The sequence below is a fragment of the Mytilus galloprovincialis genome, chromosome 8 (assembly GCF_965363235.1).
Source record: "Mytilus galloprovincialis chromosome 8, xbMytGall1.hap1.1, whole genome shotgun sequence".
NCBI classification, from domain to species: Eukaryota; Metazoa; Mollusca; class Bivalvia; order Mytilida; family Mytilidae; genus Mytilus; species Mytilus galloprovincialis.
This window is the reverse complement of record NC_134845.1, coordinates 81,483,649-81,544,596: the sequence shown is the minus strand read 5'-3', so window position 1 is coordinate 81,544,596 and position 60,948 is coordinate 81,483,649. Positions and strand designations below refer to the sequence as shown.

Sequence of the window (60,948 nt, the reverse complement as noted above, 5' to 3'; positions counted from 1 at the left end):
AAGATAAACCAAACAAATAGGTAGACAACATATCAAATATAAACTAACGGATTTCAGTACTTACAAGTTGTTTGTTCTTGCGAAGGAAATTATAATTCATTTGAAAGTATACTTATTCCTTTTATTTTGGATTAATCATTAAATCTTAAATAAATAAATAATTTAACTGTCAACATATCATTCCCAGTATAAACCATAGAAGTAATATTTTCAATAAATATTTACATTTTGTCTTTTTCATTTTTAGCCATTGACTGTCCCTTTGGTATCTTTTGTCCCTCTTTTATATACCTTATATACAAATATCATGCATAACACATCATTAAAATTTAAAGAAATAAGATTTTTTTTTATTGTTCATATTGTTTAAACTGGTCTTAAAAAGTTACATGCAATCATCAAAGGTTTTGGAGATGTTGTTGTTGCTCATATCTGGGAACAGTATATATATTCCTGCTCATATGCAGTCTTTAGTTTCCTGCATACTGAATTGTAGTTAATTATTTTCTTTAATTCCTTTTTGGCTAAATGGTTGTCATTTTTCTCTTCGACTTATTATTAGGAAAGATCATTTTAGTTTTGATTTCAGACTGTAATATTGTTTCACACAAATCTATATTTCGCAACTATGACCTGATCCCTTGATATAGTGACCTCAAACTATACGGATCAATAAAATAATGATGTGACAAGAAATTTAAAAATCCTGTTTATACCAAAGACCCTTGAGAAGTATATATTTTTAAGTGTACTACCTAAGGGGTTAATTCCACATGAATGCATGTTATCTCACTGCAACATATTACAAGTATTTTGACTTCAACTTAACTTGTAAGGTGAACATTACAGTTAATGTTATTTACTGGACATAAAAACAGAAAAAATATAAATTGTCCCACACTCATAACAAGTAAAACTTTGCTTTTATCAAACTTCCAATGCATCTCAAATGATATGAGGAAAAAATCTGTATATAAGCAGAGACATATAATACATTATATTATATGTCTCTGATATAAGTATAGGTCATTCTTTCTTAAATATTTATATAACTATAGGTACTGAATTACAGTGAATGTTATATTAAAATGGGAACGTTTTTTGAAGCAAAAATGGCACACCACCCCTACCAAAAAAATATCGGAGTTACCCCCCCCCCCCCCCCCCCCCGTGAATCTAACAGTCCTAAAAACAAAGATAAAACTATACAGATGTTTTATTATCCTTTGAAATTATAATAAACAAGAATGTGTCCACAGTACACGGATGCCCCACTCGCACTATCATTTTCTATGTTTAAAGGACTGTGAAATTGGACTAAATTCTCTAATTTGGCATTAAAATTAGAATGATCTTATCAAAGGGAACATGTATACTAAGTTTCAAGTTGATTGGACTTCTACTTTATCAAAAACTACCTTGACCAAAAACTTTAACCTGAAATTTGCACTATCATTTTCTATGTTCAGTGAACCGTAAAATTGGGGTCAAAACTCTAATTTGGCATTTAAATTAGAAAGATCATATCATAGGGCACATGTATACTAAGTTTCAAGTTGATTGGACTTCAACTTCATCAAAAACTACCTTGACCAAAAACTTTAACCTGAAGCCAAAAACTTTAACCTGAAATTTGCACTATCATTTTCTATGTTCAGTGAACCGTAAAATTGGGGTCAAAACTCTAATTTGGCATTTAAATTAGAAAGATCATATCATAGGGCACATGTATACTAAGTTTCAAGTTGATTGGACTTCAACTTCATCAAAAACTACCTTGACCAAAAACTTTAACCTGAAGCCAAAAACTTTAACCTGAAATTTGCACTATCATTTTCTATGTTCAGTGAACCGTGAAATTGGGGTCAAAACTCTAATTTGGCATTTAAATTAGAAAGATCATATCATAGGGCACATGTATACTAAGTTTCAAGTTGATTGGACTTCAACTTCATCAAAAACTACCTTGACCAAAAACTTTAACCTGAAGCGGGACAGACGGACGAACGAACGGACGAACGAACGAACAGACGGACGAACGGACGCACAGACCAGAAAACATAATGCCCCTCTACTATCGTAGGTGGGGCATAAAAAATACATATATAATCACAGCAATTGTATCTACTACTGAATTGATACGAAAAATTCAGCCATTATATTATTATTGTTAATTTATTCTGGAACTGCATATCCTGGTGCAGCTAAAGCTCCCTCTTTATGATATAAAACTGCAGGCCAGACCGTAAGCCTAAACTTTGGTCCTTTCTTTCCTGAAAAGCGGAACATTTCCTTATTAAATTTTTCACCACGCTTTCCCCAGATAATTTCCATTGGTGGTTGTTGAATACACATGTACCAAATTAGGTTTACACAGTTATCAACATATTCTTTGAGTTCTTTGCCTATAGCTATGTCTGTAAATACCTTTCCTTGCAACTCTTGTGTTAGGATATTCTAAAACAAACAAGGTTAAAACATTTCAAATATTAATTATTGAATTATACTGTAAATTTGTATATGAATGCCGTCATTTATTATTTTGATTTTTGAAGAATAAACAACTAGAGGCTCTTAAGAGCCTGTGTCGCTCACCTTGGTCTATGTGCATATTAAACAAAGGCCACAGATGGATTAATGACAAAATTGTGTTCTGGTGATGGTGATGGTGATGTGTTTGTAGATCTTACTTTATTGAACATTCTTGCTACTTACAATTATCTCTATCTATAATGAACTTGGCCCATTAGTTGCAGAGGACTATATGAAATTGTAAAAAAATGACTATAAAGGGCAACAACTCCTTAAGGGGTCAACTGACCATTTTGGTCATGTTTTCTTATTTGTAGATCTTACTATGCTGAACATTATTGCTGTTTACAGTTTATCTCTCTATCTATAATAATATTCAAGATAATAACCAAAAACGGAAAAATTTCCTTGAAAATTACCAATTCAGGTTGTAACATAGTCAGAATGTGAGTTCTTATTATTGTGATATTAAACCATTGATAATAAAAACCTGTCAATAATGTGTCAATTTACAGTATGCCTGAGGCAACAAAAGCAAATTTCCTAGATTACTAAAAAAATATTAACAGTTGATCACAGATTTATCTATTGTCTAAATGATGTTTAATGTTTACAAAACTATGAATTGTTATACATGTATAGAGAGTGTCAATTTCTAAACTTTCTTTAGACTGTATATAATCACCTGTTTGAGAATAGGAATGGTAGCTGGGGCAACAGCTTTTCTGTAATCTTGAGCCATTTTTTCTGTTTTTTCTTGAGTTTCTTTATCATCAATTTTCTGCAATATACAAAATCGGTCTTTAAACATTGTATGGTAAGTCTAATATCTTTTGCGAGTTTCATGTCAACCAAAAATTTGATAATTTAATAATACATAAACTTTATGACATCAAGAGAAATATTGCTAAACAGAGTGATTCTATAAGGATCTGGATGGGATTTGCTGAATAGAGAACGATAGGCTTAATGTATGGAAAAAAGAAAAATAATAAAGAAAAGAGAAAATTAGTCAAAAAATATAATGAATAGAGAATTAAAGACCTGTTGGTGACCTTCTGATGTTGTCTGTTCTTTGGTCGGGTTGTTGTCTCTTTGGCACATTCCCCATTTTCATTCTTAATTTTAATAATGAGCAAGCAATGGAGGATAGAAAAATATGAGCTAAAAAAATCTGAATACGGTAGTGGGCAAAACAGACCAAAAAAAAGAGAAGAAAAAAGACATAAGAACGTGAATGAAAAGCTTGTTTAAAATTTATCGTCTTAGTACTAGTGAAGAAATATCATAATACACTTGTTTTGGTGGTGGAATCTATAACTACTTACTGACTCTTTCTTTGTGTTCATTGGATCAAATATGGGTGGTGTCATTCCCATTATCAGTTTAGTAACCTGGCTATCGGCTGTCTTCTTACAGAATTCATAAATCACCTGCAAAATAAAAATATTTATTACAATGCTTACAATGAATTACTGTGATTTTCCAGTGAAATAAAAACTGATAATGTGATAAAAAAAACATGGTTATTTCACTACTCTGACGTCATACAACAATTGGCATTTTTAAGACCTTGTTGACGAGGTTTCATCAAAACAAATTTAATTCCATAAAATATCCCATTTGTCAATGTAGTAAAAAGAGTAACTAAATAATCAAAGAATTCAAATATTGAAAAATATTCAACTCATGACCAAACAACTCTGATAATCAACACATGTGCTACACGCATTCATGTTTTCAAATTTTAGATTTTTGTTTTTTTATCACAAAGTTTTAAAATATCAAAATATCAAGTTTTTGAACATTTTTGAAATTTTGTAATTTTCACCAAATAATTAAAATTCTAAACATTGTTTTTAAATTTTGATAGTTTAGATATTTGATAAAACTTTTAAAAGTACTAAACTTTAAACCTGCAGTTTTCATTAGCTCGCTTTTTGAAAGTTTGATTTTTAAATTTTTGATTAAGATATCAAAAATAGAATACGGGCAAAAAGAGGGGTACCTTTAAAGTGCAAAACAGAACATAAGCAGAACAAAGGGAAACAAAATGAAAAGAGCAGCATCTGCATGTAGCACATTGATTTCTTTTTAAAAAAATCCAAAAAAAATTTAGCTTTTTGGATAAATAATTCAAAACTATTTGGTTTCTCCAGCGCCAATAATTTAGGAGAAACCGTAAAAACTGACCAACTCGCAATAATGCCAAATGGTAGAGTAGGGCTGATTATGTATATATATTTGACTGAACTGTAAGCAATAAAATGACCCAATTCATGTGTATTATCTCAAATTTGATTTCATTTTTTTTTGCTAAAGTTACGACTTCTATGTAAATTTATGTACTCTAAGAAAAGAAAAATGGCACATAAAAGACAAATGACTTCATGTGTTCAAGCATAATTCCAAGCAAGTATTCCTTTTATCTCTCAAAACAAAGACATTTATAGCTTATCATCTATAAACAAAGACTTGCTATAAAGGAGTAGGTCCGGTAAGGACTGATTTTGGCCTCAAATTTCAGTTTCATCTGACAAAAGATTTTGACCACTTTTTAAACACTTAAGTGTCTATTTCATATGATGCAATTAATTTATGTGAAAGATTTTAACTTATTTAGTCATTAACTAGAGGCTCTAAAGAGCCTGTGTCGCTCACCTTGGTCTTGTGCATATTAAACAATGGACATGGATAAATTCATGACATAATTGTGTTTTGGTGATTAAGTGATGTGTTTGTAGATCTTACTTTACTGAACATTCTTGTTGCTACAATTATCTCTATCTATAATAAACTTGGCCCAGTAATTACAGTGGAAAATATTTTCTAAAAATTTACAAAAATTTATGAAATATGTTAAAAATTAACTATAAAGGGCAATAACTCCTTAAGGGGTCAATTGACTATTTTGGTCATGAACTTATTTGTAGATCTTATTTTGCTGAACGTTATTGCTGTTTACAGTTTATCTCTATCTATAATAATATTCAAGATAATAACAAAAACCGGCAAAATTTCCTTAAATTTACCAATTCAGGACAGTAACCTAACAACGAGTTGTCTGATCCATGTGAAAACATCAGGGCAGATAGATCTTGACCTGATAAACAATTAAACCCTATCAGATTTTCTCTTAATGCTTCGGTTTTTGAGTTATAAGCCAAAAACTGCATTTTACCCCTATGGTCTATTATTAACCGTGGCAGCCATTTTAGTTGATTGGCCAGGTCACGCCACACATTTTTTAAACAAGTTTCCCCAATGATGATTGTGGCTAAGTTTAGTTTAATTTGGCCCAGTAGTTTCAGAGAAGAAGATTTTTGTAAAAGATTACTAAGATTTACGAAAAAATGGTTAAAAATTGACTATAAAGGGCAATAACTCCTTAAGGGGTCAACTGACCATTTTGGTCATGCTGACTTTTTTGTAAATCTTATTTTGCTGAACATTATTGCTGTTTACAGTTTATCTCTATCTATAATAATATTCAAGATAATAACCAAAAACAGCAAAATTTCCTTAAAATTACCAATTCAGGGTCAGCAACCCAACAACAGGTTATCCAATTCATCTGAAAATTTCAAGACAAGATAGATGTTGACCTGATAAACATTTCTACCACATGTCAGATTTGCTCTAAATGCTTTGGTTTTTGAGTTATAAGCCAAAAACTGCATTTTACCCCTATGTTCTATTTTTAGCCATGGCGGCCATCTTGGTTGGTTGGCCGGGTCACGCCACACATTTTTTAAACTAGATATCCCAAAGATGATTGTGGCCAAGTTTGGATTAATTTGGCCCAGTAGTTTCAGAGGAGAAGATTTTTGTAAAAGATTACTAAGATTTACGAAAAATGGTTAAAAATTGACTATAAAGGGCAATAACTCCTAAAGGGGTTAACTGACCATTTTGGTCATGTTGACTTATTTGTAAATCTTACTTTGCTGAACATTATTGCTGTTTACAGTTTATCTCTATCTATAATAATATTCAAGATAATAGCCAAAAACAGCAAAAATTTCCTAAAATTACCAGTTCAGGGGCAGTAACCCAATAACGGGTTGTCCGATTCTTCTGAAAATTTGAGGGCAGATAGATCTTGACCTGATAAACAATTTTACCCCATGTCAGATTTGCTCTAAATGCTTTGGTTTTTGAGTTATAAGCCAAAAACTGCATTTTACCCCTATGTTCTATTTTTAGCCATGGTGGCCATCTTGGTTGGTTGGCCGGGTCACGCCACACATTTTTTAAACTAGATACCCCAATGATGATTGTGGCCAAGTTTGGTTTAATTTGGGCCAGAAGTTTCAGAGGAGAAGATTTTTGTAAAAGTTAACGACGACGGACGACGACGGACGACGACGACGGACGCCAAGTGATGGGAAAAGCTCACTTGGCCCTTCGGGCCAGGTGAGCTAAAAACGATCCGATTCAGGCTCAGATATGAGAAATCTACCAAATATGCGAAAAAATGTCACTTTTCAGATGGTTTTTGTCAAAAACGAAAGTGGCCGCATCCGTGTTCATCCTCAATCTTTATATATGTTATGTATTATCATCAAATACAACTTCCATTTCAATATTTTGGATGAACACGAATGCGGCCACTTTCGTTTTACACGAAACCGTCTAAAATTTAACTAAAATGCTGGAATTGTGAAGATTTCAGTAATTTAGCATGAATTAATGGTGCTAGTTCTCAATATATGTGCATTGTATTGTCAAAAAGAGCCCATATTTATGTAACAGAACCTTTCTACTATCCAATAAATGACTAAAAGTTTACATTTTAACAATTTTGTAAAACTGCTATATTTTGGGGCCAAAAAGGGGTCTTACTGGACCTACTCCTTTACAGATGTAATGCTTTAACAGTACAAGAGAGCACACACTTAAATGTCTCGCCTTCTTTACTAATCATTGATATTATGTTGATAAATATAAAGCTAAAATTATTACAACTGTCACATAAACTTAACATTAACCAAGATGACTAAACAAAGACCAATGAAACATGAAAATGTGGTCAAAGTCAAATGAAACATGCTAGGCAGACATGTACAGCTAACAATTCTTCCATATAACAAATATAGTTGACCTATTGATTGTAGTTTAAGAAAAACAGGCCAAAACACAAAACTTAGCATCGAGCAATGAACCTTGAAAATGAGGTCAAGGTCAAATAAAACCTGCGGGACTGACATATAGGTAGATCATAAAATAATTCCATACATCAAATATAGTTGACCTATTGCATTTAGTATAAGAAAAAAGATCAAAACTCAAAAACTTAATTTTGACAACAGAACCATGAAAATGAGATCAAGATCAAATGACACCTGCTTGTCCGGGTAAGACATGTACACCTTACAATTATTCCATACACCAATTATAGTAGACCTTTTGCATACAGTATAAGAATCAAAGAGCTGAATAGCTCTGAGGAGAAAGACAGCCCTTGTTTCCGTATTATTTTAATATTTTTGCGGGGGGGGGTTTAAGAATGAAAAAAAGAACAGGTTGACAATATTGAAATCAATTGTTGTTTAATGTAATTTCCTTTCCTTAGTTTAGGATTCAATTTGGACCAATGGAAGAGATCTGCATCTTCTAAATCTAAACATTCAATTAAAGTTGATAGTTTTATAAATTATCTAAAATTCAACTGAATTCTGTCATTTAACAACAACTACACTTTTTGAAATCTTAATTGTGTACCACTGAACTGCAGGCTAGGGCTATTTTTCCATTTTTTGTGACAGTACACTAAGATTTTTATTTTTTTTCTCAAGAATGTTAGGACTGAAAAATCTATTCAGTTTTTAATTTCCAATGATTAAGTTCCCAGTTACAACTCTCATCACAGGGATACAGGTACTAATAAAAAATAATATGATTGATGTAAACTGTGTGAAGCTTGTTTCCAGATCCTACATTTTGAAATATTTGTAAATTTCATGAAACTACAAAATGCAACATTTTAATTTTTTTTTTTTTTTTACCATTACAATGAATCTTTATGATTATGTTGGTACACAAATTTTGTTTTAATGGAAGACTACTAATCATATACTAAATGTCACATTTTAAGTGGTCAGATACATTAACTTTTATTTTAGTGGATGACTACTCATCAATTGAGGTGCTCCTGAATTGCAGTAAGATTCTCAAAACAGAATTTTACAGAAAACAAAATGAAGAAAAAAAATTGTTTCTCTCCCCAATCTCTTGTATCCCCATGGACTTTGTTTACTTTGAAAGTTGTTGACCAACTAATTAAAGTATTGCAGGTTGGTGTTTGAATAATCTTTAAGTTATATGTTTAAATTTAACAAATACCAATTTTTATTTAGTGCAAGATCTCTGAGAATGATTTAAATAACCAGTGAAGGATATCCCTGCTTCTGCATCGTGTGGCATTCCAAAAATGACGTCACTATAATATAATGTAGGTTGGATATATTTAGAATATCTTGTCATACTGATTTTTCAGGTTGTAAAGAAACGTAAATAGTGTAAAGGAGAGCTCAAGATACAATAATTTCGCGAGGAAAATGAGTAAAAGTGTTTAAAGTCAATCTATTCATTTGTGTATCTCCTTCTCATAAATCTCAGTAAGATTGTTGGGGAGTTTTCCACACTATAAAAACAAAATGAATGATATGAGGGGATGTCACTCTAGTCAACCCCATAGGGGATTGACAGCTTGAAGCCGTCTTTCCCCAAAAACTGACCAAAACACAAAAACTTATCTATAACCACTGAACCATGAAAAAGAGGTCAAGGTCAGATGACACCTGCAAGTTGGACATGTACACCTAACAGTCCTTCCATACACCGATTATACAAGACCTATTGCTTATAGTATCTGAGATCTGGAGTTGACCACCAAAACTTTAACCTTGTTCACTGATCCATGAAATGGGGTCGAGATCAAGTGAAAACGGTGTGACGAGCATGAGGACCTTGCAAGGTACGCACATACCAATTATAGTTATCCTATTACTTAAAATAAGAGAGAATTTAACATTACAAAAAAAACTTTTTATTCAAGTAATCTGAATGAACAATGAAAATGAGGTCAAGAACATTGGACATGTAGCTGAGGGAAACTTCCTAACATGAGGCATCTATATACAAAGTATGAAACATCCAGGTCTTCCACCTTCTAAAATGTAAAGCTTTTAAGAGGTTAGCTAATGCAGCCACCCGATCACTATTCCCATGTCGAGCCTTCTGCAACAAAAGTTGCAGGCTCCACAATTTTTATGATTTCCCCTATATATACTTTGTATTTTTGGCTTATCACGCTGTTAATTTCTACAGCTTGTACCTGAAAAATAGACAATGATTACCCCAATTTTATTTTCTGATGAATTTTTACAAGCATAATCCACATGTAAAAATTTGTTTTTAAATTTGAAGAGTAGTTAATTAATCTTCTCCTTAATAGCTGTGTACAATTTCTAAAGCCATAGAAATACATACCTTTACAACAGTTTGTAAGACTTCAATTGTTTTTTCATCCATTTCTTCCTTCTCGTCCTCTTTCTTACTTTCAGGTTTTTTTGGTTTCAGTACTTCATAAGCATTTGACCACGTGTCCTCAAAAACCTCAGAGAATCTCTGACCAAGGCGTCTTGGTTTATTTTGGTCTCCGATCTCTGTAAATATTTCTCCATCGGCTATTTGCTGGCTTGTGATTCCACTCAACCTTGAAGATACAAAGTCACCCCTTTCAATATCCAAGTCATAATTTGTAAAAAGTAAACCATTATAGGTTAAAGTACAGCTTTCAAAGTGGAGCGTTGGCTAACACTGACCAACAAGCTATAAAGGACCCAAAAATGACTACTATAATGGTAAAACCATTCAAACAGGAAAACCAACAGTCTAATTAATCTATATCACTTACTCAAACTTATGATATTGTTGATGGCAATACTATATATATGTCATATATGAATTTGTAACTTTTACCTGTTTTGAAAATTGTATATTTCATAACAATTTTTTATTGCATTATTCATGTATGTGTGTTTGTTTGATATTTTGTAATTGTTTGTTATATGTCATTGTATTTCATGAGGGCCTCAGGGAAGATTAGCTTTATAGCTAACTGTGTAACCCTCTTTAAATAAAGAATTATTATATCAAATAACGAGAAACAAGATCCATATACTGAAACCACATCACCAAACATGAAAACATTGTTGTGAAGCAATGTCAAATACATTTAAGGTGGTACCTAACACTACAGGGAGATAACTCTGTAAAATCAGCTAAACGTTTTAATTACGTTGTGTTGTTAAGGGAATATTAAGCTTCTCAATGATCAAAATAAGTGTTTGTCAAACTGCTATATAACCAGTGTAATTTTTCTGATAAAACAGTTGGTTCAAATTTTTTTGAAATTTTTATATTTTTGTAAAAGGGTCAAAGTAAATACTTTGTCAAAATTTTAAGAAAATTAAACAAGCCAAAATAATTTTAGTTAAAGTGTTGGGTACCACCTTAACTAATACCTGCTGCTTAATTCTGAAATCTGGTTTCTTTGATGTTCTATTGTTCCTCTAAGTTGTTTATATTCTTCCAAAGGAACCATTTTAAATTCTGCTGCCTGTCTGAAGGAACGACTGCTGGGCATTCTGTATCTCTCAGCCAACTTTTTAAGCGAACAACTAGGATCTCTTTCATCTAACTCAACATCTTTTGGAATCTGCAATGAAATATACATTGATATAGTTGCTACTATTCATTTTACAAACTTAATGTATATTCATGTTCATTAACACAGTATTATAAAATCTTACAAAGTTTAATTTAGTCCCTTTGAACCTAACAAGCGAATGTAAATCATTTGATAAAATGACACAAAATTCAAAATCTAAATGCATGGTTAGACTCAGCTTATCAAAAAACCCTGTATATTCAGATTATGTTGAAAGAGGGGGGATAGGAGGGGTCCTGATCCCGAAATCCCGGGCTTAAAAACAGTAAATCCCGAGGTCCCGAAATTAAATAAAGTAAATCCCGGCATCCCGAAATCCGAAAAAAAGAATTCCCGGATCCCGAAATCCCGGGCTTAAAAACAGCCGATCCCGGAGTCCCGATAAAGGTCCTATCCCCCCGCTTGAAATCAACCAAAGTCTAATTTTGGACCATGATTTTAGACAAGTGCGCCCAAAATCAAAATGCCTGTTTAAATAATACTAGAACACACCCGCGAAATCGCGGATTTATACAGCTTGTGAACTGTTGTTGGATGATTTTTTGTAAAAGATATTATGTATGGAGAATTTCATAAAAGGTATCAAAAGCTCTCTCCCTTTTTGCAAAGTCAGATATTTGTTTCCTTTCTGTTAAATTAAATTATTTTTGTGTTTCTGGCCTCAGACCACAATTATTCTTCTCCTTTGCTACAATGAATCTTTTGGTAAAAGGCAAACCAAATTAAAAATTGGCACCACTTCAAACATGAAATAAATGTAACTTACAGCTTATATATAGACCAATAAAATATGCTTCTAGGACAATCCATCAGTGTTTTTTTCTTTTGAGAGCCAATGGTAGGATATCAATCTTGTATAAATGACTAAGATCGACTAAGGCTATTTGAGGGGTGGTCGGAGGGGTCCTGATCCCGAAATCGCGGGATTAAATACATGAAATCCCAAGATTCAGAATTTAAAGAAATTCATATCCCAAAATGCCGAAATCATTAAATATATTTCCAGATCCTGTAAGGATCAATCCCCAAATCCCTAGCTTAAAAACACCCGACCCAATGTTCGGAAAAAGGTCTTGCCTCCCTCTAATCTCTACCCTACATTCATTTAAAGGCCAAATCACTACTTTCACTTTCAACAGTTACTGTAAATTTTTATGCCCCATTTATGGGCATTATGTTTTCTAGTCTGTGCATCCGTGCGTCCGTCTGTCCCGCTTCATGATCAGGTTAAAGTTTTTGGTCGAGGTGGTTTTTGATGAAGTTGAAGTCCAATCAACTCAATACTTAGTAAATATAGTGCTGATGTGGCATCCGTGTTCTATGGACACATTCATGTTTCCACATGTTTAACTTATTTTAATATATATGCAACTGGTATGACCCCTTAAATAGTAAACATTTCAAAGAAATCAGTAGACAGAATACAGAGAGTCTCTATATATTAAAGTAGTATAATTGTAGTTTACATGTAGATAAAAGCGAAAAATAATTGTCCTCTCTAAGGAGGTATAATAGTGGTTCTTGCGATCTAAACACCATGATATGGAGAACGCTTTGATTGGCTCATTTATTTTTCATTTTTTGTTATCTATCAAACGATTGGTTGTTCTTGTGCAGGTTTCAAACAGGAAATCTTATCTATGACTAAAAGTCAGTCTAATTACGGAATCAATATCCGGGCTCCTTTTTTGTCGTTTTTCTCCAAAAATAACTCATTCTGAATAATCATAAGAATAGATGACAAATGCGACTATGCATGTTACCTATAGAACACAGAGGCATGATGATTAATTTATCGTTGAAGGAAGAGAAGCGACACACAAAATGAGGTCTTTTCGTTTAATAGTATAGATTCCTGCCATATTCTGTATGTGTCTGTCCCAAGTCAAGAGCCTGTAATTCAGTGGTTGTCGTTTGTGTATGTGTTACATATTTGATTTTGGTTCATTATTTTGTACATAAATATGTTTTTCTCATTTGAATTGATTTACGTTTGTCATTTCAGGGCCTTTTATAGCTGACTATGTGGTATGCGCTTTGCGCATTGTTGAGGCAGTATGGTGTTTATTTCTATGTCATTTGGTCTCTTATGAAGAGTTGTCTCATTGGCAATCATATCACATCTTCTTTTTTACATTTAAATTTTCAAGGACCTAAATCGGATCACCAATAGGCTGAAATTTGTCTAGAAACATTTTATTTCACAGAATAGGAACCCTTCAGAGACGTATTCTGATTATTTTAAAATGGAGACATAGTACTAGAAAGCAGAAATGCTCTTTATAATATAACCCCTGATCTACTCCTGTCCTCTCTTCTTGAGTAAGTATCATCTGTTCTCTTAAAATTCACTACAGTATAAGCAACAGATAAGCAATGAATTCAACTCTGCAGAAAGTAAACAGACAGTTTTATTTAGGGGCCAGCTGAAGGACCCCTCCAGATGCGGGAGTTTCTCTGCTTCATTGAAGACCTATTGGTGACCTTCTGCTGTTGTCTGTTCTATGGTAGGGTTGTTGTCTCTTTGACACATTCCCCATTTCCATTCTCAATTTCTGTTATAAAAATCCAAATAAAAAAGGGCAAAAACTATCAAACTTTGACCTGAGGAGCTTTTTAGGGGTGTATCAAATAAAAGGAATAAGGGATCTACATCAACAAGACAGCATACCAACAACATAAATTAAAATATTTACCGGTTTTGTTGCCAATGATTTTTCCATGGTCCTCAGTTTAACATATTCTCCTGCTGCAGCCTTTGCATGCTCTGTTTTCCTTGCCTGTTCCAGTATTGTAGTAATCACTGCGTGTATAGGTCTGTTTTTAGGCAATGCTTTAAACTGGTCTATGGTTCCATTCGGTACTTCTCCTTTTTTCTTAAAATAAAAAGCATTTTTATAAAACATTTGCATTTGTTTAGATTGGTACTGCAGTTGGATCTGTTTAACTCCCTCCTATTGTGAAATTCTACACTTGAAAAAGAAAAAATTGAGGTAGTCACTAATATACACAGTGCAGTGATATAAACACGCACACAAGATTATAATTTTAGCAGAGAGGCAAAGCCCTGATTTAGTTTATGTTATTCCTTGGTGAAAGTAAAGTTTGGGTTAAAAACAGGATTCTCACCAGTGGTTGTCTAATAGATAAAAGAAGATGTGGTATGAATGCCAATGAGACAACTCTCCATCCAAGTCACAATTTGTAAAATCAACACAGAGCCTTGACTCACACCGAACAGCAAGCTATAAAGGGCCCATATAATTAGGTCATTTCTTTAATATTTTTTTCTATGATGGAAATTGACTGTTTTTGTCATTTTATTCAAAACTTTTAAAGGCTCAGAACAATTCAGAGCTTGGTTTTTGTTGAAGATTGTACATTTAAATTGAGAATGTAAATGGGGAATGTGTCAAAGAGACAACAAAATGATCAAAGAGCAGGGAAATGCTGAAGGCCACCATAAATACCCATTTAATAACTTGTGTAATTATTTTCTTATTTAGAATATGAGGCAAACAAAATGGTATATAAGGGTAGAACCAGATGCTCCGCAGGGCCCATCTTTATACGACCGCAGAGGTCAAACCCTGAAAAGTTGGGGCAAGTACGGACACAACATTTAAGCTTGATACAGCTCTGAATTTGGATTGTGATTAAATAGTTGACACAACATAGGTTTCTGACACAGAATGAACGTGGTCTTAGAACTTAAACTTAAAAACTTTAAAATTTAAAATTGGACATTAACCTATTATGGTCCAATATCCAAAATCTAAATACATGGTTAGATTAAGCATATCATAGAACCCCAAGAATTCAATTTTTTATTTAAAACAAATAATGTTCAATTTTAGACCCTTTCAACTTAAATGTGGACCAATTTGATAACCGGGCCCAAATATTAAAAATCTAAATACATGGTTAGATTCAGCATATTGAAGAACCCCCATATATTCAATTTTTGTTGAACTCAAACAAATTTTAATTTTTGACCCTTTGGACCTTAATGTACAACACTGTGCAATTGAATATTTCTTGCTATTGCTCAAAACTGTGCAATTGAAAATTTCTTGCTATTGTGCAATATTGTGCAATAAAGATTTCTTGCTATTGCACAATACTGTGCAATTGAAGATTTCTTGCTATTGGGCAATGCTGTGCAATTGAAAATTTCTTGCTATTGCACAATACTGTGCAATTGAAGATTTCTTGCTATTGCACAATACTTAATATAATAATTTTGGACCCCAATTTGGACCAACTTGAAAACTGGGCCCATAATCAAAAATCTAAGTACATGTTTAGATTCAGCATATCAAAGAACCCCAAGAATTAAATTTTTGTTAAAATCAAGCTAAGTTTAATTTTGGACTCTTTGAACCTTAATGTAGACCAATTTGAAAACAGGACCAAAAATTAGAATCTGAATACACGGTTAGATTTGGCATATCAAAGAACCCCATTAATCAATTTTTTGATGAAATCAAACAAAGTTTAATTTTGGACCCTTTTGGACCCTAATTTGTTGGGACCAAAACTCCCAAAATCAATCCAAACCTTCCTTTTGTGGTCATAAACCTTGTGTTAAAATTTCATAGATTTCTATTAACTTATACTAAAGTGATTGTGCAAAAACCAAGAAAAATGCTTATTTGGGACCTTTTTTTGGCCCCTTATTCCTAAACTGTTGGGACTAAAACTCCAAAAATCAATCCCAACCTTTCTGTTGTGGTCATAGACCTTATGCTAAAATTTCATAGATTTCTATTTACTTATACTTAAGTTACTGTGCGAAAACCAAGAAAAATGCTTATTTGGGCTCTTCTTGGCCCCTAATTCCTAAACCGTTGGGACCAAAACACTGAAAATCAATCTCAACCTTCCTTTTATGGTCATAAACCTTGTGTTTCAACTTCATAGATTTCTATTTACTTTTACTAAAGTCAGAGTGTGAAAACCAAATGTCTTTGGATGACAGCGACGACGACACCAACGTGATACCAATATACGACCAAAAAATTTTCAATTTTTGTGGTCATATAAAAATAAAAACTTTGAACAGATTCAAAATTACAAATACATGCACTTTTAGTATGCAATTTATTAAGTACTTCCAACAAATTTTTGACACTCAACATGTCAAAATCATAATTTTACCTGTAGTTTCCATTCTCTTTCCAACATCTTGTAATATTTGTTTTCGGCTTGTGCCTTGTTTGAAATCTTAGAGTCGAAATAATCATGATTCATCCAAATCAAACTGGATATGACTGAATTCCTCAAATCTTCCATTTCGTCTTCATACCCATACCCAAACATGTCGTCTTTATTATCAATATCCTAAATATATAAATATCATTATTAAGGGGTACCCAACACTAAATAGATTTGGCTTGTTTCATTTTCATAAAGTTTTGACAAAACATTTACTTGATTTGTTGACAAAAATATAAATATTTATAATCAAATGCACTTAATATTGTGATGAAAAACTAGTTTTAAAACCAATTGATTTTAAGTAAGAAGCTGGTATTTGGTTAAATTCCATGATAGGAATTCAATTCTATATAAATGATAGGGGAGGAAGTCATCTAAAGTAGTTTTTTACCGAGGAGTTTGCATATGAATTCTCAAAATCTGCATCACAGAAAACTAGGGAGAGGTGTTTGAGGAAACAGAGCACTGAAAACGACTGCTTCTGCTTGCAGGAAATAGTTAATGTTTCAGTTCCTTCCGTGCAATACATGATATGGTACTAAGAATTCTAAAAACAGAAACTTTGATACATGAACTTACTTTGATAGTTTTTCTTCACTTCAAAATTGCCACCCTATGTCAAAAATAGACGACACCCCCAATGTGGTGTTCAACACGGTGATATAGTAAAAATCATCACAACAGAAATGATTTCCTTTCTGTAAATCATAACTCTTAGTGGGAAACAGAGCAAATGGATTTTTATCAAAATCAATGTCGTCGAAGAACTTAAATGTATATTAAAAGCACATGGAACAGACATTCTAATGCAACAACGTTTGTAACGTTCATTTTGATTGGATAACATCACTTTCTTACATGGCATCAATTGACAATTGATGCTATGGGAAGTACGCGCAAGCGCAGACGGCATATGACAGATTTTAAATACATGTTTTAACGTTGTTTTCTGTCAGTTTCATTAGAATGGAGATAACAATATTGTATTTTAAGCTCTGACTGCATCAATTTTGGATTTGATGGTCGCAAATACCCGTTTACTGTCTCTGCTAATGCGTCGCCAGTAAACTTAATTTGCGACCATCAAATCCCCAATTGATGCCGTCGGAGCTTAAAATACAATACAGTTATCTCCTAAGTATTACCATTTCTGATTCATCATTTCTGCCTTGTGCTTCTCCACTAGTTGCTCCTTCTCCTTGTCCTTGGTTCTGTTTTGCTGCTGGAGGTTTATTTGGGTCACCATTGGAACCTTTGGACTAAAATAATTGAAGTCACATATGAAAAATTTAATTTGAAGTTCAAAATAATGGCCGTGAGGTCAAGGAAAAGTAAATGGGCTATGTCAAAGAATATGGTAAAAATATAACTGCATGAAAATTGAATAAATATCAAATGCTCTTTAATTGTTTATTGAGGGGTCGTCCCGATATTCCGACACCCCGTTAGTCCGACACCCCATTGGTCCGACACTCCAATAGTCCGACACCCCACTAGTCCGACACCCCGTTCGTCCGACACTTTTAACATAGATTATGACATTATATATAACTATGCAAATGCTTGAAATACTGAAAGACATACTGTAAATTCAGAAATTATTGCGTGCATTTATTATTGCGATTTTGTCATTTTACACTTGAATGCGATTTTAATTTTTACGATTTTGAGAAAAGTCATGCTTAAGTCAGTTCAAATATTACAAAATGCGAGTTTTAATTATTGCGTTTACAACTCAGTCGCATTATTCGCAATAATAAAAACCTCGCAATAATTTCTGAATTTACAGTAATTGCAAACTGCATTCGTCGTACATTAAAAGATATATAAAATTTACACTCAAAAACGCAATTGGCTTATAAATTCCTAAAAGGTGTTTCATATATCCACTTGTTGAAGCCTACCTGAAAATTAGCAAAATCATAAAAAAAACTTTAATTCAGGAACGTCGATTTTGTTACAGTACTATCCTCTGATTTCTTAACTTTTACTTCAAATTATTATTTATGATATCAACTACTCCTTAATTCTATTCAGTGATAATCAAGCTGTTCATTAGACTCCGTGTAATATGACTATCATATGCTAATAAACAGGTACAGTTTTAGCTCACCTGACTTGAAAGGTCAAGTACTTAAGCTTTTCTCATCACTTGGCGTGCGGCGTCCGTCGTCGTCTGTTCACTTTAACAAAAATCTTCTTCTCTGAATCTGAATGGCCCAATTTTAACCAAACTTGGCCACAATTATCACTAGGGTATCTAGTTTAAAATATGTGTCCGATCGATTACCACGCCTACCAAACAACATGGCCGACATGGCTATACATAGAACATAGGGATAAAATGCAGTTTTGGCTTTTATATCTATGAAACTTAAGCATTTAGAACAAATCTGACAGGTGTCAAAAATGTTTATTGGATTTAGATTTATCTGCCCTGACATTTTCAGACGAATCCGACAACCCTTTATTAGGTTGCTGCCCCTGAGTTTGTAATTTTACTGACATTTTGCAGTTTTTGTTATCATTATAATATCTAATATTTGATACTATTAATTATGATTATAACCTTATTTTACATGATTCTCTAAGCATTAGTAAATGCAGGTGAGCGACACAGGCTCTTCAGAGCCTCTAGTTGAATTATGTAGTCATGAGATGACAGTATTTATTGTCTATGTATGTTATAAACTACTACATATAAAGACATGCAACTGGTGATAGTTTTCAAAAGGAAAATGCCTGTATAAGTACATGTACTTCCGTAATATTATGTTAAGAAGGAACATGCATACAATTCTTGTAATGCATTCGTGTGCATTATGGCCAATAAGACGACCCATGTATCTAGGTACCTACGAACGCTATTGTGCGTTATATTATCATGACTATGATATGCATGATTTTTACTCATATATATTTCTCAAGAAGTTTGAACATTTTGACAAAGAAATGTTGTATGCTCTTTGGTTGGGTGGTTGTCGCTTTGACATATTCCCCATTTCCATTCTCAATTTTATTAAAACAAATATGCTCTAACTTGAAATTTTATTGGTTATATTAATATACCGTATAGCGGGTTATTTTCGCGGGTGTAACAATTCACGATTTTTATTGAATAAGGTATACATGCGAATTATTTTGGAAGTTATTATTTTGGCGGATTCATAACTTTTATCATACCTTTGCATGATCGCTTGCGGAATTTAATTTGGAGATTTTATTCTATCCGCGAAAATTTACACCCCGCAAAAACAACCCGGTATAAGGTATATGAAGCGATAAAGAACTGCATTTTGCATTCGATGACGTCAGCGTATGTAGATATATGCGCAGCAATACTTGTTTAATGAACAGCTGCGCCATTACCGCATGATACGTCCGTCGTCTTGTGTGTGAACTTTTATGCAATTATCATAAATTATAGTTTCATATATATGGGGTGTCATGTGAGAGCCCCCTCCTTATAAAAAAAATCAATAACTCTAAAATAAAGTTTGAATCATCACCAAAAAGTATACAGATCTTTACATTAATAATATAACTAAGAATTGTATAAAGTTGTAAGCAATAATCATAAATTGTTTTTGAGATACGGCGCGACATGTGACCCTCCCCCCCCCCTTTTTACCAAAAAACATAAAAATAAAATTTTGAATCAAAACCAAAAAGTATATAGATCTTTAGATTAATAAAACTAAGAAGTATGTTAAGTTTTAAGCAATAATCATAAATGGCTTTTGAGATACGGTGCGACATGTGAAAAATTACACCCCTGTTTTATTTACAAAGTCCCGTAACTCAAAAAGTTTTAATCTTATTGAAAAAGTATACAGATCTTTTGATTATCATAAAAAAAAAAACTATGTTAAGTTTCGTGAAAGGAGTAGGTTCAGTAAGACCCCTTTTTGGCCCCAAAATATATCAGTTTTGCAAAATTGATATAATGTAAACTTTTAGCTATTTATTGGAACGTAGAATACTTCTGAACATAAATATGGGCTGTTTTTTACAATACACTGCACATATATCGGGTATAAGCATCATAAAGTCATGCTAAATTACTGAAATCCTCACAATTTTACCATTTGTGTTAAATTTTAGACGGTTTTCGTCTTAAATGGAAATGGCCGCATTCGTGTTCATTCTTAATATTTATATGTAAGTTGTATTTGATGATAATACATAACATATATAAAGATTGAGGGTGAACACGGATGGGGGCACTTTCATTTTTGACAAAAACTATCTGAAAAGTGACATATTATGGCTTATTTGAAAGATTTTTCATATTTAAGCTTGAATATGAGCGTCTGAAATGACTAAATCAGTTCAAATCTTTCACACATACTAATTGAATCGACTGAAGTAGACACCTACGTGTTTAAAAAGTGTACAAAATCTTTTATCAGATGAACTTAAAATTTGAGGCCAAAATGGGCCCTTACCCTACTCCTTTGGATGAGTCGTTCTCAAGTTACGATGCGACATGTTTACGCCGGACAGACAGATGGACAAATGAACAGACGGACATTTGTATACCATAATACGTCCAGTCAAAAGTTTGACGGGCGTATAAAAACAAACACAGAACTGCCATAATATTACATTCAATATTTGAACCTGCATTTATTTTGTTGATATTTTGATACCTTGCTTTTTGTAATAATATACATATACACTTGGGTTTTTTTTTTCTTGGTTCCGTGAAACTACTATTGCACAATGTATACCGGTAACAAGTAGAATATAACGATCTTCTGATGAGACTTTCTTTGTACTGTTGTTTATATCCTTCCAGATCACATAGTTACATTTCAGGTTGTGAGTGCGATTTTTTGTTTTGAACAACTTTTATTTAATAGTCCAATTGAGTATGGAAATGGGAGATGTGTCAAAGAGAAAACAATCAGACCAAAGAACAAACAACAGCCGAAGGCCACTTATGGGTCTTCGTGTTTCAGTTGGCCCATAAACAATACTGTATAGGGATTGTTTTACTTGACCATTTGTATTGTCCTATTTTCTTATATACTTATAGGTCGATTTTTTGTTGCCTTTTATATAGATACTCTAGGGGTACCCCTTGATCTAAGTCGTAAAATTCTTTAATTTGTGTTCACTTTTATTTCAAATACAACAGATCTATCTGATAGGACAACTGAGTTGAAGTTGAAGATTGTTGTTTTCATCTCCCGCAATGGAGGGGTGAGGGGTAAGCAATTCCGTTCGAATAGCGGGTTAATTGACAAGTTCATTGATGTGGAAAGTGTGTGTTCACAGTTTCGGTATGCACGTTATCTTATGTTGATCCTCGTAAAGATAATGCTACAACTCTTTGAGTGGTCCATAGGTGGCCTGTTGCAAGGCAAAATTTCTGTCCCTATCCAATGTACCCTTATTTTCCAGTTGCAGTCCAAATTTTCCCGACCATCATCCCAGATGGCCTTTGTTGTGACAATACCTACCTATTGTATTTATTGTGAACTTGTTCTCCTCCTGAATATGCATGAAATATTTGCCACTGGACATTAAGCAACCAACAATCAATCAATAAATCGTAAAGATAAACATTTACATAATGGTACTATCGATGTGTCCCTGGTTGCTCTCTAAAAACTGGTCTAACACTAGGTTCACAAATTAGTAAGTTTCTGTGTATCAGCTTACTACTATTGGTCGGGATTAATTGTATTGTCGGACTATTGGTGTGTCGGATCAATGGGGCGTTGGACCAATGAGGTGTCGGACAAATGGGGTGTCGGACCAGTGTGGTGTCGGACTAATGGGGTGTCGGACTAGCGGGGTGTCGGACCAATGGGGTGTCGGACTAACGGGGTGTCGGAACATCGGGGCTGCCCTGTTTATTGAGTGTTGGAAATTTTATGATTTTAAGATAAATTTAAGAATGCTTTTTAATGAATTCATGTGCTTTCTATACAATTTATATGCAACTATTTTAAAGATTTTAATCAGTAATATTTCAGATAATGAAATAGATAAGTGTATCATATTTTTGAATTTCTGTTATAGTTCAACAAGCCAAAGATGCATACCAAATTTAACCCAAATCTATGACATAGCCCGTTTATCATTACTTGACTTTAATAGATATAGGAAGATGTGGTGTGAGTGCCAAGCATGTTAAGAAGACAATCAATGTTACCGCAGAATCATTGATCAAAACATCACATTCTCTACATTAATTTAAAGTTTATGTTTTGGCCACTCAATCATGTCAATGGCACCCTCCAGTTTATTTACTAACCTTTCTTTATATACGTACCACATGGTCAATGATAGTAAACTTACTTACTGAATTTCAACCTATTAATATGAAACAGGAATATATCCATCATAATATCTTTTTATGAATGAAAGTCAAAGTATATTGAACTAGTTCAAGTATTTTGGTTTTTATTTTTGGTGAAATTTGATATTTATACATATTTTGCTTTGTTTATCTAGTGGTCCCCAGATATATATGATCTTCAAGTTTCATCTCAGAGACATATACTTGGGAATGTTACCAGAAAATTTACACATGCATAGCAGTCAAATTGAAATCTTTGGAAGACCCAAGGTAAATGGAGGAGTAGCACAGAATTTTTGTATTAGTTTAAACTCTAAGGAACATATAAATGTTGAAAATATGCCGCTCAGTCTCTTTTTTGACTTTTGAAAAAAAAGGTAGTGCATATGAGCCTTCCAATTCAGGATATAATTTTGACAAAACTTCATATTAAGGTGGTACAGTGGTAGACGAAAAGGGAGTTCCTATGGGAAATTGCAATGTCTATATTTACAAAATTATAACCTATTGCTATGAGAAATTTAAAGGAGAAAGATATTCCTGGTCATCTGTGAATACCAGGATTGGAATTTAATGTTTACACAAGACAATTGTTTCGTCTACAACAGACTCATCAGTGACATTCGAATAAAAAAATGTTAAAAAGGCCAAATAAAGTACGAAGTTGAACAGCATTGAGGACCAAAAATTCCTGAAAGTTTCGCCAAATGCAGCGAAAGTAATCTATTCCTGAGGTAGAGAAGCCTTGGTATTTCAAAAATTTAAAGTTTTGTTAACAGTTAATTAATAAATTATGAACATATCAATGATAACTCAAGTCAGACAGAGTATTCCATATCAGCTACAATAGCAAAATGTAACAATGTCAGTTTTCATCTGAATTCAATTATCAATAGTAAATCTCATACCTCTGGAGTTTTTGTCTTTTCCAGCTCATCAATAGATCCTTTCAAAGTAATGTATTCCCAAGCCGCCTTGTTTGTTACACCTTTGCCAAAGTGTTGTTTAAGTGCTGCAGTGAGTGTGTTGTCTTTTGTTACTTTTGCAGTGAACGCTGGCAGATCAAACTTTTCTGGCATTTCCTGTGTATGCATTGGAATCTACACAAAGTAAAATATAAAAATAAGATTGAGTCCAGTCATCTTCGCTAGCCAAGGGTTACGATCCACTACCGCTCTCTCCACGTGGAGAGAGCAGGGGTAGATCGTAACCCTTGGCTAGCGAAGATGGAGTCCATTGTTCCGCCCAGATATTTCATATAGCATCCTGGTAAAAATAGGAAATTTGAAATACCATCATATTTCTTAAAATTATTGCATCACATCCTTAACCATTGTTAACACAACTTACAAGAAAATCAATTCAGATAGCATAACATTCAAGAATAAAAGAACCTTAGTGAGCACGCTCACATACCACACGTCCCCACATTGTCATTGGAGAAATTAAATAAGTATAAGAAAAAAAAATTGTATAAGAAAAAATATTGAATAATAATTTCCTGTCAATATACACATCTACATAGTATGTCCTTATTATCTACAAATTCCATGAAATTCTGTTGTGTGTTTTCAGAGGAGTTGAGATGACAAACTGTTGCAGTAGTACATTGAAGCAAATAAGTTCAAAGGGGCGTAACTCCTAGAAATAAAATTGAATCGTAATTTCCCGTCGATATGCACAACTACATAGTATGTCCTTATTATCTGAAAAGGTTTCATGAAATTCTGTTGTGTAGTTTCAGAGGAGTTGCGATGACAAACTGTTGCAGTAGTACATTAGGTAAATAAGTTCAAAGGGGCGTAACTCCTAGAAAAAAAATTGAATTGCAATTTCCCTTCGATATGCACAACTACATAGTATGTCCTTATTATCTGAAAAGGTTTCATGAAATTCTGTTGTGTAGTTTCAGAGGAGTTGCGATGACAAACTGTTGCAGTAGTACATTAGGTAAATAAGTTCAAAGGGGCGTAACTCCTAGAAAAAAAATTGAATCGCAATTTCCCGTCGATATGCACAACTACATAGTATGTCCTTATTATCTGAAAAGGTTTCATGAAATTCTGTTGTGTAGTTTCAGAGGAGTTGCGATGACAAACTGTTGCAGTAGTACATTAGGTAAATAAGTTCAAAGGGGCGTAACTCCTAGAAAAAAAATTGAATCGCAATTTCCCGTCGATATGCACAACTACATAGTATGTCCTTATTATCTGAAAAGGTTTCATGAAATTCTGTTGTGTGGTTTGAGAGGAGTTGCAATGACAAACTGTTGTAGTAGTACATTAAAGTAAATAAGTTCAAAGGGGCGTAACTCCAAGAAAAAAAATTGAATCGCAATTTCCCGTCGATATGCACAACTACATAGTATGTCCTTATTATCTGAAAAGGTTTCGTGAAATTCTGTTGTGTGGTTTGAGAGGAGTTGCGATGACAAGAAACAGGACTGACGGACTGACAGACGGACGGACTGAGTTGTCTACTCTTAAATTCTTAAATTTTTTAAATCTGTAATAACATGTGTTTGTTTTTTGAAAAATAAATCATAAATATTTTTTATTTTTAGTGGGCTTTAGCAAACTCTTGAAATTTTGCACAGAAACTAAATCCATAGCCTTGATAACTAATTATTGAATTACATTAATATATTTTTCATTAACTTTCAACTCTTAATTCATTTGACACTTATAAACTTGCCCACCTGAGCAAAAATATATCGTTCACAAAACGCTTCAGCTATTGGAAAAACAAATGTGTACAGAAATGTTTACGATTAATTTTCACCATTATCCCCAAAAAGGTTCTCTTGATACTTGAATAATTTAATTTTGGATGTAAAGCGTCTTCTGCTTGGCTGACGTTATTTTGTTATGAGCCCATAGACATAATTTAGTCATGTGAACGTGACGTCATCAACATTTTTTCATGGTTTTCTACGGTTTAAAATGGAATTTAGAATTAAATTATAAGGAATGACTGTAATATTTTTTTTGTCTATTCGAAATAACATAAAAAATGTGGTGCACACTGTAAATAACCAGCTACACGCGTTATTCAGTGTGCACCACATTTTTTATGTTATTTCTTCATAGACAGAAAAAATATTACAGTCATTCCTTAAATATGTTAAATGTACATTAGTTCCCTTAATATTATTAGTTCCAAATTAAAGAAATATTCTGAAATGTTATTTCAACTAGAAGAAATATAACATAATTTGTTCCTGAAAAAAAATGAATGGTAAAATATTTGTTAAATAATACATATATCATGTATATAGGGTAGCTTTGTCAATAAAAAAAAAATCCAAGAGAATGGCTGCTACATGTGCTTGGAGAAACAAAGGAGTATTTTCTATTAAGCCATAAAATAGCCCCTTTTTAAGCTTAAATTTAAAATTAGGATTTATTGACAATGAATTCAAAGCTAATACAATTATTAATTATATAACATGTATAAGCCTTTTGTTGAAAATATACTTATTCATGATGTTTTTTGTTTTTTTCCTTACAAATACTCATGATTTTCCACCAAAAAATCAATAAAAAACAGTAAATTTCAAATGAGTGCATATATTGACAAATACGATCTTTTAAAAATGTTTGTAAACTTTGACAAAAATAGTTCTATCTAACTTTCTCACACATGTCACATGCATCTTTAAAGACATTTTTTAAATCGTACATGTAACATTCAGTCAGGGGTACTACTTATACAAGTAATTTTTATTTCTTTGAAGAAGTAATTATTAATGTAAACTATGTAATATACTAAATGTAAGTGAATTTATAGGATACTTATACAAATGAATTTTATTTACTTTTGTAGGGCCTAAATTAATATATTGTTTGTTTCCCCAATCCCGACCATGCCAAGCCAGGTGTGGGTAGGTAGGTAGGGAAATAATTTTATTTTTCCAAAAAGCTTGAGCATTATCGAACGATGCAGCAAGCCTGAAAATCAGAAGGGAATAAAATAATTTTCTACTTAGTTTTGACAATAAAATTTTATGTGTAGCACCGTTTTTGCAGGGTCGGTCGGGATTAGGGAAACAAACAATATTTTATTTTAGGCCTAGGGTAAAAAGGCTTGGATTATGTCCCTAAAGACATTCAGATTTTTTTACTTATATAAGTGAAAAAGTCAGCCTATCTTCTTTTCTGTGATTCTGAGGTTTTCTTTGCTCTAATAGAAATTTTAATTGTCTGCCCTTTGCAGATGTCTTTACTTACCATTTAAGGAGGCTCGTGGGTACAAAAATTTCAGCAAAATATTAAACCTTTATTTTTTCATTACAAATCTTATTTAATATTACACTATTAGTTATTACTTTATAATTTGGTACAAAAATCAACCAAAAAAGTCGATTCAGATTGGCCCCAGATGACTTTTAAAATGTTAATATCATTGAAAAAGCTCCAAATTATCTCCCTTTGGTGCAAAAATGCCATTTTTTGGCATTAAATTTTAAATATCTTTTTTAACTCATCGGTGACCTATATTTTTTATTATTGTTTTCAAATAAGCTATACATAAACTAAATAATTGTAAAATTTAAGCAATTTCTGTAATTAGGTTATTTTTTTATTTCAATTATATTACCTCAATTTTGCCTATTAGTTCAACAGAAAAAAAGGACATTAACAAAAATGTATGCTTCTTCCGAAGGCAGATTGTGAGCTTAAATGAACAGTGACCACATTTTTTTATTTCATTTTTCTATTAAGTATAGGATTAAGTTCATTTATAAAAAAATATAGCGAAATCCTATATTAGGCCAACCTTAAAAATATGTTTGTTTGCAGTTTTCCGACTGTACCTTCAGACTAAAGGGTCGGTAGGTAGGAAAAATATTTTATTTTATCAGCCAAAATACAGTTTAAACAAGCAGTTACACTAAACCAAGTTTCTTGTGAAGAAAAAAAAACATTTTAAAACAACAAACACTGGACATGCTGAAAACCAACATCAAATGAACAGGCATTTTCAGATAAAAAACTTTTTAACCAAAACTGAAACTTTAACATAGTGTCATTATCCAATTTATGACACAAAATATGGTATAATTATTTTAAAATACTGGAACACTTATAAACAAGGAATGTCATTATGACTAGAACTGTTTTAAAGAAATATATTCAGACATGTATGCTTCTTGACTAGAATGTTTTCATGAGTAGAGTATTTTCATCAGAAAAATGTAGATATTAAAGATTTATAAGACAATGTATTAAAGAGTGTATTTTTAATAATAAAAAAAAATAACCATTAAATCTTCCTCAATTGAAAAAAAGGCAACTTGAAAAAAAAGTATTAAGACATTCGACTGTTTTCATATTTCTAACAATATTTAATTATATGTGATAAGGTTATATTTTTGCCAGGCTTTAATGAAAACCAAAGAAATCTAAAGTTTGGGGTGAAATCCATAGCACCCCATTAAAAGTAAATGGTCTGTACTGAAATGTTTTTAATGCATAAAAAATATTGGCAGCATAGCTCCTAAGGACATGTTTTAATTGAATTCACACAGGCCACACAGTTTGGGTATATTTAATATTGTAAGAAAGAGAATAATTGCAATGAGTGGGGCAGCCCCCCTTATCCTAAAGGAGCATACTCATTGCAATCGAAGATAGATTTAATATAGAGAGAGTATATTTATTTTTCAAGCTAACCATTCATTTTCTCTACATCTTTGTGTAGTTAGGGTTGCTTCTTATTGATTTGGCATGATCTATATCCATTAACATTTCAAATGAGCCCTTCCTCCGTACAGGCGTGTTTACAGATATCCATGAAGATTTAAGTCACGGAGGAGTGGTTTCATCTTTGTCGTCTTCACAACGATTTGTAGAAAATATGCCATACTTCAAGCTGCTGTCAATTTATTTAACCACTGAAATTGGTTCCATAAAGTCAGGCTCCACAGATTCTGTACCCGATTTGTTTGAGACAGAATGATTATCGTGTCAGTTATGACTATCCGCTGCATCATCGTCAATGATATCATCACACATCATTACATGTGCCTGAATCTGTATAAACAGTTTACTAATAAACTTTTTTGTTTGTTATTTGTCTTAAAATTGACACGAGACGACAGCGTAAAGTACTCCTCCGTGACTTCATGGATACAGTCGGAAACCCGGTTGAAATAGAACAAAAGAATTGAAGCTCTTTGTTAGAGAAGGCGATAAATGTGTACTGTATTGTTTACTATAGTGACAAAAAATTTAAAAGTTAATAGAAACAAACAAATTTACAATTTTCTTATCAATTACTAGGTGGTTTATTTTAATAACACCATTTGCATAAGTTTTCAATTTGTCTAGTACATAGTTAAGCAGAACAATTAGATTTCAAGTCGACGACATGGGTATCTTTCAAGTTGGATGAAGAAAATGCATTTTTTTGAAAAAATTACCACGGACGGAAAACATATCAATCTATTAGTTCAAAAATTTTCGTTTCTGCCCTTCCATTATGTGACTCAAGAAAAAAATCCAAAAAATGGGTAACAATTGTATCGAAAAGAGAAAATCGAGTGCACCTTTTTACGTTAGGGCGTGTTTGAGTTGAATATTTTGTCTTGATATCGTACAAAGTATTTTTAAAGGTCATTTCATACATCGTCTCACTTCATATTCTATTACTTTTATATATCAAAGCTACAGATTGACTTTATAACCCAAAAAAATAACAGTACTAAAAGATGAAATATATGGGTCAAGTGAAATACCTATCTAATGAGTCACAAAAACAGAGAAGGTGTGTTCGAATAGCTATTTTTTTTACTGAAAGTACTTGACGACAGTCTTTCAAGTTGGATGATGAAAATGCATATCTTTGAAAAAATATATTTTTTTTGTGTGTGAAAACTTGGGTTTATTATCTTTAAACACTAAAAAAATCAAGTCTGCCCTTCCACGAAATTTTTAATTAGAATTTTTTTAAATGTTTATGAATTTTCGAAAATTCCACCTGACAACCAATCAGACAACAGTTTTAAGTTGAATCAATGCAGACAAGATCATTAACTGATGCTCATTAGCTAGTTGATACATTTGTCTTTTAAAATACAACTGATATATAAGGATCGTAATGGTGCAATGTGGATAAATTTATCCGTTTCCATGAGCAAAATTGGTAGCGCGTCATCCCTACAATGGCTTCCATTTCTACGATTGTGAAAATGAACTGGCGTAATGGGGAGATAATTCTGACGAAGTAGAATCCTGACTGGATACCTGTAGGGAAAACGGTACTATTTATTCTGCCATAGGCGACAATACTAACAATTCCTAAATTTACTACTTTTTATAATAAAAACCTGGATAAAACAGTTATGTGTGGTGTTATTACTTATTATTCTATTTTAAAAATTAAAGCCAAATAGTATCATGACCAATTTCCAACGGAGCTTGTTTATGTTATCCATGCCCACCGTCATTTTGCACCAAATTTTTGAAATTTTGGAAGCCTTTTCGAATAATTCTCTAGAAAATATTTCAATAGGTTTTAAAATTTATATTGTAAATTTACACACTGCAGTTATTCATAGATAATTAAAAAAATATATTGTACCCTTACATCCAATCACAGCGCTCCTAATTTGACTTCCTTCACCTGCCTTGGGTACACAAAAGGCCAACCTAATGCTGGGAAAATGTAATACTACCGTTTTCCCTGTAAACAATTTCCATGTGTTTTATCATTAAATGGTCACATGAACGCTTGACGGGAAGCTAAGAAAAACCGAACTTGAAATGCGTAATTGACCGAGACTTTAAATCATTTCCGGAAAGGACCCAAAGTTCCGGATCGCGTCAATAGAAGTATTAAAATTTTCACAGTCAGGAGGATTTTCAAGGGTCGGTCGGTAAACTGCAAACAAACAATATTTTAATTTAAGCCTTAGAGAAAAAAAATGATTTATACCCAGGAGCCCCCTTAAGTGTATAATTTGGCAAAACTTTTAGGAATTTTGGTCCTCAATGCTCTTCAACTTCGTACTTAATTTGGACTTTTTAACTTTTTTGGATTCGAGCGTCACTGATGACTCTTTGTAGACGAAACGTGCGTCTGGCGTATATACTAAATTTAGTCCTGGTATCTATGATGAGTTTATTCATGGACAATGAAAATCCAATTTGTCTGTAATCTTCAGAACACTGCTTATTTACAAACCCTCTAAATTTTGAAGGCCTTGCACAAATACTTTTTTAAGATCTTTGCTCAATCAGTTTCTTCTTTGAATTAATTAGATGAAACATTGAACTATAATAAAAATAATGAGCACATCTGGGAAAAATCATTAAAAGCAGGTTTTTACATCTCAAAACTTGGGAATTTTTGTGAGATAGTAAAAAAAGTTTCATATTCAAGTAAGGCCAAATAAAAATATATGTGTGGTTCCAGTAACCCTACCGTCCCTACTTTTTCGGCTTAAAAATAGCCTACCCTAAAGATTTTATTGTCATTTTTCATTAAGCACTGTTAAAGTCAGAATGTTGCTCCCATAGACTCAATGTAAAAAAAAATCATAAAATTAAAAAAAATCCCTACCTACCTACCCTAATTTATTTTTAGATGTAACTGGAACCACACATACTTTTTTATTTGGCCTAAATTTTTGAGAAAATTAAGGGGAGATTATTTAAACATTATGATTCACTTATATGAGTATATTTTTTTTTAACTTTTTCAAGCATGTTTGTTGTCAAATAAATAAAAATTACTTGTACAAGAAGTACCCCTGACTGACATTGAACTTTATAATCAGGGCAAAATATGACCTTTACCAAACTTACTCCTTTAAATGGACAATTACTATGATTAGATATATTGATTAGATATCATGAAATATCTAATTACCTTTCCTTTCATTAACTCTTTTTCTTTTGTCAACATCCTCCTATATACTCCATCCGCTTTGGCTTGCTCATCTTTGTTATTGTTAAAAAATGACAAATCATTGATAAAACCACTCAACTTTAGCCTATAATGATTGTATAATGGGTCTGTTTTGGCAGGGTTAGCAGGAGTCTAAAATATAGGAAAAGATTAGACATAATCATGTCAGAAAGATACAATATTGGTTTCAGTTTTTTTAAAATATGTTGTTGGAAAATAAAAATAATTCTACAAGTCATTTTATCAGGTAATTATGCACATGCAGGCACTTGTCTCAGAATTTTATTTCTTATATACCTTAATCATGTTAATCATGTTAATATATTACAAGGTACTTAACTTGCATTTTTCAGCGGTTGGCAAAATTATTACGATTGACATACTTGGGTAGGATTGCTACGGATGATTCCGACAGCAATTGTAGGCGTGTTATACACCATTATATAGATAAATCAATTTAGATTTACGTTATAACAAGTTTTAAGGGGGTTGACAGACTTTAAAACTAGAGGCTCTAAAGAGCCTGTGTCGCTCACCTTGGTATATGTGAATATTAAACAAAAGAAACAGATGGATTCATGACAAAATTGTGCTTTGGTGATGGTGATGTGTTTTTACATATTACTTTACTGAACATTCTTGCTGCTTACAATTATCTTTATCTATAATGAACTTGGCCCAATGAAAATTGTTAAAAATTGACTATAAAGGACATTAACTCCTTAGGGGGTCAATTGACCATTTCAGTCATGCTGACTTATTTGTAAATCTTACTTTGCTGAACATTATTGCTTTTTACAGGTTATCTCTATCTATAATAGTATTCAAGATAATAACCAAAAACAGCAAAATTTCATATAAATTACCAATTTAGGGGCAGCAACCCAACAACGGGTTGTTCGATTCATCTGAAAATTTAAGGCAAGATAGATCTTGACCTAATAAACAAATTTACCCCATCAGATTTGCTCTAAATGCTTTGGTTTTTGAGTTATAAGCCAAAAACTGCATTTTACCCCTATGTTCTATTTTTAGCTGTGGCGGCCATCTTGGTTAAATGGCCGGGTCATCGGACACATTTTTCAAACTAGATACCCCAATGATGATTGTGGACAAGTTTGGATTAATTTGGCCCAGTAGTTTCAGTGAAAAGATTTTTGTAAAAGATTACTAAGATTTAAGAAAAATGGTTAAAATTGACTATAAAGGGCAATAACTCCTAAAGGGGTCAACTGACCATTTCGGTCAGGTTGACTTATTTGTAAACCTTACTTTGCTGAACATTTTTGCTGTTTACAGTTTATCTCTATCTATAATAATATTCAAGATAATAACCAAAAACAGTAAAATTTCCATAAAATTACCAATGCAGGGGCAGCAACCCAACAACGGGTTGTCCAATTCATCTGAAAATTTCAGGGCAGATAGATCTTGACCTGATAAACGATTTAACCCCATCAGATTTGCTCTAAATGCTTTGGTTTTTGAGTTATAAGCAAAAAACTGCATTTTACCCCATGTTTTATTTTTAGCTGTGGCGGCCATCTTGGTTAAATGGCCGGGTCATCGGACACATTTTTTAAACTAGATACCCCAATGATGATTTTGGACAAGTTTGGATTAATTTGGCCCAGTAGTTTCAGAGAAGAAGATTTTTGTAAAAGATTACTAAGATTTACGAAAAATGGTTCAAAACTGACTATAAAGGGCAATAACTCCTAAAGGGGTCAACTGACCATGTCAGTCATGTTGACTTATTTATCAATCTTACTTAGCTGAACATTATTGCTGTTTACAGTTTATCTCTATCTATAATAATATTCAAGATAATAACCAAAAACAGTAAAATTTCCATAAAATTACCAATTCAAGGGCAGCAACCCAACAACAGATTGTCCGATTCATCTGAAAATTTCAGGGCAGATAGATCTTGACCTGATGAACGATTGAACCCCATATCAGATTTGCTCTAAATGCTTTGGTTTTTGAGTTAAAAGCCAAAATCCGCATTTTACCCCTATGTTCTATTTTTAGCCCTGTTGGCCATCTTGGTTGGTTGACCGGGTCACTGGACACACTTTTTTAACTAGATTCCCCAATGACAATTATGGCCAAGTTTGGTGAAATTTGGCCCCGTAGTTTCAGAGGAGAAGATTTTTGTAAAAGCTAACGATGGATGACGACGACAACGACAACGATGACGGACGACGGACGACAAGTGATGAGAAAAACCCACTTGGCCCTTTGGGCCAGGTGAGCTAAAAAAGGGGCATATTAACCGAATTTCCTCACCGCCTGACATTTTTCTAAAATGCTAGTTAACATGGTTAAGTACCTGGTATATAGGACATTTTTTTCTGAGACAAGTGCCTGTGTAATTATATGCCAATTCTCTATACATAACAACCTTCATTCTGCGAAAATAATTTTTATTTGTCTCTACAGAGCTTATGTTGTATTTGTTATAATATGTATAACCAACTTTAAATAAATGCTTTGATTTATGCATGCCCGTACGAAATCATAAGGCGTATTAAGCATGTTAAGCCTGGAAATAAGGTGTAAACCAGTCGTAAGTGGTTACGTTACGTGTCTAGATCCAGGCGTAAGGGAGCAGGAAACGTAAAATGTAGTCCTTACTGGCGTAGAAAAATCAGTAAACCTTGCGTAAATTGAAATAAGCAAGGTGTAAATTTTCTTACGGGCGTAAAACTGTTGGTATGGCGTAAATATAAATACCCATAATGCTTTGTTTAAAGAATCATGGGATTTTTTTTCAAAATTTGGCTCTTTGGTTTTAGTTTACAAGAGTTGGACTTATGGCAGCTTCATATATGGACCATAATTTGGTATTCGGCCTTTGGTTTCTTTTTGTATCCTTTTTTATAAGTTCTAAAACTTTAACTTTTATTCTGTGGGTTGTGTTGGTGTTAGAATAGTATTAATGGAACAATTGAGTTTTTCAAGAAAAAAATAATACATTTTGATTCACCGTTTACATGACCATGATGACAGGAAACCAAACAGGAAACCAATCTTTATTTTCTTTATTTTGTACAATATATTTCAATGACATAAATGAACACCATTACTAGTGTTACTTGCTTCATGTTAATATTTAAAATTTATTTTCAATGTTTAATTAAAGTTTTTTTTAAACGCGACAGGAAACCTTAAGAAACCGAAAGCATTTTTTTAGTTTTATTCTATTGCAAAATCTGCTTAAAATAGTCTGAACAGTATACTTTTTCTTAAAATCCATCTTAAATGTAACAGTATTATAAAATTCCTAAATATGTGCTTGTTTTGAAAACAATTAGTACAATTTATTCAGAAATTTCCATATTTTCTTCATTGATACAGGATACCATAATCGTTGTATCTTGATGTTTTAGCCAAAAAAATGTATTTATATTTGGTTTTGAAATTCCAGTTATATACAATTTATTCCAAATCATTGGCAATGTAAAATTCTTTAAATCCAGTAAAGAAAAAAACTTTTAACTTGGAATTAAAATCTTTAAAATAGGCACCATGTGATATTTGTGACCTGTACACCATCTACATGGTTTCCACTTTTTAACCTACTTTAGTGGGCTAAAATCAATAAAGTACTTCCTTTCAAGTCATGCATGGAAAAGTTTACTTCTCCTTTGACAAGTTTATTGCGTTTCTGAAAAGTGTTTGCAGAACATGAATAAAAAAAAATAATTAAAAATTGTGACAAAGATACCAACTTTGTACACTCCAAGTGTAACGGTATATTAACATGTATTTTTTATTAAGTTATCTTTATTCACCTAAAATATCCAGTAATATTAACTGCTGAAGTAAAATCAATCCAACGAGCATCGGCACAATGATAAGAGACGTAATGTCGATTGAATTTTCCAAGGACCCTTTACATCGTTATCAGGAAACAAAGTGTGTCATAACATCTGTCAAATCTGAAATCGATTTTGTCAAGTCATTGGGCATTTATTTTCACACAAGATCGTATGTAACATTATGCACATAGGAAAAACAATAGACCCCTGGTGCAATCTCTTTGAAAATTGTATTTTCCTTTTTTAAACAAGATGAAACAAGTCTACAGATTATGTTTGCTAACATCCCGTTGGAAACAAAAACAATGTTTAGACCTAGTACAATGTAGTATTTCATACATCTGGCCGTATGACCGGAAATGATTAGAACTTAACGACAAAAACAATTTTAATAAAAAAAAGGAAATAACTGGACTTCTGTTTCATTTGAAATGTAACGCATAACGATAACGTCATTTTCTAACTTAATTATTACGAAGAACAAAACTAGAATGTAAATCATCTCTGATTTACCTGTTTGAACATCTCGCGAGAGTTCAAATTTGCATATTGTTATAAAGAATTCTATTACAACAAAGCAGATTACATCATCTAAAATTTGCGTTACGAAATTGGAAACCAAAGTAACGCTAGTGTTCTTACACCTGCTACAGAAATACTTATAGTTCTCGGCATTTTCTTCTGACTATTCTTAATGGTCGATGTTCTTGATTATTTGAAAGCAAAAGTTACGAATTTGCCGGTGACGATTCTATAAATCAGTCAGCGTTATGCACTTCGGAAGCGAAAAGTAACGCGAGAAACAACACAAAAATACTGTCGTATAATCTTTGAAATTTGTTAATTTCAATTTTTTTTCTAGGGAAGAGTAGCATACACTTGTATGTTGATAAAAATAAAGGCATCTTTAGATGTAGTTACAACTTTTCTTACAGTAATACACATTTTTATCACTTTTCTATCGTTATAGGAAACGAGCCCAATAGCAAATTATGGTCCATATTCAGGGATAATTAGCTTGTTTTGTGATTTTGGGAAGAATTTGAAATTAGAAATACTGAATCAAATTGAGTAATGAAAATTGTGAAATAAAAGGAAAGTAGTATACATATGGTAAATAATAATAATGTGAGTATAACTAAGTTATTAAGTTTTATGTTCTATCAGAAATTTTGAAATCCCAAAACCTTTATCCTTGGATAATAACTTTAAAATCTTTTACTTTAAGTTAAATTGCAGTATTATCGTTTATATTATAGTTCAAAAGACAATAATTTTCAAAAACAACTTAGTTAAAATGCTACTTTTATTTCAAGAAAAATTAATTGGCATAATTCATTGTAATTCTTATTTATGTTTATAAACTTAAACTTATTTTAGCCCAGTGTCTGTCTAAAATGTATTTATTTATTAGCTTCTTCAATGCATGGTTAATAGTTCTAGTTTTTTGTCAAACAATGAGAAATAAAACCAACAGTACAGAAGTTTGTATCAAAGACACAAAAGTACACAGCTTAGGTTAATACACCGATCTAAAATAAGTGTAGTATTATGTAAGGAAATTATGCCTAGTTTAATTATTGACCAGGCGTACTCATTTGCATATTACGCCTGTTTTTTTGTGAACCAGGCGTACTTATTTAAATATTACGCCTAATTTTACGCCTGGTTGATGCCTCAGTTACGCTTAGTTGACACCTAGACATGCATTTCGTAAACACTGCAATGCTGCAGGATAAAGTATGATTTCTACGCCTGGTTTCCGTGTCATGTACGGGCGTCACAGTTCGTACAGCAGTTTGCTTTGCTATTGTGTTATGCATGTGTTTTATTTGTATGTATAGTCTGTCAAATGTGCTGATAATTGGTTATTTGTTTTAAATATCAAGTTGGTTAAGAGCTCTACAGAGCTCATGTTTACCTTGTTGAATTGTACATATCATGCCCGACTATAAATAAAATTTGCTTACTTAGGCCACACTAATTTGATTCCTTGTTCGACGGACCAGCCCGCACCTATTTTTTTCAAAGCAGATTTTTTTTATTTTTTTTATATTCCCGCACAGTTATTTTTCTTCTGTAAAGAACAAAAAATTAGTTTCATTCCCCCTTACTTATATTCCCTATCAAAAAATGTTCGTTGTTAGAATAAAGTACAAAGAACTTCTGAAGGATTTGCCTTAATTTTCAACTGAAATTATATTGTATGCTGGCGAAACAAAACTATCTATAGCCGCTGCATGTTTATGCACCTGTCCTGATTGATTCAGGGGCCTGTCGTTCAGCAGTTATCGTTTGTTGATGTTGTTCATTGGTATTTTCCCGTTTGGAAATATAAATTAGATCGTTGATTTTCCTGTTCGAATTGTGTACGCTAATAATTTTGGGATCCTTTATAGCTTGCTGTTTGGTCTGTATCAAAGCCCTGTGTAAAAGGCCGTACTTTGACCTGTGTTTGTTATTGGAGCTCTGTAGAGCTCTTAACCAAAAAAAAATTTGATGCTGTTGTTATTGTGTATGTTTAATATGCATGTTTATTGTGTTTATTGTGTTAATATATGTTGGTCACAAACTGTAAAGTTTATATGACAATAAAAATTTTGATAAAATATTTGATTATTTATTATCAGGTTGAGAACAACCCTCCCTCAGACAATGAGTCATTTTACTGATGTAGAAAAGAAAATAGAAATACCAAGGATTTGTATAGTTCTTCTATACAAAACCTTTGAAAACTTAGAATTTTGTACTCAAAAAGAGGAGAGTTACATCTTATTTTAAACAACTTTTTCTAAAAGAGGGGTCCACTTATTTTGAATAATATTAAACAGTTAAAGTAAATGTGTTAATTTAACATGGTTTAAGTCCAAGAATATTGCAAAATTCTTTGACATCTTTTGACCATTTAATACCAGATAGATATAGTTCTTTGAGAAATATGAGCCCTTTTGTACAAACAAATATATTATAACTTATATTGATCCCTCATAAAACATGTAAAAGGGATATTTATAACATTAAGGGGTTGCCCCCAAACTGATTATGACTTGGTATGAGAATTGTTTCATTGTAAGTCACACATACATAGACCAGATTTAATTATTTCTTGGTGAACAGGGAAAAAATACTTCAGAAATTAAAGAAATGTCAAAGTACAAGTGATAAATCAAGTTTTAATATTGTCAAAACCTACTATTTTATGTTTACAAAAAAAAATATAATCGCTCGCCTTTACTTTTCAAGCTTCGCCTCAAAAATTTGCAAATTAAATATTTTTTATTAAAATTTTCAAATCGCTCGCTCGCCCCAAATTTTGGAGTCCAAAAATCCGTAGAACAAGAAATTAAATTGGTGTGGCCTTACTTACTTTATCCAACAAAATTTACAAATTTGAAAATTGTACCAGAAACAGATACATATCTTTGTGTATAGATGTCTCTGATGGTGCATAGCGACTTTGAGCAAAAAAAAATCATTCTACTTTCGTTTTTCAATTCACCTTCCTTGTAGAAAATGCATAATTCTTCAATTTGTAAAGGAAAACCTGTACAAATTCATACTTACTGTTTTTGACATTACTCAGTTTTATGAAATCCACTAAAATATATTTATGTCATTAATTAATTTATCAAATTAAAATGAAATACGGGGTTTTAAGACTGTGAGTCGTTACTGTGTTGTGTTCGGTAGTTATCTTTCCCTTTTGTAAACAGTGACATATGTGCGTTATCTCCCTTTGATTTTCCAGAATCATACATTCCTTTAAACATTACGTTGATTATTTTCGCTATTTCTTATCGTTCTCTCCTTTACAAATGCGTTACTGCTTAATTGAGAAAACGAACAAATTGTGAAGTAAAAGTTATTTAACTTTTTGTTCAGAAATAAATGGGGGGGGGGGGGGGGGGTAATTTTCAGGCCGGCCCTCTTTCTTATCTCTCTTTTTTTGGGAGGGAGATCTGTAGCCCAGTTATTTTCTAAAAAGATGCAGTCATACTCTAACGTCTCCCTGCTCTCCACGTATAATGTTGATGTCAAATTTTTGGTGCTAAGAAAGCTACATGTACCACTGATTTGATTTTTTGATTTTACATGCCAAGAAATTCAGTGCCTTCGTTGAACTAGTCCGAGATTAATACTCTGGGGTCCCACGGCCCTAGCTTGTCTGGCAAAACAGCCGTTGGACGTCGAGTAAACTCGGACTACCGTTCTCAGCTACCGTTGAACATGTTGAAATTCTGCAAATATCCCATAGAGCAAATTACACGTGAATGATTAAGATTGACCATTTTGTATATGGTCGTGTTCTTAGCGAGACGTAAAGGTCATAAATTAGTTGCTTAAATGAAATTAAATCTGTATCTACTTATGGGTGCCGTAAGAGGTCCACCGCGGCTAGCTGCACTGAAACCTCCTGCAAACATTGCAGCTTTTCAGTGCTGCAAGCTTGCGGCAAGTTTGCAGAAACAAATATGTTTGCAGTAAGATTGCAGGCATAAAAAAACCCCGAAATCCCGAGCTTAAAAACACGTACTCGATCCCGGAGTCCCGATAAAGGTCCTACCCCCCCCCCCCCCCCCCACCCCACCCCTCATGCAATATACAGTACACCATCATATGCTGAAAGATTATAACTTACAAAATATATGTTAAATTAATTCCATGTTCGTTCTCAAATGAACTACATGCATGAATCTAAAGTTAAAAAGATTTATTTGAAATTTAATTTGCACATGTATACATATAATTATATCCAGCTATAGTCAATTAATTAATCTTTTTCCTGCGTGTTTGCTGCAGACCTTCGGCAAACATTTTTATTCAAATCAATCTGTTATTTACATAAATTGTCATTCTGCCATTTTTATATCCCGTGGTTTTTTTTAAACTCCAAACTCCTGTCCTGCCTTACTTAATTATTTTTTTCAAAGTTTCATCCTAGCCAACCCCCCCCCCCCCTACCTAAAAATTAAATGGTAGCTCCCTTTGTATAAAAAGAAGAACGTGTGGTATGACTGTAATCGGACCGACTGTGCAAGGGTTGTATAGCCAGATAGCCAGTCAATGTCGTAAAAAACTTTCAAATATACATAGTGCCAATGAGACAACTCTGCACAAGAGACCAAAATGACACAAAAATTAACAACTATATCGAGGCACCGATCGGCCTTTAACAATGATCAAAGCCCATACCGCATAGTTAGTAAATGATTAGCTATACACATCTTCTGAAATTAGATTATTTCTTTTTTTTCATTTCTGCAGAGTCTCTGATTTCTGTAATCATTAAAATAAAATGATGTGTTATAATTGCCAATGCATGAACCAACTTCGTTTTACAGAATTCTTTTATTTTCTGCAGCTATTATTTATATTTTAAAACTATAAGTTAACTTATTACCGTTTTGCATGGAACATTCGTGTATACAGAAGTTGCGACAGAGGTTATATATATACATATTTTAAGTGGGTGAAATTAGAAAAACAATTCTTTGGATTTGACAAAGATCTTTTTATATGTGTTGTGTATAACCCACCAGAAGGGTCATCATATTCCAAAGGACTTGACCATGATATTCTTACATGTTTAGAAAAGGATATTGCTTCCTACCAAAAACAGGGTAATATATTATTGTGTGGGGACTTTAATGCCAGAGTGGCTTCTGATACAGATTTCATCATAGATGACAGTAATAATCTTTCTCCGTTATATCAGTCCTATTTCAGCGATAAACAAATTCTTGAAAGAAGGAGCAAAGATGATAAACTTGACTCAAGGGGCAGGGACCTGCTTGACTTGTGTATTAGTAACCAAATAAGGATTCTAAATGGTCGAGTGCTTGGTGACACCTTTGGTGGTCTAACATGTTATACACCTAATGGAGCTAGTACAGTTGATTATGTTTTAGTGTCGGAGAGTATCCTAAATCAAATTTTGTATATGAGGATATGTAATTTTATACCAACACTATCAGACTGCCATTGTTTGTTAGAATGGTCATTGTCTGCAAAATATTGTTTAAAAACTGATTGTGATAATGTTAATACTCATAAAATGTCACCAGGTTTCATATGATCAGATGACTCACCAGCTCTTTTTCAAGATGCCCTTTTTACGGCAGAAATTCAGCAGCGACTTGAAAAATTCCTTAAACTAGAGCCTATCGATTCCCAAAATGCAATTGATAGCGCATCTCTAGAATTGACAGACATTATTAAAACTGCTGCCAATATTTCCCTTAAAAGGCGTAAAACCCAAACGGGTAAGGGGGTTAAACACCAAAAGTGGTTTGACTGTAATCTTGCATATTTGCGAAAAAACCTATTTAGTTATGGGAAAATTTATTCTCGATTTCCCAGAGATCCTGCTGTTAAAGGTCACTTTTATAAACTGCAGCGCTTATATACTAAGGCACGGAAACACAAATACAGGGAGTACAAGCAGTCTTTGTTGAAACAGATAGAAACACTGCACGAGGAAAACCCTAAGCAGTACTGGCAATTGATTGATGAACTTCAGGGTAAGGAAAAGGATGATAAAAGTGCATTAGTCGCACCATTGGTTGAATCATTTCAAAAATTGGACAGAACCAAAAGATGAGTTTAAAGAACGACTGCAATTTTTAGAAGAAAAGCTAAATCTATACTATTAAACGAGAAGACCTCATTTTTGGTGTCGTTTCTCTTCTTTCCACAATAATTATTAATCAACACACCTCTGTTTCCTATAGGTACAGTGCATAGTCGCATTTGTCATTCATTCATATGATTATTCAGATTGAGTTATTTTAGGAGAAAAACGAGAAAAAAGGTGTCAGACCACCAATTAAAAATCCCTATCTGTTCAACCAAATTTTGCAATTTTCACAGCTTTCTAAATATTTTACCTTAAGTTTAACTTCAAAGAAACCAGGTATATCCTGAATTGTACATGTATCATCTTCCTACATGCCAATTTTCAACCAATGTTTAAAGTCTTGTAACAAATTTCTGATTTTGAAATGACAGGTACTACCAAAATAACTCCCGGTTTTCTGGAAATCTTAAATTAGTGTACTATGTACGCATTAATCCTGAATTTTTAATGCAAACTCATAGACAAGTGAAATTTGGCTCAAAATGGTCTAAATATATTTCCCTTTCACCAAAAGTTTCATTTCTGCAAATTTGTTGGTTAGTTTAAGTAAGCAATGACATCAAAAGCACTATTTTGTGTCAAAGTTCTAAATTGGAGGGAGTAATTGGTGGTCTGACACCAAAGGCATCCGGGTATTGTCCCGTCATTGTACGAAATTTTAAGTCAGATTAGACTTCCGGTTTAATTACAGGCTCCTTACTTAAATAAATGTTCATAACATACTAAATGTATGTTCATATTGAAATTGATAGAAAACCAAAAATGAGGAACTTTGGAAATAAAGGTGGAGGGTACATTTTGCTGTCCCCAATAACCTATGACTTATGATACTTTTGCTGAAGACTTATGATACTTTTGCTGAAATTCTCCAGTCATTCTGTATTTATCAAAATTCTTCCAACAACACTTTACCACTGTGTATCATCGCCACCGGAAATTGGGTACTAACGAAGCGGAGAGAAATAGAAAAAAAAAGTAAACAAGTTAAGAATTCATTCAATTTAAAGCATTTCCACTCATTTGATGATGTGCCGCTTAAGAAATGATTTTCTGATATATAATTCTTTAAATTATTAGGCCGATAAGTACAAAATTAATACAAGATTCTGTGTAATACTCCAAAACTTGCCACTTAGTACCGGAAAATTTCGAGGTCGATCGTATTCTGTCGCCCCATTCTCAAGATATTTAACTGTTTTCATTATTTTTGTCCATATTCTTTAGAAAACATGTTTTTGACAACAAATTTCAGTAAATATGATGCCACACTATAATAATCTAAAAACGTGCCTGGAAAAATAATGAAAAACAGTTCAGTATCTTGAGAATGTGGCGACAGAGGACGATAGACCTCAAATTTTCCGGTACTAAGTGGTAAGTTTTGGAGTATACACAAAATCTTGTATTAATTTTGTACTTATCGGCCTAATAATTTAAAGAATTATATATCAGTAAATCATTTCTTAAGCGGCACCCTCATCAAATGAGTGGAAATGCTTTAAATTGAATGAATTCTTAACTTGTTTACTTTTTTTCTATTTCTCTCCGCTTCGTTAGAACCCAATTTCCGGTGGCGATGATACACAGTGTTTACATACTGATACTTTAAACTACGCTCTGAATGCCCGCGATTTCGCGGGTGTGTTCTAGTATTCTTGAAAAAAGAAAGTGCTTCAATGAACTTGATAGTAGGATCTCTGAAACCGAAATATCTACTCCTTTATCATCTTTAAAAATTAATAAAGCAGCAGCTAGGGTTGGATAACATCTCTAACAGTATGCTAAAATATGGTCAAACCTCTTTGTTACCTTGTTTACTAAAAAATTTTAATAATTGCCTCTCTTATGGAAAATACCCAGAACCCTGAACTATTGGCTACATATTCCCAATTTATAAAGGGAATGATGCATCTGATCCTAATAATTATAGAGGAATAACTATTACTGATGCTTTGGGGAAGCTTTTTAATAAAATTCTTGACACCCGTCTTTGCAAATTTTTAGATAAATATCAGATCATTAAAGATAGCCAAATTGGCTTCACAAGGAAAGCGCGACCATCTGACCATATGTTCATACTTAAGACCATTATTGATAAGTACTGTCATACTAAAGAAGGTAGAGTGTTTGCCTGTTTTGTTGATTTCCAGAAGGCCTTTGACACGGTCATTCACCCAGGTATAAAACTCAAGTTATTAAACATTGGGCTGGGTACAAATTTTTATAATATAATTAAGAGTATGTATGCCCAGAGTAAATCCTGTATTCGATTAAAGAATAGAGTTACAGACCTTTTTCCAACTAAGGTGGGAGTGAAACAGGGAGATAATTTGAGTCCTAATTTGTTTAAAATATTTATAAATGATCTCCCTGATTATCTAGAAAAGTCACCTGATCCAGTCTTGGTTACTCAAAGCCAGTTCATTGTTTATTATATGCTGACGACATTTAATCATTTTTTCTTCCTCGGAAAAGGGGCTTCAGTGTAAACTTGATCAATTAAATAATTATTGTAAAGATTGGTGTATGAAAATTAATCTAAAAAAAACTAAGGTGATGGTATTTAACAAAGCAGGCAGGCATATAAAACATAATTTTTATTTTAATGACATATTGATAGATTGTGTTCAACATTGTAAATATTTAGGTATAACATTTAGTGCATCAGGATCTTTTTCCTTTGCTCAGAAGGAATTGTACAACAAGGCATTGAAAGCATACTACAAGCTACGAAAGGACTTTTTGTCACTGAATCCCAATATTAAAAACAGCCTCCATGTATTTGATCATACAATTAAACCCATTCTTTTGTATAGTTCGGAAATTTGGGGCTTTTTTAATCCTTTCAAATAAAAATTAAATTCTCAAACTTCTACAGTTGATCAATTTGTCATGTATTAGGTGTTATTATTACACGGATTTCACAAAAATAAATGTGTTTAGTTTGACAAAGTCGATCTAAATAGTTTATCGTTTGTGGTTTTGTACATTCATTTGACGGATGGTATTTTTGTTGAATTAAAAAAAAAATGTAAAAGCAAAACTGCAAACCATCTAGGTATAACCAGAAATAAACAGAATACAATTGACATTGATGAAAAACTAAAAATAGGAAACGTGACTATCGATAGCATGTCAGAAATCTATATAAGGAAAATTTCTTCTCTTTTCTAGAGTTATTTGGCAAACTGGTGAAACCAATTCTTCTATTCGGATGTGAAGTATGGGGATTTTGAAAAAATGACATTATTGAACAAGTTCATCTCAACTTTTTAAAGCATTTACTACACCTCAAGAGATCTACCCCAAGCATGATTGTGTACGGTGAAACTGGACGATACCCATTGGAAATAAGCATTAAATGTCGAATGATAACATATTGGTGCAGGCTGCTTATAGATGAAAACAAGTTATCATCAATCTTATACAAATTTGTATATTCCCGATATCACACAAACAATGATGATATTTTATGGATAAAGAACATTAAAAGTATATTGGACAATGCCGGATTTTCAAACTTATTTTATGTGCAAAATACAGACCTCACCAAATGGTTACCAAAAAGTATCAATTTGAAACTTAGATTAATTGACCAGTTTAAACAAATTTGGAACTCAGCTATTCAGAACACATCAAAATGCATTACTTATAGGCTCTTTAAGGAACATTTTGTATTTGAGAATTATTTCAACATCATAAATGACCGAGATATATGTACACTTTGTAATTTCCGAACATCGAATCATTCACTGCCAATAGAAAAGGGGAGATGGTATAACATTGACAGAAGTGATAGAAAATGTTCAATATGTTCAAAAAGAGATATCGGAGACGAATACCACTATTTTTTGTTTGCCCGGCTTTACAAGATGAAAGAAGAAGATTTATTCCAAATGGACTAATACCAAGACATAACATTTTTACATTCAACAAACTGTTTAATTCAAAAAAAGCAAAGCCACTAAGAAACCTCTGCAATTTTATAAGATGTATTAATACTAAGCTCACTCCTTCTTAACAACCATAATTCATTTAACATACTTATAGAAAGTATTTCTTTATACAATTTTAACTTTTACATTTGACTATATAAGTCTATATATATATTCTTTTATATGTTATCTCATCCGAAATTTTGAATTTTATGCATTTTTAATGCATTTTTTATTTTTATGTATATTATTTTTTTAACTTCTCTGTAACCTTTGTACTTGCATGGTTTTATGAGAATAAACTATCTAATCTAAGCATTTGACAAAATCCGATGAGAATAACAAATTAAATATAACATCAAAACTAAATACATGAATTTTGGATAGAAAAGTACCGTGACACGTCTTATAGTAATGTGAATTCACACCCAAATATAAGAGGAAACACACAACACAACTGAAACACAAATTTAAAATGAAACACACACAGAAACGAACTATAATATAACAATGCCACATTCCTGACTTGGTACAGGACATTTTTAAAGAAAAAAATGGTGGGTTGAACCTGGTTTTATGCCATGTCAAACCTCCAGCTTTAATGGTAATGTTAAATATAACAATAAAATGACAACATAACATTACAGGACTACAATACAAATAAATAGAACATATTCTACTTCAAAAATTATATAAAGGTTGGAGGTCATTTCAATTAGGAAACACAGAATTTATTCAAATGAATCCATACAACGGAAAATCTTCTTCGAGTTGTTTTACGCTCTCATTTCTGGACCTTTTATAGCTGACTATGCGATATCTATAAAAACAGGTACTGGCATGAAGTATTTTTTGAAGACCAGTCCGGAAAAAGGAAATTTGTTTACCCTAAAATCAAGGAAACCAAACATTATATCTGTCATTGTACAGGAAACAATCCAACAAATTTTAAAGCATGAAAAATAAAGATATAAACATAGGTGTAATACAGAAAATGAAGACCGGGAACAAATCATACTATCTTGCCTGGACGGTTTTTAGGTAAGAGCAATATCGCATAAGTGATAATCGTGATGAATTTTTTCTAAGTTATATATAGGCCGATCGAACACTTATGTAACGATCAATACAATAGATAAGTCATGTAGTATAGTCCCTCCGTGATTAATGTGTTTGAAATTTAGATCGGCCCAAGATCATTAGTATGCATTCGATAGAGGCAGAATGGTAACCTTGCAACGGAATACACACAGCTTTACGAGAGTTGCCGTAGAGTTCTTAACGTACAAACTAGCGTGGTTCTCTATCAACACGAGGCATATAAATCAAGAGTGATAATTTTTCTATTTCCCCCGGAACCCATTTTTTGTTGTTGTTGTTGTTGTTGTTGTTGTTGTTGTTGGGGGGGGGGGGGTTATAACAAGTATACTGTCCAAAACTCAAATATAATTACATGATGTAGGACCAAAACTTTCATGATTGTACACAGTGTAGCAATTTGTTAATGAGCAGTTGTAACAACCCACTGTCAGTAAACAAACATAACACTGGATCATGATACATTTCAGGCGTTTATATGTATTATATCAAGAACATCGTAAAGTCATTTTTAATAACCTCAAAAATGGCCAATTATAACAAAACAAAATATCTAAGTCATGACAAAATTATTAACGAAGAACAAATAGTAAATAAATCACCAAACGACAACCAAACCGTTACAAGCTCTTGGCTATGGTGTGTAACATATACATACGGGGTTACACATATGTTTGTTCTCCTGCCATTAAGATCAGCAAGACATGTAATGAACAGTGGTATACTACCATTGACCGTATTTATGATGCTGAAATTAACGCTCCGATATCTCTTATCTGTATTGGATTACATATTAATAGATCTGAAGGAGGATGTGGTATATAGTTGGTATTCAAACGGGTACTTACTATGTATATATGCTGTTCAAACTATTCTTTACTTCTTAGGACTAAAATAGTTCACCTTCTGAAAAGCAATGGATAACCATGAGCAAAATCCAATGTCAGTAATAGTTAATTATTTTCAGTAATTGCATTTTGATCGATTGTACATTCAAAATAACATAAATTGTCGGATATCGGAATTTATGCGGTTTTATTGTACGATAACATCAATTGTCCTTTGCTAAGGCTAAACAAATAAGGTAGGTATAAATAAACTCATCAAATATACCCGGAATACAGTTTTGTTTTTTGCGTCAGACGCGCATGTCGTCTATAAAAGACGCCCGTTGTAATTTTGTCGAACGGTAATTAGTTTTGTCCGAATAAGAAAAAGTAAAAAAGGCGAAAGATTGAAGAGCATATAGATTACCTAAAATTCAGCTAAGATGATGAATGTAAATATTCGAGAATTTTTATAAAAAACATACCTTTAGATTATTGTTTGTTTCTCCAGAGCCAACGACATTTATCAAACAATAGCGGATACCAATGTCTAATACTTCTTTACTAAATTTCATTTCATAATGCTTTGTTATGAACAAAATATTAATGTAAAATGGTGTTCTATTTAAAAAAATTTTTATATTAGAACCAACCCGCGAAATCGCAGACATTTAGAGCTTGGTTGAAAGTATGTAAACTGTTGTAGGGAGAATTTTTCTAAAAGATTTTATGTCTGGATAATTTCAGAAAAAGTATCGAAATTCATAGGTACAGTACTCATGGTACTTGGAGACTATTTTTTTTCAGCCCTCTCCCTTTTTTTATAAGTCTGTTAAATTCCATTTCTGTATATTATGAACATTCGTACTCTATAAATAACGTGTTTTTGCTATAAACTATCAATTTCGATATTGTATTATATAGAGAGTATCTATCAGGGCGAAAATTATCGTCCTGTCCCTGAGTACTTATGTGCAAGTTTTGTATGACTTAAAAGTTGGTCTAGTGACGGAAATAATATCCGGACACCTTTTTTTTCGTTTTTCTCTCAAAATAACCCAAACTGAATAATCTTAGGAATAGATGACAAATGCGAATTTCAGAAGTAAGCAATTTTATATTTTTGTAGAGGAAAAAAATAAAATAGTTGTCTCATCAATTTTCTTGTCGCATTAGTTCTAATCAATGGTACCTATAGTTTAAAACGCCATGCAGACACGCGTTTCGTCTACATACGACTCATCAGTTACGCACAGATCAATATACATATATATATATATATAAACTTGTCACATTCATACTTCTGATAATTGGTATTTGCCTCACCTGGAACATGGTCAAAAGTCTAAAGTGTGTTTCGTCATTTCGACTATGTCTAATATGTTAAACATATGTATTTAAAAACAATATGTCAAAAGGGTATTTCAAGAACAGTGAAATAGATTCTGAAACAAAACCAAAACTATCACTTCATTTCACTACTTTCTTTAAGTTTAAAGATGAAATAAGTAGTTTTACTAGTAGTTTGTCCATTTTATTTGTTCGTCGTTGGTTTTTTTAACCTTGATTTGACCTTGAAAAAAAGTTGTTACAGATTCAAATTAAAGGCCATGGAAAAAAAACAGCCACATAGACAAACAACAGCAAAACAAACAATACATAAAAAGCTAAAGACTTAACCTCTTCACAAATTATGAAATATTTTTGTTTTAAATATGCATCGTGTCTTCTCTGGGTGCTCTCTATCATGTTTTAATTAGCTGACCTTTCAGGTCAGAGTATTTCTCAGCTGTGTGGTGTTTACTAATACGTCATTTGGTCTCTAGTGCATATGTGTCACATGCCTATCTTTTTTTTATATATATATTCTTTTCCGTTAACAATCATATATGTAACACAACCACAGTGTAATACTCATAATAACAAACTACACAAAAGTAAAGTGCAATAGCACGCGACAGAACAGGGTGTCGAAAACACACAAAAATATTGATGTTTGCCAAATAATGCAATACAAGTTTGAAATGAACGCGATACAAATGATGAAACTTTATTTGTCTGACATTTCAAGTAAATCATCTTAAGACACCTTTACTAAACAATGTTTTGCGCATGCTCCGGTGGATAGTCGCAGTATTTTAGCAAATAGATAAAATATTTTAAAATAATATTTGTAGTTTTTCTCCTCCTCTGGAGTTTTGGAGAAAGTAAAATTATCAATGTGGTGACTTTATGTGATATAAGCTGACAGAAATGACTTTGTATTGGTGACAACTTATCATGCTTATTCTATGTTGGATTATGTAATTGTTGCACCTTAGTAAGTGTTTAAATAACTGACCAATGAATAATACTCTGTTGATACTCACAACACATAACATACATTAAAGATTAACGTTGATTTGAATTCTTGATAAATGTCACAAACACCAAATTTTAAAAGCACCAGGAACGTACGAGCAATCTTACGCTTCCAGAACAACCCGACGCAAAAAGAAACAAATCTGATACTGCTAAATCTTTTCCAGTACCTGTATCTTTAGACAAGGCTCTGTGTAATAAATCTGTTCAGGCTAAAACGTCAGAACAACACGTATCTGCTCAACTATCGCTGTCTGACTCAGATATAGACAAAATCGCAGAAGCCGTTGAATCAAAGTTTGTTTCGAAATTTAGTCACATGATATAGGAAATTGTTGATTTCGAAATAAAACAACAGAGTTGAACAATTGGAATTTGCCAGAAATCGTTTGATGGAGAAAGTAGACAACCTAGAACAGTACAGTAGACGCCCTCTGTTGCGTGTGTCAGCAATACCAGAAAGTGCAGGCGAAAAATACCGACCTCACTGTACTATCGCTATTTAAATTGATTGATTGATTGTTGGTTGCTTTAAGCCGCATTAGCACAAAAGGGCTATATCGCGGCGATCGATATTTAAAGAAATTGATCCTGACTTTAACGATTTTGATGTCAAAAGGACTCATCAAATGACCCCCTGTCACCGCTTTATTCAAATACACCTACACTATGATAGCAACAACACGAGATCTAAGAAACAATCACGACAAGTCATGGTACAGATTATAAATCCGAACACAAAGATAAGAATCCTGAGATGTCGAAAACACCTCATATCTACCAGGAATAATAACGTCTATTTCAACGAAGACCTGACCAAATATAGAAACAAATTGTACTATCACACCAGATGCCTTACCAAACAAAAAGGTGCTACACAATGCTGGACTATCAACGGCAAGATCTAATGGAAAGATACATATAGTACAGTGTATTATATCAGCACTGCTCATGAATTTAACTAAGAAGTTATCAAGGCAAACCTGGATTACGAGTATCTCTCATTCGACATGCTTATAAATTCAACTTATTAGCACTCAATAACATCTTCATCAACTTTGAGTTTGGCTGTAGTATTATTGTGACTTATTATTCATGTGAGCAACCTTGTATTTTATTCCTCATATATATATATATATGTACAGTATCTAAAGTTTATCAATAATAACAGTGTTTAGTCAGTTAATTGCGAGGTATAGGACCTAATTATTTAATTTTCTTTTTCTTTATATACTTAATTATAATATGTTGACTACTGGCAAAAAACTCAAATTCATAATGCCATTGTCCACTTTATTTGACTATACGTAAACAATAAACTAAAATCCCAATAACAAAGACCTTATTTACTTGACAATAGTAAAACTTGTACTATGACCTTAATATGGTAAACTAAATATTTGCACATGCTCAGACCGTGAGAAAAAATCAATGAGAAATGTTGTAGTAACCAATAATATGAATTATTTATAAATAACAACAATAAACAACGCAATTTTATTTTTCTTTCTCCATCTTTTTCGGATTTTTTTTTAATTTGGTGACAATTTGGAGAGTGATCTGAATGAGTGTGCGTACTATATAGTTATTAGTGTATAATAAGTGTTCAGTTTAAAAACATATGGGTCAAAAACTGGTATAAATATGCAATACGATAAACAAAACAAGTGGGTTTTTTTCCTTCTTTCTTTGCCGGTACCATACAAATTGTTAAATATATCTATGTAGTAGACACAATAAGTAAATGTCAGTCCAATGGAAACAATGGGAAATTCTGATAGTTCCGTTAGTGGAAACTCGTTTGATCTCACCTCACTCTTTGTGAATAAGATATCCTTTATTCAGTTAAAAACCAAAGCTTAGTCAATAATGATTATGAGATGATTTCATTTACAGAGAGCTGACTTAATTCATATGTAAATGATACCGACATTTTAATTCCACCATATAAATTATTTCGTAATGATAGAACAATCGCTTCGGCGTCGTATAGTGTATAGTGTATATCAAATAAATATTAACTGCGTCCATATACCCGACTAACACCTAGGTAGTTTAGAATGTGTCCGGTTAGAATTAAAATCAAAAACAAATTCTATTTATATGAAACATTTTACATACCCCCAAATAATTCACAACAAACATGGGAAAATTTTTATCATTCAGTTGACCTTGTTATTTCTGCTAATAAAGACATAATCCTTACAGGCGATTTTAATAGAAACTAAAATAATAAAAATCCCAATAACAAAATTACAAACGTAATTGCTCAATAGAATCTGAATCAAGTAATTGCAGAAAACACTTATTTTATTGAATGCAGCTCGTCAGTTTTAGATTTACACCATTTTAAGCAATCCAAGTAGTATTCTTAACACCGATATCGGTTCACCTCTACTTGAACAAACGCGTTGTCATTTGCCAGTTATAGGTATTATTAATTGTATTAAAAAGAATGATCATCCTATAAGCACTGGGGTAAAGCTGATGACCGTAACTGCATTCACGGTCATCCCAAGATGTCGGATGAAAAATTAGGTCAGTATCTGTATTGTCTGTTAAAGTGTTTCTATATCATTTTGTTTACAAATCATACATTTCAACGATGTAAATTTATAAAAGATTCACACGGAAATCACTAATTACTACCAAGAAATGTGCATGAAACAGGAATTTCGATTTGAAAAAATCGCTCAGATGACCGCAAATAAGAATCGAGATGACCGTAACAGAATCAGCGATTCATAACAAGGGTGACCGTAATTGGTTTTAAGATGACCCGAATTTGTAAATAATGACCGTAACTTTTAAAGGATGACCGTCATTTCTAAGAAATATCCGTATTTATATATTAACTACCTTTTTGTATCAAATGAAGTTAATCGTGTTGGCATAAACGTGTTAATATGAGAGCATTATCCTATAAGTAGAAGAAACTAAGACGTGCTTCAAATGCATAGTTCACCATATGTATCTTTTTTATAGTAGAGGGTTGAATTTTTAAAATGAATTTGCAACAAGACATGCACATGAACAAGTAGGGAAACTATGCAACAAAAGCGCGATAAAATGACACCTAACAAGTATAATAAAAAAAAAAAATGCGGTGCACAGCCTCCAACTACAAGACAAAAGATTTTTTTTATTTATGGGATTCCTTTTAATGACGTATAATAAATACACATTTTTGAAAATGCCAATGCATGTACACCCATTGATATTATATCGTCTTTCATTTTGTCGTGCAAATAAAATAACAGAAAATAATTTGAAAATATCATAAGACTAAACTAGTGATGGTGAGCTCCAGCAAATAGTCTTGTCCGAATAGCGTATCACAAGGGGGAACGTTGTCAATTTGTATATACACAGAAATGTTATTCATACAGTCAGGATTCTACTTCGTCAAACTTATCTCCCCATTACGCCAGGCAGTTCATTTTCACAATCGTAGAAATGGAAGCCATTGTAGGGATGACGCGCTGCCAATTTTGCTCTTGAAAACCGATAAATTTATCCACATAGCACCATTACGATCCTTATATGTCAGTTGTATTTTAAAAGAAAAATGTATCTACTAGCTAATGAGCATCAGTTAATGATCGTGTTTGTATTGATTCAACTTAAAACTATTGTTTAATCGGATGTCAGGTGGAATTTTCGAAAATTCCTAAACATTTAAAAAACCAATCTGATGAAATATTTCTTGGAAGGGCAGACTAAAAAATGTTCAGTGGTTGAAGATTATAAACCCTAGTTATCACACACACAACAAAAATGTTTTCGAAGATATGCATTTTAATCATCCAAATTAAAAGACTGCCGTCAAGTACTTTTAGAAAAAAAAGCTATTCGAACACACCTACTCTGTTTTTGTGATTCATTAGATAGGTATTTCACTTGACCCATATATTTCATCTTTTCGTATTGTCATTTTTTTACGTTATAAAGTCAACCTGTAGCTTTGAAATATAAAAAATATAGAATCTGAAGCGAGATGCTATATCAAATACTCTTGCTTTGTACGTTTTAAAGACAAAATATACACCTCAAACACGGCCTAACATAAAAAGGTACACTCGATTTTCTCTTTTCCATACAATCGTTACCTATTTTTAGGAATTTTTTCTTGATTTACATAATGGAAGGGCAGACGCGAAAATTTCTGAACTAATAGATTGATATGTTCTCCGTCCGTGGTAAAAAAAAAATCGGAGGTTATGCATTTTCTACATCCAACTTATAGTACCCATGTCGTCGACTTGATGTCTTATTATTCTGCATTATTATGTAATAGATAAATTGAAAACTTATGCAAATGGTGTTTTTAAAATTAAACACTTCGTAATTGAGAAGAAAATTGTCGTTTTATTTGTTTCTAATAACTTTTAAAAAATGTGTTACTATAGTAAACATTACAGTAAATATTCATCGCCTTCTCTAACAAAGAGCTACGATTCTTTTGTTCTATTTCAACTGGGTTTCCGCCTGCATATATCAAGACAAATTAAGATTTTAATCTGCTTCCTCTGGAATCATACACATTGGCTCGATTACCGAACATTCATATGTATTATTAATTATTTTTATGCTCCATTTATGAACATTATGTTTTTTCTGGTTTGTGCGTGTGTTCGTCTGTTCGTTTGTCCGTTTGTCCAGACTCAGGTTAAATCAACTTGAAACTTAGTACACATAGCCCTATGGTATGATCTTTTTAATTCTAATGCCAAATTACAGTTTTATCCCATTTTCACGGTCCACTAAACATAGAAAATGATAGTGTAGATGAGGCATCCGAGTACTAGGGACACATTCATGTTTCTTCAAATTTTCGTCGTATCGCTGTCAATTTGTATTAAAATGTTAAACGTCGTTATCAATAAATATTTCATTGTTTACGAGAAATATGCAATTTACTGTTATTGTCATGAACCCAAAATACGGCCCATAGTTTAAAAAAAGAAATTTATGAAACATATTTATATCCGCTAACCGAGCCCCTATTGAGATAGACAAACTCAACAAAAAGCTTTGAATACAAATACGGATATTTCTTAGAATTGACGGTCGTCCTTTATAAATTACAGTCAGCCTTTACAAATTACGGTCATCCTTTAAAAATTGCGGTCATCTTTTTACCAATCACGGTCATCCTTGTTATATGTTACGGTCATCTTGAAAATATTTTGATTATGATTAACGGTCATCTTAACGATTTTTTCAAATCAAATTTCCCATTTGATGCACATTTCTCGGTAGTAATTTGTGATTTCCGAGTGATTCTACGTCGTTTCAATGTATGATTTGTAAAGAAAATGAGATAGAAACACTTTAACAGACAATGCAGAAACTGACCTAATTTTTCATCCGACATCTTGGGATGACCGTAAATGCAGTTACTGTCATCAGCTTCACCCCAGTGATAAGGCGAAAAATTTACCTGTAAGACTGTGGTGACTATGAATCATATAGACAGCGCCTTTCGGACATACATTGGGTCTTTTTGTTCGTCGCAGATGATGTGGAAAAAAACTACCATAAACATAACTACAGTTATTCTCGAAATCACATAGCAAGTAATCCCAAACCAATCTATAAATGTAAAAAAAGCGACCCCCATGGGTAACTACAATGCTGAAAAATATTATACAGAAAAAAAAAACCAGATCCCATAAAAAAGCCAAACGATCGAACACACCCTATCAGTGGGAGAAATTTAGAAAAGTTAGAAATAAATGTAATACTGCTGTTGAAAATGTCAAAACAGATTTCTATAAGAAATTATGAAAGAACCCCTTAATATTAAAAACTGGTATACAATGTTCAAATCATTATTTGGAAGGCAACATACAGAAATTCCTTTACTGAAAGTAAATGACGAAATAATCGATGACCGTGAAAAAATGGCTGATATTGTTTATGTATATTTAGTTATCAGTCGAATATCATTGATTCTAACGTTCTTCTGCCAAATTTAGAAAAGTTTACTTCAGAATTATCAACAATAGAAATTACAGATAAAGATGTTGAGGACATAATGTTAAATTTAGAAACGTCGACAGCTATTGGGTCCGTTTGCGTAAGTCCTCCGTTATTGAAAGGAGCTAGCTAGATTAAAATAACGACAGCCTTACACTGCTGCATGTACATCAATAAGCAATGGATACAAAAACAGGTAGAGCGAACAACCTGTTGATTCCTTGCAAATCAATAGAGAAGCATCCCCACCTGATGAAATCACATTCCAAAAATCTGGACTACAAATCTATCATTCAAAAATAGTCATAAGAGAAAAACCAATCAACCTTATGAAGTCCAAAATGGATTCAACTATCTGAAATACAGATTCAGAAAAAAACATATCTATCCAAAATCTGACTAAGATAATCTACACTCTCCTTCTCAGTACGTTGAATCCTTCCCACGTAAATATTAACATTGTGCTTAATGCATGTTTTAAAATGTCAAAAGACAACTTTTCCAATGCTGTTTTAGGGCTCCCTTATTTACATTGCTAAGAAGATTGAGGTTGTCGGTAAACCCTTTTATTGTCATGCCGGCTAAAGAGTGCATCACAAACAAAAATACGTTTCTCACTGCAATTAAATCATGTATGTGAACACGACGGGTGACACATATGGAGCAGGATCTGCTTACCCTTCCGGAGCACCTGAGATCACCCCTAGTTTTAGAGGGGTTCGTGTTGCTTAGTCCTTAGTTTTCTATGTTGTGTCTTCTGTACTATTATTTGTCTATTTGACTTTTTTAGTGTTAGCCATGGCGTTGTCAGTTTATTTTCAATCTACGAGTTTGACTCTCACTCTGATATTTTTCGTCCCTCTTTTGTCGGAAACATCAGATTCAAACCATGTACCGTGATCAATATTTTAAGGGTCTCGACAATATAGCCACTGTATTTCTTGTATAACTATACACACTAGTCTACCAAAAACATCAGACTTAAAAGGTTTAACATTGGATTTATGTAAAAGTAAAATCACAAAAAATACCGAACTCAGAGGAAAATCCAATCGGAAAGTTCATAAACACATGGCAAAATCAAATGACAAAACACAAAAAAAAAAAAAACGAATGGACAAGAACTGTCATATTCCTGACTTAGTACAGGGATTTTCAAATGTAGAAAATGGTGGATCAAACCTGGTTTTAAATCGCTAAACCTCTCACTCTATTGACAGTCTCATCAAATTCTGTCATATTCACAAAGATGCTTGAACCAAACAGACACAACAAATAAAACAGTCAAAATATTGTTACAACAGTCACCACCCTGTAACAACCCTAAAAAAACCATTTAACAGGACACAAAAAACATCTATTTACAAACACATTCATTACATTAAGCCTTTAAAACTTGATTTGTACGCTACATTCTACAGATAACAGCATTGAACTGTTCCATGAATGGACATTGTTTATGTCAATAGACAAATGTTTTGTCGTTAAATATACTATATTGTCTATAACTGGAGACGAAGATATAACTTGTTCTACCGAGAAAGCTACATTCCTTACAAATACTTTTCTGTTTTTGGCTAAATACAAATCAATGTATGAAATTGTATGCATTTTTGTCTATACGATTAACAGGAATAGTAAATATCCTTTATTTATATCAAGGTTAGTGCCATAAAAATGTGAGGTTTGAAATAGGTGTCCCAATGACTCTCAGTAGTGGGTATGCAACCGATACTTATTAAGGCTTTTTAAAACTTTTAGGACTTTTTGGTCCTCAATGTTCTTCAACTTCGTACTTTTTTGGGGCCTTTTAAACATTTTTTGATTCGAACGTCACTGATGAGTCTTTTGTAGACGAAACGCGCGTCTGGCATAAATTTTAAATTTTAATCCTGGTATCTATGTTGAGTTTATTTGTAAGAACATTGTTGCCTTCACAAAGAAATTTTATTTCTCATTAAGATCGCCTCCTTGGAATTTAAATATTCAACATAAATCGAAATTAAATTTATTGAACATAAGCGGCAGATTATACTTGTTTGTCGTCGCAATTTGAAAAGACTTAATTACTTAATTTAACTCCCCTCATTTCATGTCTTCGTTGTTTTATGCAATTAAGGACACAGGTTCGAGAAGACACTTTTAAAACTTTTATAAATAAAACAGTTTCGTAAGGGTATTTTCTAATATTGCCATTTGACAAGTTGTGCTCTTGTTTACATATTCAGGATTGGTGGATAATTGATGTTTCACAGCAGTCATTATTTCATCAATGTGATGTTTTGAGTGCATTTTCTTTGCCATGTCTAAGAACGCATGTATTAACCAGGATCCATTCCATGACTTTGACCCAGCTGTTCGGTAACAAAAGTTCCCTATATTAAAGAAATGAAGAAAAAAAAGAATGTGTACACTTGATAATAGAATAGAAAAGTTAATTAACTATTGCAGTTATCATTAATAAAAAGGCCGAGAAAGAAAAAAATCGAAACTGACAATTAGAAGAAAATCTGACAACGCAATTACTTAAACAGAACGAAAACTGAAAGACACATTACACTGAAAATAAGAATAAGAAATACAAACCACCAACAAATCTGATGGTGTTTTCACACACTCCAGAAATGAATGCAAACACTGCTCCAACTCTGATGTTGAAATTTCTCGATAATTGCCATTTGACAACAGCAAGACTGATATGTGATAATAATATTTGTGTAATGTGTTTAATCTTTTGACTTTTTCATTTTATAAGTGACTTTCCGTTTTGAATTTTTGGAACATATCGGTCAATATCTGGTGCACAATCTAACTCCGTTTTTGTTCATATATCCGGTATACGTTAATGATATTTAAACTATCATCATTTTAGTTTTATGTTATTGAGAAATATATTTCCAAGCAGTTAGATAACACCACTTTAATGACAATTTATTGCGTTAACAATTTATTTTGAAATGAAATATGTATTTAACAAAAACTATTGTTTTTTTTTTATACATGCAGTTTGGTTGAATGAGTTTTTTCAATGTATTTGTGATATATCGTGTATGTAAAGAAGTGTAACACATAAACCGAGCTCCAATGCAACTACAAACAGGAGATGTTCCATATATAATTGCAAAGTATTGACAGAATCAAACGTTATAAATCAATGGATCAATTTAATGTCAAACTGCAATATTCCTGAATTGATTTAGACATTTTACGACAAATATTTAGTTATAAACAATTAGCCAAAATATGGTACGCAACCAAAACATACACACATTCCTGTTTTAATGGTTTAACACTCGTTATTGTTTAGGGCCTTTATAGGTTAGTGTTCTGTTTGAGCCAAAGCTACGTGTTAAAGACTTTACTTAGACCTATAAAGGTTTACTTTTATAAATTGTGACTTGATTGGAGAGTTGTCCCATTGCCACTCATACCACATCTTCTTATATCTTTTAAAGGTTAATGTGACAATAAGTGGGACCCAGCAACAAATACTCTGCATAGACATACGACACACCTGTCTAAAAAATACAAACAGATGTTCACCTTAATTATAAATAATCTAAGGAAGACGCAAAAAAAAGGTAGATTGCAATGTCGGCAATACAAATGTTTCGCTTTAAGACATATTCTGTAGATAGTAAACGTATATTCTATTAATAAATTGAATAAGCTGTCAGTTGTAGGGTAGAACTAAGTGTTCACCCTTATTTTGAGGAAGGACTTTCCGAATTTGTTCAATATAAATTGTCCATAATTACTCTGAGCTGTTGAAATATAAGTATATTATAGGTGACATCTTCCAAAAACGGTTCTTAATGTGGGAACATTGCTGGATTAAAGACTTATATTTTAGGACAATTTTAGACAATCTCAAATGTTTTAACTATTCTAAACCGTAGTTAGAACAGTTTTGATTTTATGTATCAAATATATCAACGAAGTAACGCTTAATGTTATGTTGTTTTCAAGTGAAAGAAATAAAAATACAACATGTGGACTGATGAAGCTAGATTGCAAATACATGTAGATAAAAGCATGTTCGGTAAATTTTGTAAAGGAAAGATGGGATCAAATTGGAATTATTTTACAACAAGAACATAATAGAACTGTCTTTACAATACTCGACACATGAACAATAATCTGTTCTTATATTTCGATGTGTACTTACCAGGAGTGGTGGCATAAATCTTCATTATATCAGCTTCTCTTGGTAACTGGTGTAAAAGGCTTCCAGAATCGTGGTGAACCATTCTATGAAAAGCTTCGTTCTTATGTATCTGTTGAATATCCTCACCTCGGCATGCTTGAAATATAAACATTTTCGGCTTGCCTAAAATTAAATGAATTAATCCAATAATTTGGTTAAGCAATATTTTCACAAAATGGTCAGATGATGCATCAAAATATAAGCTTAAACCCTTGTATCGACACTTTTTTTTCTTCTTCATTTTTTCGAAACATCTTTGATAGTTGTCAGAACATAAAAACACACTCATTCTCATATTTTGGTACTCACTAAAAAGCTAAAAATATTAAGACGTTATTTATTTACAAATAGCTACAATA

The 60,948-nt window shown here is 32.6% G+C and overlaps 1 protein-coding gene across 1 annotated transcript; it reads right to left on the bottom strand.

The window, feature by feature from the left end:
- Positions 1-2,075: 2,075 nt before the first annotated feature.
- Positions 2,076-39,250, bottom strand: LOC143042662 (uncharacterized). Its single transcript, XM_076215083.1, has 11 exons — positions 39,107-39,250; positions 31,677-31,847; positions 23,711-23,902; positions 17,635-17,748; positions 16,430-16,612; positions 13,966-14,145; positions 11,064-11,257; positions 10,027-10,252; positions 3,861-3,965; positions 3,218-3,313; positions 2,076-2,457 (listed from the first exon to the last, which is right to left on the bottom strand). The coding sequence occupies exons 1-11, from the start codon at positions 39,116-39,118 to the stop codon at positions 2,176-2,178; spliced, it is 1,755 nt and encodes a 584-aa protein (XP_076071198.1). The 5' UTR covers positions 39,119-39,250; the 3' UTR covers positions 2,076-2,175.
- Positions 39,251-60,948: the final 21,698 nt, after the last annotated feature.

Coding starts and splice junctions, on each gene's coding strand:
- LOC143042662 (XM_076215083.1), bottom strand. Junction 16,613..17,634: donor GAAATGATGAATCAGAAATG/GTAATACTTAGG, acceptor TTATATATTTAG/GATATTGATAATAAAGACGA. Junction 10,253..11,063: donor ATTTCAGAATTAAGCAGCAG/GTATTAGTTAAG, acceptor TGTATCTTCAAG/GTTGAGTGGAATCACAAGCC.